The sequence below is a fragment of the Fistularia commersonii genome, chromosome 12 (assembly GCF_037954325.1).
Source record: "Fistularia commersonii isolate RoL2024-O1a breed Wild chromosome 12, RoL_Fcom_v1.0, whole genome shotgun sequence".
NCBI lineage: Eukaryota > Metazoa > Chordata > Actinopteri > Syngnathiformes > Fistulariidae > Fistularia > Fistularia commersonii.
The window spans coordinates 2470651-2542739 of NC_141295.1; positions in this window are offsets into that span (position 1 = coordinate 2470651).

The following is a 72089-nucleotide window of genomic DNA, read 5'->3' on the forward strand; positions in this document are numbered from 1 at the left end:
GTATCTAACCAAGTTAAACCTTTTCATATTCGGAGTGGAAATAACTAATGAATTTCATCAAGCTGGTTTCTGCTGTTGAAATATGTTGTTCAGGACATTAGTCTGCACAATATATGTCAAATGCAGTGTAATCCAGCCACATTTTCAAAAGATACAGCCATTCGTTAAAGAAGTGGTTACTTCACCGAGTTGATGCGTTTTTGATTCGGAGTGGAAACAACTAATGAATTTCATCAAGCTGCTTTCTTCTGTTGAAATATGTTGTTTAGGACATGATTCAGCACAATATATGTCAAATTCAGTGTAATCCAGCCACAAGTTCAAAAGATATAGCCTTTTGTTCCAGAAGTGCTTATCTCACCGAGTTGAAGCGTTTTTCATTCGGAGTTCAAATAACTAATGAATTTCATCAAGCTGCTTTTTGCTATTGAAATATTTTGTTTAGGACATGATCCTGCACAATATATGTCAAAATCAGTGTGATCCAGTCACAATTTCAAAAGATACAGCTATTTGTTCAAAAAGTACTTTTCTCACAGAGTTGATGCATTTTTGATTCGGAGTGGAAATAACTAATGAATTTCATCAAGCTGCTTTCTGCTGTTGAAATATGTTTTTTAGGACACAAATCTGCACAATATATGTCAAATTCCGTGTCAACCAGCCACCATTTCAAAAGAAATAGCCATTCGTTCAAAAAGTACTTTTCTCACCTAGTTGATGCGTTTTTGATTCGGAGTGGAAATAACTAATGAATTTCATCAAGCTGCTTTCTGCTGTTGAAATATGTTGTTTAGGATATGATTCTGCACAATATATGTCAAATTCAGTGTAATCCAGTCACAGGTTCAAAAGATATAGCCATTCATTCAAAAATTGCTTATCTCACCGAGTTGAAGTGTTTTTCATTCGGAGTGAAAATAACTGATGAATTTCATCTAGCTGTTTTCTGCTGTTGAAATATGTTGTTTAGGACATGATTTTGCACAATATGTCTCAAATTTAGTGTCATCCAGCCACCATTTCAAAAGATATAGCCATTCGTTCATAAAGTGCTTATCTCACCGAGTTGAAGCGTTTTTGATTCGGAGTGGTAACAACTAATGAATTTCATCAAGCTGGATTCTGCTGTTGAAATATGTTGTTTAGGACATGATTCTGCATAATATATGTCAAATTTAGTTTAATCCAGCCACAAGTTCAAAAGACATAGCCATTCGTTCAAGAAGTTCTTATCTTACCGAGGTGATGCGTTTTTGATTCGGAGAGTAAATAACTAATGAATTTCATCAAGCTGGTTTCTGCTGTTGAGATATGTTGTTTGGGATATGATTCTGTACAATATATGTCAAATTCAATGTAATCCAGCCACAAGTTCAAAAGATATAGCCATTCGTTCAAAAAGAGCTTATCTCACCGAGTTGAACCTTTTTATATTAGGAGTTGAAATAACTAATGAATTTCATTAAGCTGGATTCTGCTGTTGAAATATGTTGTTTAGGACATGATTCTGCACAATATATGTCAAATGCAGTGTAATCCAGCCACAAGTTCAAAAGATAAAGCCATTCGTTCAAGAAGTTCTTATCTCACCCAGTTGAAGCGTTTTTTATTCGGAGTGGAAATAACTGATGAATTTCATCAAGCTGCTTTGTGCTGTTGAAATATGTTGTTTAGGGATTGATTTCTGCACAATATATGTCAAATTCAGTGTCATCCAGCCACCATTTCAAAAGATATAGCCATTCATTCAAAAAGTGCTTATCTCACCGAGTTGAAGCGTTTTTGATTCGGAGTGGTAACAACTAATGAATTTCATCAAGCTGGATTCTGCTGTTGAAATATGTTGTTTAGGACATGATTCTGCATAATATATGTCAAATTTAGTTTAATCCAGCCACAAGTTCAAAAGATATAGCCATTCGTTCAAGAAGTGCTTACCTCACCGAGTTGATGCGTGTTTGATTCGGAGTGGAAATAACTAATGAATTTCATCAAGCTGATTTCTGCTGTTGAAATATGTTGTTTATGACATTATTTTGCACAATAAATTTCAAATTCAGTGTAATCCAGCCACAAATTCAAAAGATATAGCCTTTAGTTCAAAAAGAGTTTATCTCACCGAGTTGATGCGTTTTTGATTCAGAGTGGAAATAACTAATGAATTTCATCGAGCTGATTTCTGCTGTTGAAATATGTTGTTTAGGACAGGATTCTGCACAATATATGTCAAATTCATGTGATCCAGCCACAAGTTCAAAAGATACAGCCATTTGTACAAAAAGTGCTTATCTCTCCGAGCTGATGCGTTTTTGATTAGGTGTGGAAATAACTAATGAATATCATCAAGCTGGTTTCTGGTGTTGAAATATGTTGTTTAGGATATGATTCTGCGCAATATATGTCAAATTCAGTGTAATCCAGCCACAAGTTCAAAAGATATAGGCATTCGTTCAAAAAGAGCTTATCTCACCGAGTTGAAACTTTTTATATTTGGAGTGGAAAAAACTAATGAATTCCTCAAGCTGGATTCTGCTGTTGAAATATGTTGTTTAGGTCATGATTCTGCATAATATATGTCAAATTTAGTTTAATCCAGCCACAAGTTCAAAAGATATAGCCATTCGTTCAAGAAGTTCTTATCTTACCGAGGTGATGCGTTTTTGATTTGGAGTGTAAATAACTAATGAATTTCATCAAGTTGGTTTCTGCTGTTGAGATATGTTGTTTGGGATATGATTCTAAATAATATATGTCAAATTCAATGTAATCCAGCCTAAGTTCAAAAGATATAGCCATTCGTTCAAAAAGTGCTTATCTCACCGAGTTGAAGCGTTTTTGATTCAGAGTGGTAACAACTAATGAATTTCATCAAGCTGGATTCTGCTGTTGAAATATGTTGTTTAGGACATGATTCTGCATAATATATGTCAAATTTAGTTTAATCCAGCCACAAGTTCAAAAGATATAGCCATTCGTTCAAGAAGTGCTTATCTCACCGAGTTGATGCGTTTTTGATTCGGAGTGGAAATAACTAATGAATTTCATCAAGCTGATTTCTGCTGTTGAAATATGTTGTTTAGGAATTGATTCTGCACAATATATGTCACATTCAGTGTGATCCAGCCACAAGTTCAAAAGATATAGCCATTTGTTCAAAAAGTGCTTATCTCACCGAGCTGATGCGTTTTTGATTCGGTGTGGAAATAACTAATGAATATCATCAAGCTGGTTTCTGCTGTTGAAATATGTTGTTTAGGATATTATTGTGCGCAATATATGTCAAATTCAATGTAATCCAGCCACAAGTTCAAAAGATATAGGCATTTGTTCAAAAAGAGCTTTTCTCACCGAGTTGAACCTTTTTATATTCGGAGTGGAAAAAACTAATGAATTTCATCAAGCTGCTTTCTGCTGTTGAAATATGTTGTTTAGGACACAAATCTGCACAATATATTTCAAATTCCGTGTCAACCAGCCACCATTTCAAAAGATATAGCCATTCGTTCAAAAAGTGCTTATCCGACCGATTTGATGCATTTTTGATTCGGAGTGGAAATAACTAATGAATTTCATCAAGCTGTTTTCTGCTGTTGAAATATGTTGTTTAGGATATGATTCTGCACAGTATATGTCAAATTCAGCTTAATCCAGTCACTTGTTCAAAAGATATAGCCATTCGTTCAAGAAGTTCTTATCTCACCCAGTTGAAGCGTTTTTGATTCGGAGTCGAAATAACAAATGAATTTCATCAAGCTAGTTTCTGCTGTTGAAATATGTTGTTTAGGACATGATTCTGCATAATATATGTCAAATGCAGTGTAATCCAGCCACAATTTCAAAAGATACAGCCATTCGTTCACAAAGTACTTTTCTCACCAAGTTGATGCGTTTTTGATTCGGAGTGTAAATAACTAATGAATTTCATCAAGCTGCTTTCTGCTGTTGAAATATGTTGTTTAGGATATGATTCTGCACAATATATATCAAATTCAGTTTAATCCAGTCACAAGTTCAAAAGATATAGCCATTCGTTCAAGAAGTTTTTATCTTACCGAGGTGATGCGTTTTTGATTCGGAGTGTAAATAACTCATGAATTTCATCAAGCTGGTTTCTGCTGTTGAGATATGTTGTTTGGGATATGATTCTGCACAATATATGTCAAATTCAATGTAATCCAGCCACAAGTTCAAAAGATATAGCCATTCGTTCAAAAAGAGCTTATCTCACCGAGTTGAACCTTTTTATATTAGGAGTTAAAATAACTAATGAATTTCATTAAGCTGGATTCTGCTGTTGAAATATGTTGTTTAGGACATGATTCTGCACAATATATGTCAAATGCAGTGTAATCCAGCCACAAGTTCAAAAGATAAAGCCATTCGTTCAAGAAGTTCTTATCTCACCCAGTTGAAGCGTTTTTTATTCGGAGTGGAAATAACTGATGAATTTCATCAAGCTGCTTTGTGCTGTTGAAATATGTTGTTTAGGACAGGATTCTGCACAATATATGTCAAATTCATGTGATCCAGCCACAAGTTCAAAAGATACAGCCATTTGTACAAAAAGTGCTTATCTCTTCGAGCTGATGCGTTTTTGATTAGGTGTGGAAATAACTAATGAATATCATCAAGCTGGTTTCTGGTGTTGAAATATGTTGTTTAGGATATGATTCTGCGCAATATATGTCAAATTCAGTGTAATCCAGCCACAAGTTCAAAAGATATAGGCATTCGTTCAAAAAGAGCTTATCTCACCGAGTTGAAACTTTTTATATTTGGAGTGGAAAAAACTAATGAATTCCTCAAGCTGGATTCTGCTGTTGAAATATGTTGTTTAGGTCATGATTCTGCATAATATATGTCAAATTTAGTTTAATCCAGCCACAAGTTCAAAAGATATAGCCATTCGTTCAAGAAGTTCTTATCTTACCGAGGTGATGCGTTTTTGATTTGGAGTGTAAATAACTAATGAATTTCATCAAGTTGGTTTCTGCTGTTGAGATATGTTGTTTGGGATATGATTCTAAATAATATATGTCAAATTCAATGTAATCCAGCCTAAGTTCAAAAGATATAGCCATTCGTTCAAAAAGTGCTTATCTCACCGAGTTGAAGCGTTTTTGATTCAGAGTGGTAACAACTAATGAATTTCATCAAGCTGGATTCTGCTGTTGAAATATGTTGTTTAGGACATGATTCTGCATAATATATGTCAAATTTAGTTTAATCCAGCCACAAGTTCAAAAGATATAGCCATTCGTTCAAGAAGTGCTTATCTCACCGAGTTGATGCGTTTTTGATTCGGAGTGGAAATAACTAATGAATTTCATCAAGCTGATTTCTGCTGTTGAAATATGTTGTTTAGGAATTGATTCTGCACAATATATGTCACATTCAGTGTGATCCAGCCACAAGTTCAAAAGATATAGCCATTTGTTCAAAAAGTGCTTATCTCACCGAGCTGATGCGTTTTTGATTCGGTGTGGAAATAACTAATGAATATCATCAAGCTGGTTTCTGCTGTTGAAATATGTTGTTTAGGATATTATTGTGCGCAATATATGTCAAATTCAATGTAATCCAGCCACAAGTTCAAAAGATATAGGCATTTGTTCAAAAAGAGCTTTTCTCACCGAGTTGAACCTTTTTATATTCGGAGTGGAAAAAACTAATGAATTTCATCAAGCTGCTTTCTGCTGTTGAAATATGTTGTTTAGGACACAAATCTGCACAATATATTTCAAATTCCGTGTCAACCAGCCACCATTTCAAAAGATATAGCCATTCGTTCAAAAAGTGCTTATCCGACCGATTTGATGCATTTTTGATTCGGAGTGGAAATAACTAATGAATTTCATCAAGCTGTTTTCTGCTGTTGAAATATGTTGTTTAGGATATGATTCTGCACAGTATATGTCAAATTCAGCTTAATCCAGTCACTTGTTCAAAAGATATAGCCATTCGTTCAAGAAGTTCTTATCTCACCCAGTTGAAGCGTTTTTGATTCGGAGTCAAAATAACAAATGAATTTCATCAAGCTAGTTTCTGCTGTTGAAATATGTTGTTTAGGACATGATTCTGCATAATATATGTCAAATGCAGTGTAATCCAGCCACAATTTCAAAAGATACAGCCATTCGTTCACAAAGTACTTTTCTCACCAAGTTGATGCGTTTTTGATTCGGAGTGTAAATAACTAATGAATTTCATCAAGCTGCTTTCTGCTGTTGAAATATGTTGTTTAGGAATTGATTCTGCACAATATATGTCACATTCAGTGTGATCCAGCCACAAGTTCAAAAGATATAGCCATTCGTTCAAGAAGTTTTTATCTTACCGAGGTGATGCGTTTTTGATTCGGAGTGTAAATAACTCATGAATTTCATCAAGCTGGTTTCTGCTGTTGAGATATGTTGTTTGGGATATGATTCTGCACAATATATGTCAAATTCAATGTAATCCAGCCACAAGTTCAAAAGATATAGCCATTCGTTCAAAAAGAGCTTATCTCACCGAGTTGAACCTTTTTATATTAGGAGTTAAAATAACTAATGAATTTCATTAAGCTGGATTCTGCTGTTGAAATATGTTGTTTAGGACATGATTCTGCACAATATATGTCAAATGCAGTGTAATCCAGCCACAAGTTCAAAAGATAAAGCCATTCGTTCAAGAAGTTCTTATCTCACCCAGTTGAAGCGTTTTTTATTCGGAGTGGAAATAACTGATGAATTTCATCAAGCTGCTTTGTGCTGTTGAAATATGTTGTTTAGGGATTGATTCTGCACAATATATGTCAAATTCAATGTAATCCAGTCACACGTTCAAAAGATATAGCCATTTATTCAAAAATTACTTACCTCACCGAATTGAAGCGTTTTTTATTCGGAGAGGAAATAACTGATGAATTTCATCAAGCTGTTTTCTGCTTTTGAAATAGGTTATTTAGGACATGATTTTGAACAATATATGTGAAATTGAGTGTGATCCAGTCACATGTTCAAAAGATATAGCCATTCATTCAAAAATTGCTTATCTCACGGAGTTGAAGCGTTTTTCATTCGGAGTGGAAATAACTAATGAATTTCATTAAGCTGTTTTCTGCTGTTGAAATATGTTGTTTGGGATATGATTCTGCACAATATATGTAAAATTTAGTGTAATCCAGTCTCAAGTTCAAAAGATATAGTCATTTGTTCAAAAGGTGCTTATCTCACCGAGTTGAAGCGTTTTTCATTTGGAGTGGAAATAAATGATTAATTTCATCAAGCTGCTTTGTGCTGTTGAAATATGTTGTTTAGGACATGATTCTGCATAATATATGTCAAATGCAGTGTAATCCAGCCACAATTTCAAAAGATACAGCCATTCGTTCAAAAAGTACTTTTCTCACCAAGTTGATGCGTTTTTGATTCGGAGTGTAAATAACTAATGAATTTCATCAAGCTGCTTTCTGCTGTTGAAATATGTTGTTTAGGATATGATTCTGCACAATATATATCAAATTCAGTTTAATCCAGTCACAAGTTCAAAAGATATAGCCATTCGTTCAAGAAGTTTTTATCTTACCGAGGCGATGCGTTTTTGATTCGGAGTGTAAATAACTCATGAATTTCATCAAGCTGGTTTCTGCTGTTGAGATATGTTGTTTGGGATATGATTCTGCACAATATATGTCAAATTCAATGTAATCCAGCCACAAGTTCAAAAGATATAGCCATTCGTTCAAAAAGAGCTTATCTCACCGAGTTGAACCTTTTTATATTAGGAGTTGAAATAACTAATGAATTTCATTAAGCTGGATTCTGCTGTTGAAATATGTTGTTTAGGACATGATTCTGCACAATATATGTCAAATGCAGTGTAATCCAGCCACAAGTTCAAAAGATAAAGCCATTCGTTCAAGAAGTTCTTATCTCACCCAGTTGAAGCGTTTTTTATTCGGAGTGGAAATAACTGATGAATTTCATCAAGCTGCTTTCTGCTGTTGAAATATGTTGTTTAGGGATTGATTCTGCACAATATATGTCAAATTCAATGTAATCCAGTCACACGTTCAAAAGATATAGCCATTTATTCAAAAATTACTTATCTCACCGAATTGAAGCGTTTTTTATTCGGAGAGGAAATAACTGATGAATTTCATCAAGCTGTTTTCTGCTTTTGAAATAGGTTATTTAGGACATGATTTTGAACAATATATGTGAAATTGAGTGTGATCCAGTCACATGTTCAAAAGATATAGCCATTCATTCAAAAATTGCTTATCTCACGGAGTTGAAGCGTTTTTGATTCAGAGTGGTAACAACTAATGAATTTCATCAAGCTGGATTCTGCTGTTGAAATATGTTGTTTAGGACATGATTCTGCATAATATATGTCAAATTTAGTTTAATCCAGCCACAAGTTCAAAAGATATAGCCATTCGTTCAAGAAGTGCTTACCTCACCGAGTTGATGCGTTTTTGATTCGGAGTGGAAATAACTAATGAATTTCATCAAGCTGATTTCTGCTGTTGAAATATGTTGTTTAGGAATTGATTCTGCACAATATATGTCACATTCAGTGTGATCCAGCCACAAGTTCAAAAGATATAGCCATTTGTTCAAAAAGTGCTTATCTCACCGAGCTGATGCGTTTTTGATTCGGTGTGGAAATAACTAATGAATATCATCAAGCTGGTTTCTGCTGTTGAAATATGTTGTTTAGGATATTATTGTGCGCAATATATGTCAAATTCAATGTAATCCAGCCACAAGTTCAAAAGATATAGGCATTTGTTCAAAAAGAGCTTTTCTCACCGAGTTGAACCTTTTTATATTCGGAGTGGAAAAAACTAATGAATTTCATCAAGCTGCTTTCTGCTGTTGAAATTGTTGTTTAGGACACAAATCTGCACAATATATTTCAAATTCCGTGTCAACCAGCCACCATTTCAAAAGATATAGCCATTCGTTCAAAAAGTGCTTATCCGACCGATTTGATGCATTTTTGATTCGGTGTGGAAATAACTAATGAATTTCATCAAGCTGTTTTCTGCTGTTGAAATATGTTGTTTAGGATATGATTCTGCACAGTATATGTCAAATTCAGCTTAATCCAGTCACTTGTTCAAAAGATATAGCCATTCGTTCAAGAAGTTCTTATCTCACCCAGTTGAAGCGTTTTTGATTCGGAGTCGAAATAACAAATGAATTTCATCAAGCTAGTTTCTGCTGTTGAAATATGTTGTTTAGGACATGATTCTGCATAATATATGTCAAATGCAGTGTAATCCAGCCACAATTTCAAAAGATACAGCCATTCGTTCAAAAAGTACTTTTCTCACAAAGTTGATGCGTTTTTGATTCGGAGTGTAAATAACTAATGAATTTCATCAAGCTGCTTTCTGCTGTTGAAATATGTTGTTTAGGATATGATTCTGCACAATATATGTCAAATTCAGTTTAATCCAGTCACAAGTTCAAAAGATATAGCCATTCGTTCAAGAAGTTTTTATCTTACCGAGGTGATGCGTTTTTGATTCGGAGTGTAAATAACTCATGAATTTCATCAAGCTGGTTTCTGCTGTTGAGATATGTTGTTTGGGATATGATTCTGCACAATATATGTCAAATTCAATGTAATCCAGCCACAAGTTCAAAAGATATAGACATTCGTTCAAAAAGAGCTTATCTCACCGAGTTGAACCTTTTTATATTCGGAGTTGAAATAACTAATGAATTTCATTAAGCTGGATTCTGCTGTTTAAATATGTTGTTTAGGACATGATTCTGCACAATATAGGTCAAATTCAATGTAATCCAGCCAGAAGTTCAAAAGATATAGCCATTCGTTCAAGAAGTGCTTACCTCACCGAGTTGATTGGTTTTCGATTCGGAGTGGAAATAACTAATGAATTTCATCAAGCTGCTTTCTGCTGTTGAAATATGTTGTTTATGACATGATTCTGGCCAATAAATGTCAAATTCAGTGTGATCCAGACACAAGTTCAAAAGATATAGCCTTTCGTTCAAAAAGAGTTTATCTCACCGAGTTGATGCGTTTTTGATTCGGAGTGGAAATAACTAATGAATTTCATCGAGCTGCTTTCTGCTGTTGAAATATGTTGTTTAGGAATTGATTCTGCACAATATATGTAAAATTCAGTGTGATCCAGACACAAGTTCAAAAGATATAGCCTTTCGTTCAAAAAGAGTTTATCTCACCGAGTTGAAGCGTTTTTTATTCGGAGTGGAAATAACTGATGAATTTCATCAAGCTGTTTTCTGCTCTTGAAATATGTTGTATAGGACATGATTCTGCACAATATATCAAATTCAGTGTAATCCAGCCACAAGCTCAAAAGATACAGCCATTTGTTCAAAAATTACTTTTCTCACCGAGTTGAAGCGTTTTTGATTTGGAGTGGAAATAACTAATGAATTTCATCAAGCTGGTTTCTGTTGTTTAAATATGTTGTTTAGGATATGATTCTGCACAATGAATGTCAAATTCAATGCAATCCAGCCACACGTTCAAAAGATATAGACATTCGTTCAAGAAGTGCTTATCTCACCGAGTTGATGCGTTTTCGATTCGGAGTGAAAACAACTAATGAATTTCATCAAGCTGGATTCTGCTGTTGAAATATGTATTTTAGGACATGATTCTGCACAATATATGTCAAATTCAGTGTAATCCAGCCACAAGTTCAAAAGATATAGCCTTTTGTTCCAGAAGTGCTTATCTCACCGAGTTGAAGCGTTTTTCATTCGGAGTTCAAATAACTAATGAATTTCATCAAGCTGCTTTTTGCTGTTGAAATATTTTGTTTAGGACATGATTCTGCACAATATATGTCAAAATCAGTGTGATCCAGTCACAAGTTCAAAAGATACAGCTATTTGTTCAAAAAGTACTTTTCTCACAGAGTTGATGCATTTTTTGATTCGGAGTGGAAATAACTAATGAATTTCATCAAGCTGCTTTCTGCTGTTGAAATATGTTTTTTAGGAAACAAATCTGCACAATATATGTCAAATTCCGTGTCAACCAGCCACCATTTCAAAAGAAATAGCCATTCGTTCACAAAGTGCTTATCCCACCGATTTGATGCATTTTTGATTCAGTGTGGAAATAACTACTGAATATTATCAAGCTGCTTTCTGCTGTTGAAATATGTTGTTTAGGATATGATTTTGCACAATATGTGTCAAATTCAATGTAATCCAGTCACAGGTTCAAAAGATATAGCCATTCGTTCAAGAAGTTCTTATCTCACCCAGTTGAAGCGTTTTTGATTCGGAGTCAAAATAACAAATGAATTTCAGCAAGCTAGTTTCTGCTGTTGAAATATGTTTTTCAGGACATGATTCTGCACAATATATGTGAAATTCAATGTAATACAGCCACAAGTTCAAAAGATATAGCAATTCGTTCAAAAAGAGCTAATCTCACCGAGTTGAAGCGTTTTTGATTCGGAGTCGTAACAACTAATGAATTTCATCAAGTTGGATTCTGCTGTTGAAATATGTTGTTTAGGACATGATTCTGCATAATATATGTCAATTGCAGTGTAATCCAGCCACAAGTTCAAAAGATACATCCATTCGTTCAAAAAGTACTTTTCTCACCTAGTTGATGCGTTTTTGATTCGGAGTGGAAATAACTAATGAATTTCATCAACCTGCTTTCTGCTGTTGAAATATGTTGTTTAGGATATGATTCTGCACAATATATGTCAAATTCAGTGTAATCCAGTCACAGGTTCAAAAGATATAGCCATTCATTCAAAAATTGCTTATCTCACCCAGTTGAAGCGTTTTTCATTCGGAGTGAAAATAACTGATGAATTTCATCAAGCTGTTTTCTGCTGTTGAAATATGTTGTTTAGGACATGATTTTGCACAATATGTCTCAAATTTAGTGTCATCCAGCCACCATTTCAAAAGATATAGCCATTCGTTCATAAAGTGCTTATCTCACCGAGTTGAAGCGTTTTTGATTCGGAGTGGTAACAACTAATGAATTTCATCAAGCTGGATTCTGCTGTTGAAATATGTTGTTTAGGACATGATTCTGCACAATATATGTCAAATTTAGTTTAATCCAGCCACAAGTTCAAAAGATATAGCCATTCGTTCAAGAAGTTCTTATCTTACCGAGGTGATGCGTTTTTGATTCGGAGAGTAAATAACTAATGAATTTCATCAAGCTGGTTTCTGCTGTTGAGATATGTTTTTTGGGATATGATTCTGCACAATATATGTCAAATTCAATGTAATCCAGCCACAAGTTCAAAAGATATAGACATTCGTTCAAAAAGAGCTTATCTCACCGAGTTGAAGCGTTTTTCTTGGAGTTCAAATAACTAATGAATTTCATCAAGCTGCTTTTTGCTGTTGAAATATTTTGTTTAGGACATGATTCTGCACAATATATGTCAAAATCAGTGTGATCCAGTCACAAGTTCAAAAGATACAGCTATTTATTCAAAAAGTACTTTTCTCACAGAGTTGATGCATTTTTGATTCGGAGTGGAAATAACTAATGAATTTCATCAAGCTGCTTTCTGCTGTTGAAATATGTTTTTCAGGACATGATTCTGCACAATATATGTGAAATTCAAAATAATACAGCAACAAGTTCAAAAGATATAGCAATCCGTTCAAAAAGAGCTTATCTCACCGAGTTGAAGCGTTTTTGATTCGGAGTCATAACAACTAATGAATTTCATCAAGTTGGATTCTGCTGTTGAAATATGTTGTTTAGGACATGATTCTGCATAATATATGTCAATTGCAGTGTAATCCAGCCACAAGTTCAAAAGATACATCCATTCGTTCAAAAAGTACTTTTCTCACCTAGTTGATGCGTTTTTGATTCGGAGTGGAAATAACTAATGAATTTCATCAAGCTGCTTTCTGCTGTTGAAATATGTTGTTTAGGATATGATTTTGCACAATACATGTCAAATTCAGTGTAATCCAGTCACAGGTTCAAAAGATATAGCCATTCATTCAAAAATTGCTTATCTCACCGAGTTGAAGCGTTTTTCATTCGGAGTGAAAATAACTGATGAATTTCATCAAGCTGTTTTCTGCTGTTGAAATATGTTGTTTAGGACATGATTTTGCACAATATGTCTCAAATTTAGTGTCATCCAGCCACCATTTCAAAAGATATAGCCATTCGTTCATAAAGTGCTTATCTCACCGAGTTGAAGCGTTTTTGATTCGGAGTGGTAACAACTAATGAATTTCATCAAGCTGGATTCTGCTGTTGAAATATGTTGTTTAGGACATGATTCTGCATAATATATGTCAAATTTAGTTTAATCCAGCCACAAGTTCAAAAGATATAGCCATTCGTTCAAGAAGTTCTTATCTTACCGAGGTGATGCGTTTTTGATTCGGAGAGTAAATAACTAATGAATTTCATCAAGCTGGTTTCTGCTGTTGAGATATGTTGTTTGGGATATGATTCTGCACAATATATGTCAAATTCAATGTAATCCAGCCAGAAGTTCAAAAGATATACACATTCGTTCAAAAAGAGCTTATCTCACCGAGTTGAACCTTTTTATATTCGGAGTTGAAATAACTAATGAATTTCATTAAGCTGGATTCTGCTGTTTAAATATGTTGTTTAGGACATGATTCTGCACAATATATGTGAAATTCCGTGTAATCCAGCCAGAATTTCAAAAGATATAGCCATTCGTTCAAGAAGTGCTTACCTCACCGAGTTGATTGGTTTTCGATTCGGAGTGGAAATAACCAATGAATTTCATCAAGCTGCTTTCTGCTGTTGAAATATGTTGTTTATGACATGATTCTGGCCAATAAATGTCAAATTCAGTGTGATCCAGACACAAGTTCAAAAGATATAGCCTTTCGTTCAAAAAGAGTTTATCTCACCGAGTTGATGCGTTTTTGATTCGGAGTGGAAATAACTAATGAATTTCATCGAGCTGCTTTCTGCTGTTGAAATATGTTGTTTAGGAATTGATTCTGCGCAATATATGTCAAATTCAGTGTAATCCAGTCACAGGTTCAAAAGATATAGCCATTCATTCAAAAATTGCTTATCTCACCGAGTTGAAGCGTTTTTTATTCGGAGTGGAAATAACTGATGAATTTCATCAAGCTGTTTTCTGCTGTTGAAATATGTTGTATAGGACATGATTCTGCACAATATATCAAATGCAGTGTAATCCAGCCACAAGCTCAAAAGATACAGCCATTTGTTCAAAAAGTGCTTTTCTCACCGAGTTGAAGCGTTTTTGATTTGGAGTGGAAATAACTAATGAATTTCATCAAGCTGGTTTCTGTTGTTTAAATATGTTGTTTAGGATATGATTCTGCACAATGAATGTCAAATTCAATGCAATCCAGCCACACGTTCAAAAGATATAGACATTCGTTCAAGAAGTGCTTATCTCACCGAGTTGATGCGTTTTCGATTCGGAGTGAAAACAACTAATGAATTTCATCAAGCTGGATTCTGCTGTTGAAATATGTTGTTTAGGACATGATTCTGCACAATATATGTAAAATTCAATGTAATCCAGCCAGGAGTTCAAAAGATATGGCCATTCGTTCAAAAAGAGCGTATCTCACCGAGTTAAACCTTTTCATATTCGGAGTGGAAATAACTAATGAATTTCATCAAGCTGGTTTCTGCTGTTGAAATATGTTGTTCAGGACATGAGTCTGCACAATATATGTCAAATGCAGTTTAATCCAGCCACATTTTCAAAAGATACAGCCATTCGTTAAAGAAGTGGTTACTTCACCGAGTTGATGCGTTTTTGATTCGGAGTGGAAACAACTAATGAATTTCATCAAGCTGCTTTCTGCTGTTGAAATATGTTGTTTATGACATGATTTTGCACAATAAATGTCAAATTCAGTGTAATCCAGCCACTAGTTCAAAAGATATAGCCATTCGTTCAAAAACAGTTTATCTCACCGAGTTGATGCGTTTTTGATTCGGAGTGGAAATAACTAATGAATTTCATCGAGCTGCTTTCTGCTGTTGAAATATGTTGTTTCGGAATTGATTCTGCACAATATATGTCAAATTCAGTGTAATCCAGTCACAGGTTCAAAAGATATAGCCATTCATTCAAAAATTGCTTATCTCACCGAGTTGAAGCGTTTTTCATTCGGAGTGGAAATAACTGATGAATTTCATCAAGCTGTTTTCTCCTGTTGAAATATGTTGTTTAGGACATGATTTTGCACAATATGTGTCAAATTTAGTGTTATCCAGCAGGCATTTCAAAAGATATAGCCATTCGTTCAAAAAGTGCTTATCTCACCGAGTTGAAGCGTTTTTGATTCGGAGTGGTAACAACTAATGAATTTCATCAAGCTGGATTCTGCTGTTGAAATATGTTGTTTAGGACATGATTCTGCATAATATATGTCAAATTTAGTTCAATCCAGCCACAAGTTCAAAAGATATAGCCATTTGTTCAAGAAGTTCTTATCTTACCGAGGTGATGCATTTTTGATTCGGAGTGAAAATAACTAATGAATTTCATCAAGCTACTTTCTGCTGTTGAAATATGTTGTTTATGACATGATTCTGCACAATAAATGTCAAATTCAGTGTAATCCAGCCACTAGTTCAAAAGATATAGCCTTTCGTTCAAAAAGAGTTTATCTCACCGAGTTGATGCGATTTTGATTCGGAGTGGAAATAACTAATGAATTTCATCGAGCTGATTTCTGAAGTTGAAATATGTTGTTTCGGAATTGATTCTGCACAATATATGTAAAATTCAGTGTAATCCAGTCACAGGTTCAAAAGATATAGCCATTTGTTCAAAAATTGCTTATCTCACCGAGTTGAAGCGTTTTTTACTCGGACTGGAAATAACTGATGAATTTCATCAAGCTGTTTTCTGCTGTTGAGTTATGTTGTTTAGGAATTGATTCTGCACAATATATGTCAAATTCAGTGTAATCCAGCCACAAGCTCAAAAGATACAGCCATTTGTTCAAAAAGTGCTTTTCTCACCGAGTTGAAGCGTTTTTGATTTGGAGTGGAAATAACTAATGAATTTCATCAAGCTGGTTTCTGTTGTTTAAATATGTTGTTTAGGATATGATTCTGCACAGTATATGTCAAATTCAATGCAATCCAGCCACACGTTCAAAAGATATAGACATTCGTTCAAGAAGTGCTTATCTCACCGAGTTGATGCGTTTTCGATTCGGAGTGAAAACAACTAATGAATTTCATCAAGCTGGATTCTGCTGTTGAAATATGTTGTTTAGGACATGATTCTGCACAATATATGTAAAATTCAATGTAATCCAGCCAGGAGTTCAAAAGATATGGCCATTCGTTCAAAAAGAGCGTATCTCACCGAGTTAAACCTTTTCATATTCGGAGTGGAAATAACTAATGAATTTCATCAAGCTGGTTTCTGCTGTTGAAATATGTTGTTCAGGACATGAGTCTGCACAATATATGTCAAATGCAGTTTAATCCAGCCACATTTTCAAAAGATACAGCCATTCGTTAAAGAAGTGGTTACTTCACCGAGTTGATGCGTTTTTGATTCGGAGTGGAAACAACTAATGAATTTCATCAAGCTGCTTTCTGCTGTTGAAATATGTTGTTTATGACATGATTTTGCACAATAAATGTCAAATTCAGTGTAATCCAGCCACTAGTTCAAAAGATATAGCCATTCGTTCAAAAACAGTTTATCTCACCGAGTTGATGCGTTTTTGATTCGGAGTGGAAATAACTAATGAATTTCATCGAGCTGCTTTCTGCTGTTGAAATATGTTGTTTCGGAATTGATTCTGCACAATATATGTCAAATTCAGTGTAATCCAGTCACAGGTTCAAAAGATATAGCCATTCATTCAAAAATTGCTTATCTCACCGAGTTGAAGCGTTTTTCATTCGGAGTGGAAATAACTGATGAATTTCATCAAGCTGTTTTCTCCTGTTGAGATATGTTGTTTAGGACATGATTTTGCACAATATGTGTCAAATTTAGTGTTATCCAGCAGGCATTTCAAAAGATATGGCCATTCGTTCAAAAAGAGCGTATCTCACCGAGTTAAACCTTTTCATATTCGGAGTGGAAATAACTAATGAATTTCATCAAGCTGGTTTCTGCTGTTGAAATATGTTGTTCAGGACATGAGTCTGCACAATATATGTCAAATTCAATGTAATCCAGTCACAAGTTCAAAAGATATAGCCATTTGTTCAAGAAGTGCTTATCTCACCCAGTTGAAGCGTTTTTGATTCGGAGTCAAAATAACAAATGAATTTCATCAAGCTAGTTTCTGCTGTTGAAATATGTTTTTCAGGACATGATTCTGCACAATATATTTGAAATTCAATGTAATACAGCCACAAGTTCAAAAGATATAGCAATTCGTTCAAAAAGTGCTTATCTCACCGAGTTGAAGCGTTTTTGATTCGGAGTCGTAACAACTAATGAATTTCATCAAGTTGGATTCTGCTGTTGAAATATGTTGTTTAGGACATGATTCTGCATAATATATGTCAATTGCAGTGTAATCCAGCCACAAGTTCAAAAGATACAACCATTCGTTCAAAAAGTACTTTTCTCACCGAGTTGATGCGTTTTTGATTCGGAGTGGAAATAACTAATGAATTTCATCGAGCTGCTTTCTGCTGTTGAAATATGTTGTTTCGGAATTGATTCTGCACAATATATGTCAAATTCAGTGTAATCCAGTCACAGGTTCAAAAGATATAGCCATTCATTCAAAAATTGCTTATCTCACCGAGTTGAAGCGTTTTTCATTCGGAGTGGAAATAACTGATGAATTTCATCAAGCTGTTTTCTCCTGTTGAAATATGTTGTTTAGGACATGATTTTGCACAATATGTGTCAAATTTAGTGTTATCCAGCAGGCATTTCAAAAGATATAGCCATTCGTTCAAAAAGTGCTTATCTCACCGAGTTGAAGCGTTTTTGATTCGGAGTGGTAACAACTAATGAATTTCATCAAGCTGGATTCTGCTGTTGAAATATGTTGTTTAGGACATGATTCTGCATAATATATGTCAAATTTAGTTTAATCCAGCCACAAGTTCAAAAGATATAGCCATTTGTTCAAGAAGTTCTTATCTCACCGAGTTGATGCGATTTTGATTCGGAGTGGAAATAACTAATGAATTTCATCGAGCTGATTTCTGCTGTTGAAATATGTTGTTTCGGAATTGATTCTGCACAATATATGTCAAATTCAGTGTAATCCAGTCACAGGTTCAAAAGATATAGCCATTTGTTCAAAAATTGCTTATCTCACCGAGTTGAAGCGTTTTTTACTCGGACTGGAAATAACTGATGAATTTCATCAAGCTGTTTTCTGCTGTTGAAATATGTTGTTTAGGAATTGATTCTGCACAATATATGTCAAATTCAGTGTAATCCAGCCACAAGCTCAAAAGATACAGCCATTTGTTCAAAAAGTGCTTTTCTCACTGAGTTGAAGCGTTTTTGATTTGGAGTGGAAATAACTAATGAATTTCATCAAGCTGGTTTCTGTTGTTTAAATATGTTGTTTAGGATATGATTCTGCACAATGAATGTCAAATTCAATGCAATCCAGCCACACGTTCAAAAGATATAGACATTCGTTCAAGAAGTGCTTATCTCACCGAGTTGATGCGTTTTCGATTCGGAGTGAAAACAACTAATGAATTTCATCAAGCTGGATTCTGCTGTTGAAATATGTTGTTCAGGACATTATTCTGCGCAACATATGTCAAATTCAATGTAATCCAGCCACGAGTTCAAAAGATATGGCCATTCGTTCAAAAAGAGCGTATCTCACCGAGTTGAACATTTTTAGATTCGGAGTGGAAATAACTAATGCATTTCATCAAGCTGTTTTCTCCTGTTGAAATATGTTGTTTAGGACATGATTTTGCACAATATGTGTCAAATTTAGTGTTATCCAGCAGGCATTTCAAAAGATATAGCCATTCGTTCAAAAAGTGCTTATCTCACCGAGTTGAAGCGTTTTTTATTCGGAGTGGTAACAACTAATGAATTTCATCAAGCTGGATTCTGCTGTTGAAATATGTTGTTTAGGACATGATTCTGCATAATATATGTCAAATTTAGTTCAATCCAGCCACAAGTTCAAAAGATATAGCCATTTGTTCAAGAAGTTCTTATCTTACCGAGGTGATACATTTTTGATTCGGAGTGAAAATAACTAATGAATTTCATCAAGCTGGATTCTGCTGTTGAAATATGTTGTTTATGACATGATTCTGCACAATAAATGTCAAATTCAGTGTAATCCAGCCACTAGTTCAAAAGATATAGCCTTTCGTTCAAAAAGAGTTTATCTCACCGAGTTGATGCGATTTTGATTCGGAGTGGAAATAACTAATGAATTTCATCGAGCTGATTTCTGAAGTTGAAATATGTTGTTTCGGAATTGATTCTGCACAATATATGTAAAATTCAGTGTTATCCAGTCACAGGTTCAAAAGATATAGCCATTCATTCAAAAATTGCTTATCTCACCGAGTTGAAGCGTTTTTTACTCAGACTGGAAATAACTGATGAATTTCATCAAGCTGTTTTCTGCTGTTGAGTTATGTTGTTTAGGAATTGATTCTGCACAATATATTTCAAATTCAGTGTAATCCAGCCACAAGCTCAAAAGATACAGCCATTTGTTCAAAAAGTGCTTTTCTCACCGAGTTGAAGCGTTTTTGATTTGGAGTGGAAATAACTAATGAATTTCATCAAGCTGGTTTCTGTTGTTTAAATATGTTGTTTAGGATATGATTCTGCACAGTATATGTCAAATTCAATGCAATCCAGCCACACGTTCAAAAGATATAGACATTCGTTCAAGAAGTGCTTATCTCACCGAGTTGATGCGTTTTCGATTCGGAGTGAAAACAACTAATGAATTTCATCAAGCTGGATTCTGCTGTTGAAATATGTTGTTTAGGACATGATTCTGCACAATATATGTAAAATTCAATGTAATCAAGCCAGAAGTTCAAAAGATATGGCCATTCGTTCAAAAAGAGCGTATCTCACCGAGTTAAACCTTTTCATATTCGGAGTGGAAATAACTAATGAATTTCATCAAGCTGGTTTCTGCTGTTGAAATATGTTGTTCAGGACATGAGTCTGCACAATATATGTCAAATTCAATGTAATCCAGTCACAAGTTCAAAAGATATAGCCATTTGTTCAAGAAGTGCTTATCTCACCCAGTTGAAGCGTTTTTGATTCGGAGTCAAAATAACAAATGAATTTCATCAAGCTAGTTTCTGCTGTTGAAATATGTTTTTCAGGACATGATTCTGCACAATATATTTGAAATTCAATGTAATACAGCCACAAGTTCAAAAGATATAGCAATTCGTTCAAAAAGTGCTTATCTCACCGAGTTGAAGCGTTTTTGATTCGGAGTCGTAACAACTAATGAATTTCATCAAGTTGGATTCTGCTGTTGAAATATGTTGTTTAGGACATGATTCTGCATCATATATGTCAATTGCAGTGTAATCCAGCCACAAGTTCAAAAGATACAACCATTCGTTTAAAAAGTACTTTTCTCACCTAGTTGATGCGTTTTTGATTCGGAGTGGAAATAACTAATGAATTTCATCAAGCTGGTTTCTGTTGTTTAAATATGTTGTTTAGGATATGATTCTGCACAATATATGTCAAATTTAGTTTAATCCAGCAACAAGTTCAAAAGATATAGCCATTCATTCAAAAATTGCTTATCTCACCGAGTTGAAGCGTTTTTCATTCGGAGTGAAAATAACTGATGAATTTCATCAAGCTGTTTTCTGCTGTTGAAATATGTTGTTTAGGACATGATTTTGCACAATATGTCTCAAATTTAGTGTCATCCAGCCACCATTTCAAAAGATATAGCCATTCGTTCATAAAGTGCTTATCTCACCGAGTTGAAGCGTTTTTGATTCGGAGTGGTAACAACTAATGAATTTCATCAAGCTGGATTCTGCTGTTGAAATATGTTGTTTAGGACATGATTCTGCATAATATATGTCAAATTCAATGTAATCCAGCCACAAGTTCAAAAGATATAGCCATTCGTTCAAAAAGAGCTTATCTCACCGAGTTGAACCTTTTTATATTAGGAGTTGAAATAACTAATGAATTTCATAAAGCTGGATTCTGCTGTTTAAATATGTTGTTTAGGACATGATTCTGCACAATATATGTCAAATTCAATGTAATCCAGCCAGAAGTTCAAAAGATATAGCCATTCGTTCAAGAAGTGCTTACCTCACCAAGTTGATTCGTTTTTTATTCGGAGTGGAAATAACTAATGAATATCATCAAGCTGCTTTCTGCTGTTGAAATATGTTGTTTATGACATGATTTTGCACAATAAATGTCAAATTCAGTGTAATCCAGCCACTAGTTCAAAAGATATAGCCATTCGTTCAAAAAGAGTTTATCTCACCGAGTTGATGCGTTTTTGATTCGGAGTGGAAATAACTAATGAATTTCATCGAGCTGCTTTCTGCTGTTGAAATATGTTGTTTCGGAATTGATTCTGCACAATATATGTCAAATTCAGTGTAATCCAGTCACAGGTTCAAAAGATATAGCCATTCATTCAAAAATTGCTTATCTCACCGAGTTGAAGCGTTTTTCATTCGGAGTGGAAATAACTGATGAATTTCATCAAGCTGTTTTCTCCTGTTGAAATATGTTGTTTAGGACATGATTTTGCACAATATGTGTCAAATTTAGTGTTATCCAGCAGGCATTTCAAAAGATATAGCCATTCGTTCAAAAAGTGCTTATCTCACCGAGTTGAAGCGTTTTTGATTCGGAGTGGTAACAACTAATGAATTTCATCAAGCTGGATTCTGCTGTTGAAATATGTTGTTTAGGACATGATTCTGCATAATATATGTCAAATTTAGTTTAATCCAGCCACAAGTTCAAAAGATATAGCCATTTGTTCAAGAAGTTCTTATCTCACCGAGTTGATGCGATTTTGATTCGGAGTGGAAATAACTAATGAATTTCATCGAGCTGATTTCTGCTGTTGAAATATGTTGTTTCGGAATTGATTCTGACCAATATATGTAAAATTCAGTGTAATCCAGTCACAGGTTCAAAAGATATAGCCATTTGTTCAAAAATTGCTTATCTCACCGAGTTGAAGCGTTTTTTACTCGGACTGGAAATAACTGATGAATTTCATCAAGCTGTTTTCTGCTGTTGAGTTATGTTGTTTAGGAATTGATTCTGCACAATATATGTCAAATTCAGTGTAATCCAGCCACAAGCTCAAAAGATACAGCCATTTGTTCAAAAAGTGCTTTTCTCACCGAGTTGAAGCGTTTTTGATTTGGAGTGGAAATAACTAATGAATTTCATCAAGCTGGTTTCTGTTGTTTAAATATGTTGTTTAGGATATGATTCTTCACAATATATGTCAAATTCAGTGTCATCCAGCCACCATTTCAAAAGATATAGCCATTTGTTCAAAAAGTGCTTATCTCACCGAGTTGAAGCGTTTTTGATTGGAGTGGTAAGAACTAATGAATTTCATTAAGCTGTTTTCTGCTGTTGAAATATGTGGTATAGGACATGATTCTGCAAAATATATGTCAAATTTAGTGTAATCCAGCCACAAGTTCAAAAGATACAGCGATTTGTTCAAAAAGTGCTTTTCTAACCGAGTTGAAGCGTTTTTGATTCGGAGTGGAAATAACTAATGAATTTCATCAACCTGGTTTTTGTTGTTTGAATATGTTGTTTAGGATATGATTCTTCACAATGAAAGTCAAATTCAATGCAATCCAGCCACAAGTTCAAAAGATATAGACATTCGTTCAAGAAGTGCTTATCTCACCAAGTTGATGCGTTTTCTATTCGGAGTGGAAATAACTAATGAATTTCATCAAGCTGGATTTTGCTGTTGAAATATGTTGTTCAGGACATTATTCTGCGCAACATATGTCAAATTCAATGTAATCCAGCCACGAGTTCAAAAGATATGGCCATTCGTTCAAAAAGAGCGTATCTCACCGAGTTGAACCTTTTTAGATTCGGAGTGGAAATAACTAATGCATTTCATCAAGCTGGTTTCTGCTGTTGAAATATGTTGTTCAGGACATGAGTCTGCACAATATATGTCAAATTCAATGTAATCCCGCCACAAGTTCAAAAGATATAGCCATTTGTTCAAGAACTGCTTATCTCACCAGTGTTGAAATATTTTTCATTCGGAGTGGAAATAAGTAATGAATTTCATCAAGCTGTTTTCCGCTGTTGAAATTTTTTGTTTAGGAAATGATTCTGCACAATATATGTCAAATTCAATGTAATAGAGCCACAGGTTCAAAAGATACAGCCATTCGTTCAAGAAGTCGTTACCTCACCGAGTTGATGCGTTTTTGATTTGGAGTTCAAATAACTAATGAATTTCATCAAGCTGGATTCTGCTGTTGAAATATGTTGTTTAGGACATGATTTTGCACAATATATGTAAAATTCAATGTAATCCAGCCACAAGTTCAAAAGATATAGCCATTTGTTCAAAAAGTGCTTATCTCAATGAGTTGAAGCATTTTTCATTCGAAGTGGAAATATCTTATGAATTTCATCAAGCTGTTTTCTGCTGTTGAAATATTTTTGTTTAGGACATGATTCTGCACAATATATGTCAAAATTCAGTGTAATCCAGCCACAAGTTCAAAAGATACAGCCATTCGTTCAAGAAGTGGTTACCTCACCGAGTTGATGCGTTTTTGATTCAGAGTGGAAATAACTAATGAATTCCATCGAGCTGATTTCTGCTGTTGAAATATGTTGTTTAGGAATTGATTCTGCACAATATATGTCAAATTCAGTGTAATCCAGTCACAAGTTCAAAAGATATAGCCATTCATTCAAAAATTACTTATCTCACCGAGTTGAAGCGTTTTTTATTCGGAGTGGAAATAACTAATGAATTTCATCAAGCTGGTTTCTGTTGTTTAAATATGTTGTTTAGGATATGATTCTGCACAATATATGTGAAATTCAGTGTAATACAGCCACAAGTTCAAAAGATATAGCAATTCGTTCAAAAAGAGCTTATCTCACCGAGTTGAAGCGTTTTTGATTCGGAGTCGTAACAACTAATGAATTTCATCAAGTTGGATTCTGCTGTTGAAATATGTTGTTTAGGACATGATTCTGCATAATATATGTCAATTGCAGTGTAATCCAGCCACAAGTTCAAAAGATACAACCATTCGTTCAAAAAGTACTTTTCTCACCTAGTTCATGCGTTTTTGATTCGGAGTGGAAATAACTAATGAATTTCATCAAGCTGGTTTCTGTTGTTTAAATATGTTGTTTAGGATATGATTCTGCACAATATATGTCAAATTTAGTTTAATCCAGCAACAAGTTCAAAAGATATAGCCATTCATTCAAAAATTGCTTATCTCACCGAGTTGAAGCGTTTTTCATTCGGAGTGAAAATAACTGATGAATTTCATCAAGCTGTTTTCTAATGTTGAAATATGTTGTTTTGGACATGATTTTGCACAATATGTCTCAAATTTAGTGTCATCCAGCCACCATTTCAAAAGATATAGCCATTCGTTCATAAAGTGCTTATCTCACCGAGTTGAAGCGTTTTTGATTCGGAGTGGTAACAACTAATGAATTTCATCAAGCTGGATTCTGCTGTTGAAATATGTTGTTTAGGACATGATTCTGCATAATATATGTCAAATTCAATGTAATCCAGCCACAAGTTCAAAAGATATAGCCATTCGTTCAAAAAGAGCTTATCTCACCGAGTTGAACCTTTTTATATTAGGAGTTGAAATAACTAATGAATTTCATAAAGCTGGATTCTGCTGTTTAAATATGTTGTTTAGGACATGATTCTGCACAATATATGTCAAATTCAATGTAATCCAGCCAGAAGTTCAAAAGATATAGCCATTCGTTCAAGAAGTGCTTACCTCACCAAGTTGATTCGTTTTTTATTCGGAGTGGAAATAACTAATGAATATCGTCAAGCTGCTTTCTGCTGTTGAAATATGTTGTTTATGACATGATTTTGCACAATAAATGTCAAATTCAGTGTAATCCAGCCACTAGTTCAAAAGATATAGCCATTCGTTCAAAAAGAGTTTATCTCACCGAGTTGATGCGTTTTTGATTCGGAGTGGAAATAACTAATGAATTTCATCGAGCTGCTTTCTGCTGTTGAAATATGTTGTTTCGGAATTGATTCTGCACAATATATGTCAAATTCAGTGTAATCCAGTCACAGGTTCAAAAGATATAGCCATTCATTCAAAAATTGCTTATCTCACCGAGTTGAAGCGTTTTTCATTCGGAGTGGAAATAACTGATGAATTTCATCAAGCTGTTTTCTCCTGTTGAAATATGTTGTTTAGGACATGATTTTGCACAATATGTGTCAAATTTAGTGTTATCCAGCAGGCATTTCAAAAGATATAGCCATTCGTTCAAAAAGTGCTTATCTCACCGAGTTGAAGCGTTTTTGATTCGGAGTGGTAACAACTAATGAATTTCATCAAGCTGGATTCTGCTGTTGAAATATGTTGTTTAGGACATGATTCTGCATAATATATGTCAAATTTAGTTTAATCCAGCCACAAGTTCAAAAGATATAGCCATTTGTTCAAGAAGTTCTTATCTTACCGGGGTGATGCATTTTTGATTCGGAGTGAAAATAACTAATGAATTTCATCAAGCTACTTTCTGCTGTTGAAATATGTTGTTTATGACATGATTCTGCACAATAAATGTCAAATTCAGTGTAATCCAGCCACTAGTTCAAAAGATATAGCCTTTCGTTCAAAAAGAGTTTATCTCACCGAGTTGATGCGATTTTGATTCGGAGTGGAAATAACTAATGAATTTCATCGAGCTGATTTCTGCTGTTGAAATATGTTGTTTCGGAATTGATTCTGCACAATATATGTAAAATTCAGTGTAATCCAGTCACAGGTTCAAAAGATATAGCCATTCATTCAAAAATTGCTTATCTCACCGAGTTGAAGCGTTTTTTACTCGGACTGGAAATAACTGATGAATTTCATCAAGCTGTTTTCTGCTGTTGAGTTATGTTGTTTAGGAATTGATTCTGCACAATATATGTCAAATTCAGTGTAATCCAGCCACAAGCTCAAAAGATACAGCCATTTGTTCAAAAAGTGCTTTTCTCACCGAGTTGAAGCGTTTTTGATTTGGAGTGGAAATAACTAATGAATTTCATCAAGCTGGTTTCTGTTGTTTAAATATGTTGTTTAGGATATGATTCTGCACAATGAATGTCAAATTCAATGCAATCCAGCCACACGTTCAAAAGATATAGACATTCGTTCAAGAAGTGCTTATCTCACCGAGTTGATGCGTTTTCGATTCGGAGTGAAAACAACTAATGAATTTCATCAAGCTGGATTCTGCTGTTGAAATATGTTGTTCAGGACATTATTCTGCGCAACATATGTCAAATTCAATGTAATCCAGCCACGAGTTCAAAAGATATGGCCATTCGTTCAAAAAGAGCGTATCTCACCGAGTTGAACCTTTTTAGATTCGGAGTGGAAATAACTAATGCATTTCATCAAGCTGGTTTCTGCTGTTGAAATATGTTGTTCAGGACATGAGTCTGCACAATATATGTCAAATTCAATGCAATCCAGCCACACGTTCAAAAGATATAGCCATTTGTTCAAGAACTGCTTATCTCACCAGTGTTGAAATATTTTTCATTCGGAGTGGAAATAAGTAATGAATTTCATCAAGCTGTTTTCCGCTGTTGAAATTTTTTGTTTAGGAAATGATTCTGCACAATATATGTCAAATTCAATGTAATAGAGCCACAGGTTCAAAAGATACAGCCATTCGTTCAAGAAGTCGTTACCTCACCGAGTTGATGCGTTTTTGATTTGGAGTTCAAATAACTAATGAATTTCATCAAGCTGGATTCTGCTGTTGAAATATGTTGTTTAGGACATGATTTTGCACAATATATGTAAAATTCAATGTAATCCAGCCACAAGTTCAAAAGATATAGCCATTTGTTCAAAAAGTGCTTATCTCAATGAGTTGAAGCATTTTTCATTCGAAGTGGAAATATCTAATGAATTTCATCAAGCTGTTTTCTGCTGTTGAAATATTTTTGTTTAGGACATGATTCTGCACAATATATGTCAAAATTCAGTGTAATCCAGCCACAAGTTCAAAAGATACAGCCATTCGTTCAAGAAGTGGTTACCTCACCGAGTTGAAGCGTTTTTCATTCCGAGTGAAAATAACTGAAGAATTTCATCAAGCTGTTTTCTGCTGTTGAAACATGTTGTTTAGGACATGATTCTGCACAATATATGTCACATTCAGTGTAATCCAGCCACAAGTTTAAAAGTTATGGCCATTTGTTCTAAAAGTGCTTATCTCACCGAGTAGAAGCGTTTTTGATTCAGAGTGGAAATAACTAATAAATTTCATTAAGCAGGTTTCTGCTGTTGGAATATGTTGTTTAGGACATGATTCTGCACAATATATGTCAAATTCAGTGTATTCCAGCCACAAGAGCATAAGATATAACCATTCGTTCAAAAAGTGCTCTTCTCACCTAGTTGAAGCGTTTTTGATTAGGAGTGGAAATAAAAAATGAATTTCATCAAGCAGGTTTCTGCTGTTGAAATATGTTGTTTAGGACATGATTCTGCACAATATATGTCAAATTCAGTGTAATCCAGCCACAAGTTCAAAAGTTATAGCCATTCGTTGAAAAAGTGCTTATCTCACCGAGTTGAAGCGTTTTTGATAAAGAGTGGAAATAGCTAATGAATTTCATCAAGCTGGTTTCTGCTGTTGATATAGGTTGTTTAGGACATGATTCTGCACAATACATGTCAAATTAAGTGTAATCCAGCCACAAGTTCAAAAGATATAGCCGTTCGTTCAAAAAGTGGTTATCTCACCGAATTGAAGCGTTTTGATTCGGAGTGTATATAACTAATGAATTTCATCAAGAAGGTTTCTGCTGTTGAAATATGTTGTTTAGGACATGATTCTGCATAAAATATGTCAAATTCAGTGTAATCCAACAATAAGTTCATAAGATATAGCCATTCGTTCAAAAAGTACTTATCTCACCGAATTGAAGCGTTTTTTTGATTCGGAGTGTAAATAACTAATGAATTTCATCAAGCCGGTTTCTGCTGTTGAAATAGGTTTTTTAGGACATGATTCTGCAAAATATATGTCAAATTCAGTGTAATCCAACTACAAGTTTAAAAGTTATAGCCATTCGTTCAAAAAGTGCCTATCTCACCAAGTTGAAGCGTTTTTGATTCGGAGTGGAAATAACTAATGAATTTCATCAAGCCGGTTTCTGCTGTTGCAATATGTTGTTTAGGACATGATTCTGCACAATATATATCAAATTCAGTGTAATCCAGCCACTAGTTCAAAAGTTATAGCCATTCGTTCAAAAAGTGCTTATCTCACCGAGTTGAAGCTTTTTTGATTCGGAGTGGAAATAACTAATGAATTTCATCAAGCAGGTTTCTGCTGTTGAAATATGTTGTTTAGGACATGATTCTGCACAATATATGTCAAATTCAGTGTAATCCAGCGACAAGTTCAAAAGATAAAACCTTTCGTTCAAAAAGAGCTTATATTACCGAGTTGAAGCGTTTTTTAATCGGAGTGTAAATAACTAATGAATTTCATCAAGCTGGTTTCTGCTGTTGAAATATGTGGTTTAGGACATGATTCTGCACAATATATGTCCAATTCAATGTAATCAAGCCACAAGTTCAAAAGATATAGCTATTCGTTCAAAAAGTGCTTATCTCACCGAATCGAAGCGTTTTTGATAAAGAGTGGAAATAACCAATGAATTTCATCAAGCATGTTTCTGCTGTTGAAATATGCTGTTTAGGACATGATTTTGCACAATATATGTCAAATTCAGTGTAATCCAGCTACAATTTCAAAAGATATAGCTATTCGTTCAAAAAGTGCTTATCTCACCGAGTTGAAGCGTTTTTGAATCGGAGTGTAAATAACTAATGAATTTCATCAAGCAGGTTTCTGCTGTTGAAATGTGTTGTTTAGGACATGATTCTGCACATTATATGTCAAATTCAGTGTAATCCAGCTACAAGTATAAAAGTTATATCCATTCATTCAAAAGGTGCTCATCTCACCGAGTTGAAGCGTTTTTGATTCGGAGTGGAAATAACAAATGAATTTCATCAAGATGTTTTCTGCTGTTGAAATATGTTGTTTAGTACATGATTCTGCACAATATATGTCAAATTCAGTGTAATCCAGCTACAAGTTTAAAAGTTATCGCCATTCGTTCAAGAAGTGCTTATCTCACCGATTTGAAGCGTTTTTGATTCGGAATGGAAATAACTAATGAAATTCATCAAGCAGGTTTCTGCTGTTGAAATATGTTGTTTAGGACATGATTCTGCACAATATATATCAAATTCAGTGTAATCCAGCCACTAGTGCATAAGATATAACCATTCGTTCAAAAAGTGCTCATCTCACCGAGTTGAAGCGTTTTTAATAATGAGTGGAAATAACTAATGAATTTCATCAAGCTGGTTTCTGCTGTTGAAATATGTTGTTTAGGACATGATTCTGCACAATATATGTCAAATTCAGTGTAATCCAGCAACAAGTTTAAAAGATATAACCTTTAGTTCAAAAAGAGCTTATCTTACCGAGTTGAAGCGTTTTTGAATCGGAGTTGATATAACTAATGAATTTCATCAAGCTGGTTTCTGCTGTTGAAATATGTTGTTAGGAGAAGATTCTGCACAATATATGTCAAATTCAGTGTAATCCAGCCACAAGTTCAAAAGTTATAGCCATTCGTTCAAAAAGTGCTTATCTCACCGAGTTGAAGCGTTTTTGATAAAGAGTGGAAATAACTAATGAATTTCATCAAGCTGGTTTCTGCTGTTGATATAGGTTGTTTAGGACATGATTCTGCACAATATATGTCAAATTCAGTGTAATCCAGCCACAAGTTCAAAAGATATAGCCGTTCGTTCAAGAAGTGCTTATCTCACCGAATTGAAGCGTTTTGATTCGGAGTGTCTATAACTAATGAATTTCATCAAGAAGGTTTCTGCTGTTGAAATATGTTCTTTAGGACATGATTCTGCACAAAATATGTCAAATTCAGTGTAATCCAACAATAAGTTCATAAGATACAGCCATTCGTTCAAAAAGTACTTATCTCACCGAATTGAAGCGTTTTTTTGATTCGGAGTGTAAATAACTAATGAATTTCATCAAGCCGGTTTCTCCTGTTGAAATAGGTTGTTTAGGACATGATTCTGCAAAATATATGTCAAATTCAGTGTAATCCAACTACAAGTTTAAAAGTTATAGCCATTCGTTCAAAAAGTGCCTATCTCACCAAGTTGAAGCGTTTTTGAATCGGAGTGTAAATAACTAATGAATTTCATCAAGCAGGTTTCTGCTGTTGAAATATGTTGTTTAGGACATGATTCTGCACAATATATGTCAAATTCAGTGTAATCCAGCTACAAGTTTAAAAGTTATATCCATTCGTTCAAAAGGAGCTCATCTCACCGAGTTGAAGCGTTTTTGATTCGGAGTGGAAATAGCAAATGAATTTCATCAAGATGTTTTCTGCTGTTGAAATATGTTGTTTAGTACATGATTCTGCACAATATATGTCAAATTCAGTGTAATCCAACTACAAGTTTAAAAGTTATCGCCATTCGTTCAAAAAGTGCTTATCGCACCGATTTGAAAAGTTTTTGATTCGGAATGGAAATAACTAATGAATTTCATCAAGCAGGTTTCTGCTTTTGAAATATGTTGTTTAGGACATGATTCTGCACAATATATGTCAAATTCAGTGTAATCCAGCTACAAGTTTAAAAGTTATAGCCATTCCTTCAAAAAGTACTTATCTCACCGAGTTGAAGTGTTTTTAATAAAGAGTGGAAATAACTTATGAATTTCATCAAGCCGGTTTCTGCTGTTGCAATATGTTGTTTAGGACATGATTCTGCACAAAATATATCAAATTCAGTGTAATCCAGCCACTAGTTCAAAAGTTATAGCCATTCGTTCAAAAAGTGCTTATCTCACCAAGTTGAAGCGTTTTTGATAAAGAGTGGAAATAACTAATGAATTTCATCAAGCAGGTTTCTGCTGTTGAAATATGTTGTTTAGGACATGATTCTGCACAATATATGTCAAAATTCAGTGTAATCCAGCGACAAGTTCAAAAGATAAAACCTTTCGTTCAAAAAGAGCTTATATTACCGAGTTGAAGTGTTTTTGAATCGGAGTGTAAATAACTAATGAATTTCATAAAGCAGGTTTCTGCTGTTGAAATATGTTGTTTAGGACATGATTCTGCACAATATATGTCAAATTCAGTGTAATCCAGCTACAAGTTTAAAAGTTATATCCATTCGTTCAAAAGGTGCTCATCTCACCGAGTTGAAGCGTTTTTGATTCGGAGTGGAAATAACAAATGAATTTCATCAAGATGTTTTCTGGTGTTGAAATATGTTGTTTAGGACATGATTCTGCACAATATATGTCAAATTCAGTGTAATCCAGCAACAAGTTTAAAAGATATAACCTTTCGTTCAAAAAGAGCTTATCTTACCGAGTTGAAGCGTTTTTGAATCGGAGTTGATATAACTAATGAATTTCATCAAGCTGGTTTCTGCTGTTGAAATATGTTGTTAGGAGAAGATTCTGCACAATATATGTCAAATTCAGTGTAATCCAGCCACAAGTTTAAAAGTTATAGCCATTCGTTCAAAAAGTGCTTTTCTCACCCAGCTGAAGCTTTTTTGATTCGGAGTGGAAATAACTCATGAATTTCATCAAGCTGGTTTCTGCTGTGCAAATATGTTGTGTTTGACACGATTCTGCACAATATATGTCGAATTCAGTGTAATTCAGACACAAGTTTAAAAGTCATAGCCATTCGGTCAAAAAGAGCTTATCTTACCGAGTTGAAGCGTTTTTGAATCGGAGTTGAAATAACTAATGAATTTCATCAAGCTGGTTTCTGCTGTTGAAATATGTGTTTTAGGACATGATTCTGCACAATATATGTCAAATTCGGTGTAATCCAGCCACAAGTTCAAAAGATATAGCCATTCGTTCAAAAAGTGCTTATCGCACCGAGTTGAAGCGTTTTTGATTCGGAGTGGAAATAACTAATACATTTCATTAAGCAGGTTTATGCTGTTGAAATATGTTTTTTAGGACATGATTCTGCACAATATATGTCAAATTCAGCATAATCCAGCTACAAGTTTAAAAGTTATAGCCATTCGGTCAAAAAGTGCTTATCTCAACGAGTTGAAGCGTTTTTGAGAAAGAGTGGAAATGACTAATGAATTTCATCAAGCTGGTTTCTGCTGTTGAAATATGTTGATTAAGACATGATTCTGCACAATATATGTCAAATTCAGTGTAATCCAGCTACAGGTTTAAAATTTATATCCATTCGTTCAAAAAGTGCTTATCTCACTGAGTTTAAGCGTTTTTGATAAAGAGTGGAAATAACTAATGAATTTCAACAAGCTGGTTTCTGCTGTTGCAATAAGTTGTTTAGGACATGATTCTGCACAATATATGTATATGTCAAACTCAGTGTAATCCAGCTACAAGTTTAAAAGTTATATCCATTCGTTCAAAAAGTGCTTATCTCATCGAGTTGAAGCGTTTTTGATAAAGAGTGGAAATAACTAATGAATTTCATCAAGATGGTTTCTGCGACTTGAAATATGTTGTTCAGGACATGATTCTGCACAATATATGTCAAATTCAGTGTAATCCGGCCACAACTTCAAAAGTTGTAGCCATTTTGTCAAAAAGTGCTTATCTCACCGAGTTGAAACGTTTTTGATTCGGAGTGGAAATAACTAATGAATTTCATTAAGCAGGTTTCTGCTGTTGAAATATGTTGTTAGGACATGATTCTGCACAATATATGTCAAATTCAGTCTAATCCAGCTACAAGTTTTAAAGTTGTAGCCATTCGGTCAAAAAGTGCTTATCTCACCGGGTAGAAGCGTTTTTGATTCGGAGTGGAAATAACTAATAAATTTCATTAAGCAGGTTTCTGCTGTTGAAATATGTTGTTAGGACATGATTCTGCACAATATATGTCAAATTCAGTCTAATCCAGCTACAAGTTTAAAAGTTATAGCCATTCGGTCAAAAAGTGCTTATCTCACCGAGTTGAAGCATTTTTGATACCAAGTGAAAATTACTCATGAATTCTTTTAAGCTGGTGTCAGATGCTGAATTAGTTTGAATAGGACATGATTCTTCACAATACATGTCAAAATCATTCAAATCCAGCCTCAGGTTCAAAAGATATAGCATTGTGGTCAAAAAGTGCTTACCTCACCGAGTTGAAGCATTTTTTGTACCAAGAGAAAATCATTCACAAATTCTTTTCAGGCAGTGTCAGCTGCTGAAATATGTTGAATAGGACATGATTCTGCACAAAATATGTCAAAATTACTGATATCTTGCCTCAGGTTCAAAAGATATAGCCATGTGGTCAAAAAGTGCTAATCTCACCGAGCTGAAGCGTTTTCGGAACAAAGCGAAAATAACTAATGATTCTTTCAAGGTGGTGTCTAGTGCTGAAATATGTTGAATAAGACATGATTCTTCACAATGTATGCACATGTGCTGTTTCTCATAGCCTCATTCCTGATCCTGTCAATCCTGGTCACTCCCAAAGCGAACCTCAACATCCTCATCTCTGCAACCTCTAGTTCTGCCTGCTGTCTTTTGGTCATTGTAACAGTTTCTAGTCCATACATCATCGCTGGTTTCACCACTGTCTTGTACACCTTTCCGTTTATTTTGGCTGAAAGTCCTCTATCACATAGAACCCCTGACACTTTTCTCCACCCATTCCAACATGCTTGGACCTGTCTCTTCACCTCTTTTCCACACTCTCCGTTGCTCTGGACTGTTGACCCTAAGTACCTGAAATCCTCCAGCTTCTTAATCTCCACTCCCTGAAGCCTCACCGTCCCATCTGAGTTCCTCTCATCCACACACATATATTCTGTCTTGCTGCGACTAACTTCCATTCCTCTCCTTTCCAGCACATACCTCCACCTCTCTAGATTTTCCTCTACCTGTTGTCTGCTCTCACTACAGATCAAAATGTCATCTGCAAACATCATGGTCCAAGGAGATTCCTGTCTAACCTCATCTGTCAGCCTATCCATCACCATTGCGAACAAGAAGGGGCTCTGAGCTGATCCCTGATGGAGTCCCACCTCCACCTTGAACTTCTCTGTTACCCCTACAGCATACCGTACCAGTGTCTCACAGCGAGCATACATGTCCTGCACCAGTCTAACGTACTTCTCTGCCACTCCAGATATCCTCCAGATAACCAGAGTTCCTCTCTTGGCACCCTGTCATATGCTTTTACCAATGCAGCTCTCTCTGGCCTTCTCTGTACTTTTCTATTAGCATTCTCAACGCAAATACTGCATCTGTAGTACTCTTCCTTGGCATGAAGCCATACTGCTGTTCACAAATGCTGACTTCTGCTCTCAGTCTAGTTTCCACTACTCTTTCCCATAACTTCATTGTATGGCTCATCAACTTAATCCCTCCATAGTTGCCACAATTCTGCACATCCCCTTTATTCTTAAAAATATGCACCATCACACTTTGTCTCCATTCTTCAGGGATCTTCTCCCTCTCTAAGATCCTGTTGAATAATCTAATCAGAAAATCTACCTCTGCCTCTCCTAGACACTTCCATACCTCCACAGGTATATCATTAGGACCAACTGCTTTTCCACTCTTCATCCTCTTCAATGCCTACCACCATCTGTCCCTCTGCATTCCTATCCTGGATACCAAATCTGCCCATCACTTCTTAATCCCCTCTATTGCCTTCACCAACATGTCCATTGAAGTCTGCACCAATTACCACTCTCTCATTTCTGGGAATATTCTGCATCACTTCATCCAACTCATTCCAGAACTTCTCCTTCTCTTCAGATTCACATCCCACCTGCGGGGCATAACCACTAACAACATTGAGCATCACACCTTCAATTTCCAATTTCAGACTCATAAGTCTATCTGACATCCTTTTCACCTCTTGGACGTTCCTAACAAACTCCTCCTTCAAGATAACTCCTAATCCATGTCTCTTCTTGTAAGTACCATAATAGTACAACTTAAAGCCTGCTCCTAAAGCTTCTAGCCTTACTACCTTTCCACCTGGTCTCCTGGACACACAGTATATTCACCTTCCTTCTCTGCATCATGTCGACCAACTATCTTTTCCTGTCATAGTCCCAATATTCAAAGTCCCTACTCTCAGTCCCAGGCTCTTTCCTTTCCTCCTCTCTCTCTGCTTCCAAACACACACTCCTCCTTTTCTTCTTGTTCATGTTCTTTGACCCACAGTAGCCCAATTTCCCTGTAGGTCATCAGTACCAATGGCGGTCGTTGTTAACCCGGTCCGTGACCGATCCGGTATGGTATAGTTTTGGTTGACTCGCATGTTTGGTTTTGGCAAAAGTTTTACGCCGGATGCCCTTCCTGACGCAACCCCCTGCATTTATCCGGGCTTGGGACCGGATAAGGGAGACACTGCTCCGTGCCCCCCCAAGGTAGGCTTGGAGAGACACGGGGCCAGTGCCGCCCTGAGGCTGCGTTTGAAACATTATTGATACCAAGTCCAGCCTCAGGTTCAAAAGATATAGCCATGTGGTCAAAAAGTGCTTAACTCACCGAGTTGAAGCATTTTTGGTACTAGGTGTAAATAATTCATGAATTCATTTATGCTGGTGTCTGGTGCCGAAATATGTTGAATAGGACATGATTCTCTACAATATATGTCAAAATCACTGTTATCTATCTACAAGTTCCAAACATATAGCCATGGAGTCAAATAGTGTTTATGTCACTGAGTTGTAGTGTTTTCGGTACAAAGTGAAAAAAAACTGATGAATTCTATCAAGCTGGTGTCTGGTGCTGCAAAATGTTGAATAGGACATGATTCTGCACAATATATGCCAAAGTTACTGAAATCCAGCGACAAGTTCAAAAGATATAGCCATGTGTTTAAAGAGTGTGTATCTCACCAAGTTGAGGTGTTGAGTACAAAGTGAAAATAACTAATGAATTCTTTCAAGCTGGTGTCTGGTGCTGTAATATGTTGAAAAGGACATGATTCTGCACAATATATGTCAATATCACTGTTATCTAGCAACTAGTTCCAAAGATATAGCCATGTGGTCAAAAAGTCTTTATCTCAGCGAGTTTGATACTTTTTTGGTACAAAGTGTAAATAACTAATGAATCTTTTAATCTGGTGTCTGATGTTGAAATATGTTAAATAGGACATGATACTGCACGATATATGTCAAAATCATTCAAATCCTGCCACACGTTCAAAAGATATAGCCATGTGATTAAAAAGTGTGCTTCACAACAAGTTGGAGAACTTTGCTAAATAGTGAAAAACACTAATTAATTCGATCAAGCTGGTGTCTGGTTCTGTAATATGTTGAAAAGGACATGATTTTGCATAATATATATCAAAATCATTCAAGTCCAGCGTCAGGTTCAAAAGATATAGCCTTGTGGATAAAAGTGTTTATGTCACTGAGTTGAAGTGTTTTCGGTATCAAGTGAAAAAAACGAATGAATTCTATCAAGCTGGTGTCTGGAGCTTAAATATGTTGAATAGGACATGATTCTGCACAAAATATGTAAAAATCACTGAAATCTAGCCACAGGTTCAAAAAGATATAGCCATGTGGTCAAAAAGTGTTTATTTCACAGATTTGAAAGTCTTTTGGTACAAAGTGAAAAAAACTGATGAATTCTATCAGTTTTGGTGTCTGGTGCTGAAATATGTTGAATAGGACATGATTTTGCACAATATATGTAAAAGTTACTGTAATCCAGCGACAGGTTCAAAAGATATACCCATGTGGTTAAAGATTGTATATCAAACCGAGTTGAAGTGTTTTGGTAAATAGTAATAATATCTAATGAATTCTATCAAGCTGGTGTCTGGTGCTAAAATATGTTGAATAGGAAATGATTTTGCACAATATATGTCAAAATCATTCAAATTCAGCCACAGGTTCAAAAAGATATAGCCATGTGTTAAAAAAGTGCTTATCTCACCGAGTTTAAGCGTTTTTGGTACAAAGTGTAAATAACTAATGAATTCTTTCAAGCTGGTGTCTGGTGGTGTAATATGTTGAAAAGGACATGATTCTGCACAATATATGTCAATATCACTGTTGTCTAGCCACAAGTTCCAAAGATATAGCCATGTGTTCAAAAATTGTGTATCTCAGTGATTTGAAGTGTTTTGGTTCAAATTGTAAATTAGTAACAAATTCAAATTATTCAAATCCAGCTGCAAGTTTAAATGTTATAGCCATTTAGTCAAAAAGTGCTTATCTCACCAAGATGAGCCATGTGGTACAAATTGTAAATAACTTATGAATTCTTTAAAGCTGGTGCCTGGTGCTGAAATAGGTTGATTAGGAAATGTTTTTGCACAATATGTGTCAAAATCCCTCAAATCAAGCCATACATTCAATTTATCTAGCCATGTGGTAAAAAAGTGCCTTTCTCACCAAGTTGAGGCGTTTTTGGAACAAATTGTAAATAACTAATGAACTCTTTCAAGCTTGTGTATGGTGCTGAAATATGTTGAATAGGACATGATTTTGCGCAATATATTTCAAAATCACTCAAATCCAGCCACAGGTTCAAAAGATATAGCCATGTAGTCAAAAAGTGTTTATATCACCGATTAGAAGCCGAAAGATACAAATTTTAAATAACTTGTGAATTATTTGAAGCTTGTATCTGGAGCTGAAATATGTTGAATAGGAAATAATTCTGCAAAATATATATATCTAAATTACTTAAATCCAGCTTCAGATTCAAAAAATACAGCCATTTGGTCAAAAAGTGCTTATCTTACAGTTTAAACTATACAGTTCATATCCCAAAAAACTAATGATTCCTTTAAAGTTTGTATCCGGTTTTGAAATATGTTGAATAGGACATGATTCTAGGACATGATTCTGCACAAGATATGTCAAAATCACTCAAGTCAAGCCGCATGTTTAAAAGATATAGCCATTTTGTCAAAAAGTGTTTATCTCACTGAGTTGAAGCCATATGTTAAAACTTGTTAATAAATTATGAATTCTACAAGCTTGTATCTATTGCTGAAATATGTTGACTATGACATGATTCTGCACATTATATGTAAAAATCACTAAAATCCAGCTGCAGGTTCAAAGGATATAGCCATGTGGTCAAAAACTGCTTATCTCAACAAGTTGAAGCGTTTTTGGTACAAAGTGTAAATAACTATTGAATACTTTCAAGCTGGTGTCTGGTGCTGAAATATGTTGGAAAGGGTATGATTCTGCAAAATATATGTCAAAGTTCCTGTAATCCAGCGACAGGTTCAAAAGATATAGCCATGTGGTTAAAAAGTGTGTATCTCACCGAGTTGAAGTGTTTTTGGTACAAGTGAAAAATAACTAATGAATTCTTTCAAGCTGGAGTCTGGTGTTGAAGTATGTTGAATAGGACATGATTCTGCGCAATATATTTCAAAATCACTCAAATCCAGCCTCAGGTTCAAAAGATATAGCCATGTATTCAGAAATTGCTTATCTCAGCGAGTTAAAGGGTTTTTGGTTCAAATTGTAAATAACTAATGAATTCTTTCAAACTTGTTTCTAGTGCTGAAATATGTTGAATAGGACATGATTCAACACAATATATGTCAAAATTACTTAAATACAGCTTTAAGTTCAAAAGATATTGCCATGTGGTCAAAAAGTGCTAATCTCACAAAGTTGAAGCTATACAATTCAAATTTTATATAACTTATGAAATCTTTAAAGATGGTATCTGTTGCTGAAATATGTTGAAAAGGACATGATTCTGCAAAACATACATCAAAATTACTCAAATGCAGCTGCATGTTTAAAAGATATAGCCATGTGGTCAAAAGGTGTTTATCTCACCGAGTGGAAGCCATATGGTACAAATATTCAATAACTTATGAATTATTTAAAGCGTGTATCTGGTGCTGAAATCTGTTGAATAGGAAATGATTCTGCACAATATATGTAAAATTTACTCAAATCCATTAGGAATTTTAAATGTTTCAGCCATTTGGTCAAAAAGTGCTTATCTCACTGAGTTGAAGCTATGCAGTGTAGCGGACTCAAAGGGGTGTGGATCTTACCCCAAAGGACTAAGAGTCGAGGGGCGTGGTTAAGCCAGGTATATATTGATGGTCCCGGAAGTTCAAGTACTCAGTGTTATTTCGTTGGTGTTTCAATTAAAATTAAAAACTCCTCTAAGGCCTCCGCCATCATTCATCGCCTGAAACACCACATTGGTGACCCCGAACTGGACATGTCGGACTCGGATGAAGCATGCTATCTCATTTACGGCGCCCCATCCGTCCGGCTGCCGGAGTTTTGACAGAGCGCCCCGGCCGCTTGGGTCCAACACGCAGAGGCAATTTTCCAACTGCGGGGAATTTTGTCAGAGGATGCCAGATATTTTTTGGTTGTCGCGGCGCAGGACCAGCAGACCACAAAACGGGCCATGGAGCTGTTGTGCGACCCTCCGCAGCGTGGCAGGTATGCTGCGTTAAAGGTGTTCCTGCTCCGGAGGTACAGGCTGTCCGCTACGGAGCGGGTAGACAGGCTACTTTCCATGCCCGGCTTGGGAGACGGGTCTGCTGTGGATCTTATGGAGGACATGTTGTCGCTGCTGGGATCCGACGATGGCGGGTTCCTTTTTCTACAAGTTTTTCTGCATCAACTGCTGGCTTCTGTGCAAGCGATCCTGGTGAACTCCCGATGTTTAGCCGCCGGCGACTACCGCAGCTTGGCGGAGGACGCTGACCGCATCTTGTTAACTTCCAGAACATTCGTTGTCCAGAGTGCGACTCCGGAGCCCTTGCGGACAGAGCGTGAAGACAAGGACGCAACCGTCGTAGTCAAATTATTTGCGCGGAGGAGACGTAGGACGGCCCTCTGTTTTTTCCACCAGCGATTTGGTAACAGGGCACGACGGTGTGTTCCGCCCTGCTCGTTCGCGGGGCCGGGAAATGGCGAGGCCGGCGCTCAGTAGCAGCTGTGGGCGCCGGTGGTCGCACACTGAAGTGGGGATAAACTGCTCCACTCTATGTCTCAATGAACAGGTGGTTTAAAAGTTATAGCCATTTAGTCAAAAACAGTAGAAGCCATATGATACAAATTTTAAATTACTTATGAAGTCTTCAACGCTGGTGTCTGGTGCTGTAATATATTGAATAGTACATGATTCTACACAACAGATGTCAAAATTATTCAAATGCAGCTGCAAGTTTAAAAGTTATTGCCATTTGGTCAAAAAGTGCTTATCTCACCGAGTTGAAGCTATACAGTACAAATTATAAATAACTAATAAAATCTTTAAAGCTTGTCTCTGGTGCTGATATATGATGAACAGGACGTTATTCTGCACACAATATGCCAAAATCACAGAAGATTTAGCCCGCAGGTTTAAAAGTTATAGCCATCTGGTCAAGAAAGTATTTATCTCACAGAGTTGAAGCCATATGGTACGATTTGTAAATAACTTGTGAATTCTATAAAGATGGTGTCTGGTGCTATGAATATATTTAGTAGATCATGATTCTGCATAATATATGTCAAAATCCCTCAATTCAAGCAGCAGGTTAACAATGTAGCAATATTGTCAAAGACATGCATATCTCACCGAGTTTAAGTTTCATGGTACAAATTGTAAATAACTTGTGAATTCTTTAAAGCTTGCAACTGGTGATGACATATATTGAATAGGACATGTTTCGACACAATATATGTCAAAATTACTTGAATCCAGCCGCAGGTTTAAAAGTTATAGCCATTTGGTCAAAAAGTGTTTATCTCACCGAGTCGAAGCCATATGTTACAATTGTAAATAACTTATGAATTCTTTAAAGCTTGTGTCAAATGCTGAAATATGTTGAACAGGACATGATTCAACACAATACATGTCAAAATTACTTAAATACAGCTTCAATTTCAAAAGATATTGCCATGTGGACAAAAACTGCTTATCTCACAGAGTTGAAGCTATACAGTAAAAATTGTGAATAACTTATGAAATCTTTAAAGCTAGTATCTAATGCTGAAATATGTTGAATAGGACATGATTCAACACAATATATGTCAAAATTACTTAGATACAGCTTCAATTTCAAAAAATATAGCCATGTGGTCAATAACTTTTTGTCTCACCAAGTTGAAGCCATGTGGTATGATTTGTAAATAACTTATGAATTCCTTAAAACTGGTGTCTGAAATATGGTGAATAGGAAATGATTCTGCATAAAATATGTAAAAATATGTAAATATATGTAAAAATATATGTAAAAATTACTTACATCTATTCACAGGTTTAAAAGATTTAGCCATGTGGTCAAAAAGTGCATATCTCACCAAGTTGGATTCATTTGGTAGAAATTGTAAATAACGTTGAATTCTTTTAAGCTTGTATATGGTGATGAAATATACTGAATAGGACATGATTCAACACAATATATATCAAAATTACTAAAATACAGCTTCAAGTTCAAAGGACATTGCCATGTGGTCAAAAAGTGCTTATCTCACAGAGTTCAAGCTATACAATTCAAATTTTATATAACTTATGAAATCTTTAAAGCTAGTATCTAATGCTGAAATATGTTGAATAGGACATGATTCAACACAATATATGTCAAAATTACTTAAATACAGCTTCAGTTTCAAAAAATATAGCCATGTGGTCAAAAATTACTTATCTAGCTGAGTTGAAGCCAAACAGTACAAATATTCAATAACTTATTAAATCTTTGAAGCTGATATCTGGTGGTGAAATATGTTGAATATGACATGATTTTGCACAACATATGTCGAAATTACTCAAATCCAGCTGTGTGTCAAAAAGATATAGCCATGTGGTCAACAAGTGTTTATCTCGCCGAGGAGAAGCTGTATGATACAAATTTTAAATGACTTATGAATTCTTCAAAGCTTGTGTCTGGTGCTGAAATATATTGAGTAGGACATGATTCTACACATTATATGTGAAAATTATTCAATTTCAGTAGCAAGTTTGAATGTTATAGCCATTTAGTCAAAAAGTGCTTATCTCACCAAATGAGCCATGTGGTACAAATTGTAAATACCTTATGAATTCTTTAAAGCTGGTGTCTGGTGCTGAAATATGTTGAATAGGACATGATCCCACAAAATATACGTCAAAATTACTAAAATCCAGCTTCAGATTCAGAAGACATAGCCATTTGGCATAGCCACAAGTGCTTATCCTACAGAGTTGAAACTATACAGTACATATTCTAAATAACTAATGAAATCTTTAAGAGTTATAGCCATTTGGTCAAAAAGTGCTTTTCTCACCGAGATGAGCCATATGGTGCAAATTGTAAATAACTTACGAATTCTTTAAAGCAGGTGTCTGGTGCTATGAATATATTTAATAGATCATGATTCTGCACAATATATGTCAAAATCACTCAAATCGAGCTGCAGGTTTAACAGAATAGCAATTTGGTCAAAGACTGTTTATGTCAACGAGTTGAAGCTTCATGGTACAAATTGTAAATAACTTGTGAATTCTTTAAAGCTTGCAACTGGTGCTGGAATATGTTGAATAGGACATGATTCTGCAGAACAAATGTCAAAATTACTTAAATCCAGCCGCAGGTTTAAAAGTTATAGACATTTGGTCAAAAAGTGTTTATCTCACCGAGTTGAAGCCATATGGTACAATTTGTAAATAACTTATGAATTCTTTAAAACTGGTGTCTGGTGCTGAAATATGTTGAATAGGATATGATTCCGCATAATATATGTCAAAGTTATTCAAATCCAGCTGCAAGTTTAAATGTTATAGCCATTTAGTCAAAAAGTGCTTATCTCAACAAGATGAGCTATATGGTACAAATTATAAATAACTTATCAATTCTTTTAAGCTGTTGTCTGGTGCTATGAATATATTAAGTAGATCATGATTCTTCACAATATATGTAAAGTTCACAGTATATGTCAATCAAGTCACAGGTTTAACAGTATAGCAATATGGTTAAAGACTGCTTATCTCACAGAGTTGAAGCTTTATGGTACAAATTGTAAATTACTTGTGAATTCTTTAAAGCTTGCTTCTGGTGCTGAAATATGTTGAAGAAGACATGATTCTGCACAATAGTTGTCAGTATATTCCAGTTATGAGCTGTGGTACATTAATACTGCTCTTTGATCCTTTGCCTGTCCAATCCTTCTCCGGGAGTAGTCAGGGGCAATGAGGGTTACCACTTGGCTAATTACCCATTTAATTTTAATAAAATGGACCTTGTTTTGTTGAGTTCATTGGAGGAGAGCCAAGAGATTCCTATCCTGCTTTTGCTATCATTTTTTCTCGAGGGGGTGGTTTTGTACACAAAATCAGGAATGTGACGTCCATGGTAGTTTAGGAGTCGCAGAAATCCCGTCATTTCTCAGACTGTCTCTGGTCACGCATATTGCAGAATGGAGGTCATTTTGGTGGATTTCAGGGAGAGACCCGTGGGGATAGGGAGGCGTCCAAGGAATACATTTGATTGTCGGACACACTGTAACTTTTTCCTCGAAACTTTGTACCCATGTTCTGTTCATTGCTGGAGTACACTCCTGGTGGCTTCCAGACACGACTGAGGATCTGGTGCCGCGATTAAGATGTTGTCCACATATTGATTAAGTTCGACTCCGTCGGGAAGTTTCACATCAGTCAGAGATAGCCAAGGACAACGATTAAAGATGCCTTAGGAGTTAGCCATGCCCTGAGGGAGTCGATTGTACGTGTATTTGTTGTTGTCATACGTAAATATGAACTGGTCTTGGCTGTCTTTATGTGGGGGAAACACAGAAAAAAGGGTTGGATAAATCGAGGACTGTGAACCATGTTTGAGCTGGTGTTATAAAGTTAAGAATGACCTGCGGATTGGGAACTGGTTCTAAAGCCATTATGCACTGCACATTAACTTCTCTTAAGACATGTATCATTTGCCAGCATCCATCGGTCTTTCTGACTGGCAATAATAGGGTGTTTGAGGCTGAATTAGTGGGAATCAATACACCCGCTTCTATCTATGGGGTTATGGTATCACGGATTCCCTCCACTGCATCTGGTTTAAGCAGCTATTGGGGCTTATAAATAATGTCCTGTTTGAATGCAAGCTTGACTGGTGGGGTATCGATTGTCTCAGTGTCAAAACTGCCATTAGACCACACTTTGACGCCATTGGGTGAGCAGAAAAATGGAGGCACTCAGCTTCTGGAGTGGGTCCCTAGTGCAAAGTGGCTGATGTCAAATGTTGGTAACAAGGGAGAATTGACATAAAGTTTGTGTTGCGCAGGAGACCATAGGTGGACATGAGAGAGTCAGTCTTGTCTTGGTCCCCGAAACCTCTACCACAGTCACAAAGGCAGAGAATGGTTTTGGTGCCAGTGTGGCTGGTAGGGTAGACACAGTGGCTCCTGTATCCACCAATGCCAGTACCGCCTTGTCATCCATGGAACTTTTGAGCCGTGGTTCTGCTGTTAGGGTGGGGCACCCATACTGGTTGTTTGGTGGGTGTTGTTGTGGTGCCAGGGCTGCTAGCAGTGCCTGATGCACTGTTAGGCCTTGTGGCAATAGGGTCGCTGTAGCTTGTGGGGCAGATTGCCACTGAACTGTCAGTTGTGGTGGGAATTGACCTCCCCACTGTTGTTGTGGGTAGGCTTGCAGTTGCTGTTGTGCGTTGGGACAGAGTCGCCAAGAATGACCCATCATTCCACACTGGAAGCATGGACCATGTTGGGTCTGGCCCCCCCTTTGGGGCCCCATATCTCATCCTTGTCCCCGCTGAGAGTAGCGGGGTCCACCATATGGAGCACGATGGACCGCAGTTTTTTGGTAGCAAATGGGTATGGGGTCACAGGGAACCACCAGAACTGGTGCGGGTTGAACCAACGGGGTCGGAGCAGGCGGGGGTGTTGCAGCCTTTTTGGGCTCTTAGGCATTCTTTTGCGCCTCCCTGAGTTGGAGTTTCATTAACATGTTTTGTGTGGATTCTTGATTAGCTCTTTTGCTTATCTATATGTCTTTCCACTGCATGTGCCACTTGAGGACTCTTAAAGCATTTTTTAACAAGTTATATTAGTAATATAAAAATGTCTAAATGAGAAAAATAGTATTAAAATATCATTTCATATTATTGGCGAATCACTTATTCATTTACTTTAATAGTACTGCTGCTTTAGGTAGTGGTAGATCTATCCACCAATCATAATGCTGATAGCGATTTTGTTCCAGAAGTTATGAGAAAAAGAAAAAAAAAAAAAAAACACCATGATATTGAAAGTCATGTTGTTGAGTTGTTCGAGTCAGTGAACAAAGAAAGGAGCAGATATTAAGTATGTCTGATGTTTATTTAATCTCTGGAACTGTTTTATTTAATGTTCTGTGTATGTTGATAGACTGTGGTTACTTTGAACATTTTCCTGCTAAATTAAGGACTGTATAGCAGGAGAAATGGTGAACTGTGGAGCCCATGTGTCCCGCACATGGATATGAATGCGAGATGGTGAGCCACCACAATAAGAGCCTCGACTTGACTGGATGTGACATCGGTAAGAGAACCTCCCTACTCTTCTGTGCTCTTTGTTTTCGGGGAACGTGGATTTTGTACTGCAAAGCCAAAAGTACAGTTTTTTCCAATTGTCTACCGAGAGTGGATCTCAAGCAGTTGTAAGAAGAGATACCTTTGCTTTCACTTGCTAACTTGCATTTACTTGCTAAAGGACTGATTGAGTAGCAAGATGTTAAAAAATTGTGAAATTCTACTCAATATTTATTCTTATTTATTCAAGTATTTATTAAATGCAGCATCAGGGCAGAACATGCAGGTGTCTCCCCGAGCCAGCCTCGGGGGGGTAAGGGCCATTGTCTCCCTGAAATGGTCATTGAAGCTCTGAATCCCGGATAAATGCAGAGGGTTGCGTCAGGAAGGGCATCCAGTGTAAAACTTTTGCCAAAACCAAACATGCAAATCAATCATAATAACCAGTTGATACCAGATCATTCACGGCCTGGGTTAACAACAACAACGACAACGATGACCTACAGGGGAACCAAAGAAAACTGGGCTAATGTAGGTCAAAGAAGGAGAGGAGGAGGGTGTGGTCAGAAGCAGAGAGAGAAGAGGAAAGGCAAGAGTCTGGGAGTTAGAGTAGGGACTTTGAATATTGTGACTATGATAGAAAAAGGTAGAGTTGGTCAACAGGATGCAGAGAAGGAAAGTGGCTATACTGTGTGTCCAGTACACCCGGTTGAAAGGTAGCAAGGCCAGAAGCTTAGAAGCAGGCTTTAGGTTGTACTATCATGTTACCGATAAGAAGAGAAATTGAGTTATCTTGAAGGAGGAGTTTGTTAGAACGTTCTGGAGGGGAAAAGAATGACAGATAGTCTTATGAGTCTGAAACAGGAAATTGAAGGTGTGGTGCTCAATGTTATTAGTGGCTTTAACCCATAGGTTGGATGTGAGTTTGAGGCAAAGGAGAAGTTCTGGAATGAGCTAGATGAAGGTGTGATGCTCAATATTCCCAGAGATGAAAGAGTGGCATTTGGAGAAGACTTCAATGGACGTGTTGGTGCAGGCAATAGAGGAGATGAAGAAGTGTTGGGCGGATTTGGAATACAGGATTGAAACACAGAGGGGCAGACGGTGGTAGATTTTGCAAAAGGGATGGAAATGGCTGTAGTGAACACTTTTTTCCAGAAAAGACAGGAACATAGGGTAACATGTATAAGCGCAGGTAGGACCTCGCAGGTAGACTGTATCTTGTACAGACGAGGTAACCTGAAAGAGATCAGTGACTGCAAAGTACTTGTAGGTGAGTCTGCAGACAGACAGCATAGCATGCTGGTTTGTAGAATGACTCTTGTGACAAGTAAGATCAAGGGGAAAAAAGCAGAGCATAGGACAAAGTGGTGGAAGCTGAAAAGGGAGGAGTGTTGAATGGTTTTAAGTCAGGAGTTGAGAAAGGCTCTGGATGGTCAGGGAGAGCTTCCAGATGATTGGACAACAACAGCTAGTGTTATCAGGGAGACAGGTGGGAGAGTACTTGGTGTGTCATCTGGAAGGAAATTAGATAAGGAGACTTGGTGATGAAATGAGGAAGTGCAGGAGTATATACAGAGAAAGAGGTTAGCAAAGAAGAAGTGGGACACAGCGAGGACTGGAGCAAGGACAGGAGTACCGGGAGATACAACGTAAGGTAAAGAGGTACAGGTAGCAAAGGCAAAACAAAGGGCGTATCATGACCTGTATGCTCTGTTGGACAGTAAGGAAGGAGACAAGGATCTATACAGGTTGGCAAAACAGAGAGATAATGATGGAAAGTTTGTACAACAGGTCCGGGTGATTAAGGATAGAGAGGGAAATGTGTTGCCAGATGCTAAAAGAGTGGTGGGACGATGGAACGAGTACTTTGAAAAGCTGATGAACGGGGGAAATGAAAGAGACAAGGGTAGAAGAGGTGACTATTGTAGACCACAAAGTATCACAGATTAGTAAAAATGAAGTGGTTAAGACATTGAAGAGGATGTAGAGTGGAAAGGCAGTGGGTCCTGATATACCTGTGGAGGTGTGGAAGTGTCTACGAGAGGAAGCGGTAGAGTTTCTGTATAGATCAGGGGTGTCAAACATACGGCACGCGGGCCGGAACCAGCCCGCAAGGGGATTCAACAGGGCCCACAGGATAATTCGAAAGTGAAAAAACACATAAAAGACAAGGATTTTTTTTTTTTAATTAAATGCCATTCAAAAAATTTCCGCTAGGGGCGCACTATTTTGGTCAGAGAAGACAACAATCCGCATCACTGAGACGGACCAATCAGCAGACGTTATCAATGCACCACCTGCTGCTTGTTATGACGTTGTTTCTGCCCTGTTCTCTGCCTCCCCGCCACTCCCTCACTAGCTAAAATGTCGTTATCAAAACAGAGAAAAGTAGTTAAAGAGTGTAGAATTTCTAAGAAAAATTGACTACATCCTATTTATTTACGGAGACGCACGGGAAACCTTTGTGCTTAGCGTGTTTGCAACAAGTTTCGGTTTTTAAGGAATATAATATACAGCGCCACGACAAGACTCATCAGAGCGAAAAATATGACAGCTTGCAAAGACAACTGAGCAGAGATAGGACCAACGAATTGCTGGTTGGTCTGAGGAAACAGCGGTCCATTTTCACCCACAGCCGAGAAATCAGTGTAGCAGCGGTAAAAGCCAGCTAGCTAATTGCTAGCGAATATGTGCAATTTAATGTTAGTCACCAGCTTCACTACAAACGAGTATGATGGAATTCTACTATTCATGCAACTCCATACATTTTCAGTATGTATTGAAAGTGTATGCATGTTTCATGTATGAAGTTTACACATTTACAGGACAGGTGAATACTCCATTCCTTACACATTTAAAAGCACCCTTTTTAGTTTGGAGGGTGTAGGCAGGGATTCAATTTAGATTTTATATGGTCTGGGCGGCCCCCTTCAACGGGCATACAAAGAAATTCAAAAGACTGAACGGGGTGATCACCGTGGTCTTGGGCACATCCTTCGCGTGTATGGGTACCTGGTGATAACCGCGCAACAGGTCGACTTTGGAAAAGATGGTGACGCCCGCCAACAGCACGGAGAAATCCTGGATGTGGGAAATGGGGTAACGGTCGCCTTGGGCGCCATGTGAGGTGGGGAGGCCCACGGACTGTTAGACCTCCTCACGATCCCCAAACGCTCCATGGTAGTGAACTCCTCCCAAGCAGTCGCTTGTTTGGCAGCGTCCAGGCACCTAGCCTGCGCAAAAACCGGCGGCCCCCCAGTGGGGATAAAATGCTCAACTCTGTGTTTCAATGAACCAGTGGAAAATATGGGCGTCGTCAGCGATGGAAAATCCACCAACAACCGATGATAAACATGCCCTGAAACCAGAAAATTGGCGTGTACACGTGGCCTAAACCGCTCTGTCTCGCAGGGATACAATGCAACAATGCGTCAATAAGGTGGCGGTTTGCAACGTCCACTAACAGGTCGTTGGCGCACAGTAAGTCCAATAATGGGGGTTGTGATCGCGGTGATCACAAACTCCCGCTCAAAATGGCGGCTATCAAAGCAAACTGACAACGACCGTGAACTGAAGGTGTCTATGGCGGACCCGTTTGCAGCACTCAACAGCAGTCCACTGCCTCTGGCCCACATGTCCTCCCCTGTCGATGGAATCAGGCTCTTCTGCGATCCAGAGTCAACCAGGAACCTGAGCTTGGACCTGGAGTCAATGACGGCCGCTGGCGCACACAGCTGCTACTGAGCGCCAGCTCCGCCATTTCCCCGGCTTCGCAAACGAGCAGGGCAGGACACACCGCCATGCTCTGCTGCCGAATCGCTGGTGGAAAAAAGAGAAGCCCGTGCTACGTCTCCCCCGCGCGGATACTTCGGCTACTACGGTTGCGTCCTTGTCTTCACACGCTGTCTATAAGGGCTCAGGAGTCGCACTCTGGACAACGAATGTTCTGGAAGTTAGCAAGATGCGGTCAGCCTCCTCCGCCGAACCACGGTAGTCGCCGGCGGCTAAACATCAGGAGTTCACCAGGATCGCACACGCACAGGGGCTGGCAGTTGACGAAGAAAAACATGTAGAAAAAGGAACCCGCCGTCGTTGGATCCCAGCAGCGACAACATGTTCTCCATAAGATCCACAGCAGACCCGTCTCCCAAGCCAGGAAAGTAGCCTGGCGCCCGCTCTGGAGCTACTTCTGGAGTAGGAACTCTTTTAACGCAGCATACCTGCTGCGCCACGGAGGGTCCGCAACAGCCTCATGGCCCATTTCGTGGTCTGTTGGTCCTGCGCCGCGACGACCAAAAAATACCTGGCATCCTCTGACAAAACTCCGGCAGCCGGACGGCCGTGACGATCAGGTCCGGACGATGAGGTTGAATCGCAAACTTCACCTGATTCAGACATGCCCAGCTCGGAGTCACCAATGTGGTGTTTCAACGATGATATAAGGGCGGAGGCGTAGAGAAGTTCAGGAGTTCACAGTTGCAGAGTGGGAAGGCAGAAGTGTCCTATTACAAGGCCAAGTGGGAGGGAGAATTCAGCCTGCCTAAGTGGAGACGCAGCGCTCAGAAATGGGCCAAAAGAGAGGACATCACCTCTGAGCAGGTGTGCAGGTTATCACGCATCACGAACATAGTGATGAAAATGAAGGACAACAACAAAATGCAAAACCACAAATACAGAAATGCGCCGCAGCTGCAGCCAGTTGCGCTTTCTGAAAAATCAAAAAAAGAAACTCTAATGAGACGGCAACTCTAACCCACCCTGCCCCCTCTTTACTCCACCCCCAGCGAATCCCCTGCAACTCCTCCAACCGGCCTCTTCCACATGTTCCAAATAACTGGAACGGTAAAGGGAAAGGGAAAAATAATCCTGACATATGACTAAGGTACTGAAAGTGATGAGGCAGACAACGAAAGTAAGGTAAGAGTGACAGCCATATCCACCCCTCCCTCAGAACCAGCCAGCGCCTCACAGAAGGGGCCGGAGGAAGTAGGCGCAGGCGCTAGTTTCTGTGATGATGATGTCAACAAACGTATGAGGAAGTGTGAAACCATGATGGAACATTGGACAGATGAGTATGACAGAAACAAAGTCTTACTGGCTGATGCTGAGCAAACACACAAACGAGTGGAAATAGCCTTAAGTCACTGCAAGGACCCATTGGAGCGAGTGAAATTAGACCAAGACAAGAGTACAGCGCTTAAGTGCGTAAAGAGGTACCGATCAGAGGTAAAAGAAGCCTGGGAAAATCACCAAAGGTATTGAGACATCTTAGTGGCGCTCTCAAATGAAGCAGGACACCAGACGAATAGAAAAACAGCAATGCAATCAAAACAAAAGCAGAGGGTGCAAGGTTAGCCAAGACGGTTAAGTGAAGGTACGGATGTTGTGATCACAGGGCAAATGATAACAAGGCCAAAGGCTAGCGTCGCAAGAGCAGGAACAAGTTGTGAAAAGAGTAGGTCCCACAGTGAGATGGAGAGCAGAATGGAGTCAGAGTGCACAGACAGTGATGATGATTCGGTCAGAGTATGCCCATCTGGGAATAATACCTCAGAACCCCAAGAACTCAATATGATGCCCTTAGTAATAGATAATCAGGGCCAAGAACGTCATAAGCCCAATGCAATGACAGATGTGGTTCCCATAGTAGCCAGACGGCCCCCATTGGCCAAGGCGGGGGAGCCTGGATCACCAAATGAATGGAAGTCACTATGGGAACTAGCCTGGCCCTGGGAGACGTACGCAGTATACTGGCTGGCTGTGGAGTTACCGCTTCCACAATCGCTGATATGGAAATGGAAGCTGGCACAAGTGCTTTAGGACACAAAACATCACTGAGACAGGTGCAAAGTACCCTCCATAAGGCCATCCAAGAGGCATTCCCCCAGAATTGGACTCATGCCGCTGCCCAATATTCCCAAAAAGAAGGCGAGTCTGGCGTGGTCTACTTGATGCAAACTGGGGGAGATTGGGAGTCAGCAGCGGGTGTTTGCCCACAAGGCCCGCCAGGTGATGTTGCGGTAGCATGGTTCCTGACTGCAGTGCTAAATGGTTTGCCAGATGCAGTATCAAGTACCCCGAAAGATGACCCCCTATTGATGGGATGCGAGTGGACAAAGTTCTCTCTGAAGGTGGCCCATGCTGTGGACAGACAAACGGACAGAGAAAGATCAAAGCCAACCATGACACAACACAGAACATGTTGATGCAACTCCAATTGAAAGAGTCGAAAAATAAAGCCTTGGAAACTAAGAAGGGTTTTCTGCTTCCAGCCTCCCCTGACACATGTCGCCTGAAATGACCCCCTGGTCAAGTTGTACCAGCAGGCTGTGACCAGTCGGCCCCCATAACGGACCCCACTCCCTCAGAAAGGGAGGGAACGTGCCATAAGACAGGGCCCCCAAAGGGGAGGGCCAAACTTACTAGGTCCATACTATTGTTGTGGAATGGTGCAACATTTCTGACGATTCCGCGCAAGCTTGCAGCAACAGTCACCACTGCCCCAGCAGTAGAGCGGTCAACCCCTGCTTCAGATATGGCAATCTAATTGGCAGAACCCACAACCTTAGGGGCATACAGGTCTCTCAACCAGACTCTCACACCTAGCTACAGTATCTTGTGCTACAGAAACTTTATGTAATTAATTCCTTATTACCGACGTATGCCACTTTGCGGCAGGGACCTACTTCAGAAATTAAGTGCATCCATCTTCTTCACACCGGATGGTGTCAGAGTCATGTTTCTGAATGGGACCGTAGTGGCATCAACAGTTCCAACTGAGGACACGCTGCTCATGGTTTCGGACAGCCCCCAGTCGCAGGAGGAGGGAACACTGGCACACATCTATTGGATGCTACTAACACCAGAGACTGCTAAACGTCCAGGGCTACTTTCTACTTTTTAACGCTTGAAGCCCTGGATCATGGAAATGGGCACATACAGCCCACCACCAGACCCCCTGCATGTAACGATGGACTATACCAGGGAGGACGATGAGACCAATGTGGAGCGATGGGCTGCGGCTGCTGACCAATATCCGGCTGTGTTGCATCTGGGTAACATCATCGTGGGGGAGGCAGGAGTAGCGGCGATTGTTAATTTAACACCTGAACAAATGAAATGGTATTGCATGTCCAATACAGCTGTGCTACATTGCTCGCTCTTACAAAACATCAAAGGTGAGGCCAAGAATTTAGGACCCAAGACTAATCAAGCATCTTTGTTAACCGACTGGGTGCCTACCCAGATACCAAATGTTGTCTATTCTCCGTTGACAGCATATTATCGCATCATATGTGAAACTACACATGACTTTTTGGCTAAGGGGCCACATTGACTTTTAAAATTTGACAGGCGGGCCGGGCCAGCACAAGATACGGTGAATATAAAAAAAACGCATTTGTAAACGGTACATATCAGACTCATCTGACATGGTCTACTTGATGCGAGCTGGGGGAGGTTGGGCTTTGAAAGAAAACCAGCCTGGTTTTGAAGGCTCTGGCATTTCAGCAACAACCACTTTTTCCCTTGTAGCTTCATGCCAGCTCATTCATGTGTGTCAGTATATTCCCAGTAAAGGCTCTTTTCAACCTTTTTTGAGCCGTGGCACAGTTTTTACATTCACAAAATCCTAGGGCACACCACATACCAAAATGACACAAAATGACACTAACACAGTACATATAATACATATAGTTAATAATATAGTTTTTAATGTATTTATACTCAGTGTGTGAAACTTGGGGCTGCTTCGATGAACACACAATGGATATCCTGGCAGTAATGGTTGAAAGACACACATGAAGCGCTTGCTCAAGCTTTACAAGTTGAGAGTATTCATGTTTCTGTCACAGTGTGGGACTTTTTGATTTAGCTACGAGTTCAGCAATAAGGTAGCTAGCTTTGAGGGCTCTCTCGTTTACCTTTGTGGTTTTTCTCCAAAAAATTGCCAGTTTCTCATTAATTGTACGTAAGCACACAAAATAGTCCATCGGCTTGTTTTGAAGGGAAGGGTGTTTGATTTGGAGACGGGGTTTAGGCTTGCTTGGCACCATGGCGCTATTCGATAGCTTCTCACCACACACCAAGCACAGCTGAGTCGGTGCCGTTGCATCCCCGGCACTGTTCCATCTAAGCCGCACGTTTGTGCAATTATGCACTGCTCCAGTGTTCTCCACGCACAGCAAATCTATGCTGTGCACAAAATAAAATCCAAGCGGAACTGTAAATTAAATAAATGTGTTTATTGCTGTTTATTGCTATCGCTCGTCTAGCTGTGATCCCTCACTGCCACTGTCACGCAGCTTTAACTCTAACATTGACCTCCACGTCATCGCGTCACAGACGTGACACTCAAAGATCTCTCATGGCACACTAGTGTGCCGCGGCACACTGGTTGAAATTCACTGGGCTAAATCACAAACCCGATTTGCTTTGATGTGTCATTCAGCTCAGAAAAATTCTCAAGTAGCTCCAAAAATGAAATAACATCCTGTTTGAGCTCCCATATTCATTGATCCAATCATTCAATCATTCACATCAAGTATGAATTCTGTTCCGATCTTTGGCGGGCCGGATTAAAAAGACCAGCAGGCCGGATATGGCCCGAGGGCCACAATTTGCCCAGTCCTGATCTAGAGAGTTACCATGGATGAGAGAAAACTGACCATCCTGCCGCCGAAGCCATGCTATCAGGGATCCCTGTCCATGTATGGTCTATGGGCAGTTTTGACATGGAGATGATTGATATCCCGCCCATCAATAAAACGGACATAACTTTTAAGCCGCATTATCCGCTTAAACCAGATGCAGTGGAGGAAATCCTTGATACTGTAACTGGTTTGATAGAAGCTGGTGCACTGATTCCCACTAATTCAGCCTCAAACACCCCATTGCTGCCAGTCAGAAAGACCGATGGATCCTGGCGAATGGTACACAACAAGTACAGTACAAGAGAAGTTAATGCACAGTGCATAACGGGTAAAGAACCAGTTCCTAATCCACTGGTTATTCTTACGCGCCAGCCCAGACATGGTTTACAGTTCTGGATTTAGCCAATGCCTTTTTCTGCGTTCCACTGCATGAGGACAGCCAAGACCTATCTGCGTTTACATATGACAATAACAAGTATACATGGTACACCCGAATCTCCCAGGGCATGGTTAATTCTCCTGACATTTTCAATTGTTGCCTACGTGCTTTGACGAAGGATGTACAACTCCCTGATGACGTTGAGGTCATTCAATATGGGGATTACATCCTAATTGCGGCTACAAATCCCCAGTCATGTCTAGAAGCCACCAGAAACATTCTTCTACAACTTGCAGACCGTGGCTACAAGGTCTCTAGGAAGAAGCTTCGGTGTGTTCGTTAATCAGTGGTATTCCTCGGACGCGTCCTTACTCCTGCAGGGCTTTCACGTACGACCACCCAAATGACCTCAATCTTACAATATGCTAGGCCAGAGAAAGTCCGAGACATGATGGGATTACTGTACTCCTGAACTATCACAGACACCACATCCCTGAATTTGTGGATCAAACGGCCCCCTGGAGACAGATGATGGCCGAAACAGGATACTCTAACCTCTCTGCCCCCCTTAAATGGACTCCACAACTGGAGGTGCATTTCATCAAGGTAAAAGGCCTGGTTATCCTGGGCATCACCTTTGCCATGCCAGATTACTCCAAACACTTTTGTTTGGAAGAGGCTGAAAACAAGGGCACTGTTAATGCTGTTCTTTTTCAGCAGAGAGGGAGTGGACAGGCAAAAGATCAAAGAGCAGTATTAATGCACTACAGCTCGAAATTGGATCCTACTGAAATGTCACAGCCTGCCTGCACAAGAGCAGCAGCAGAAATTGCTAAAGCAAATAAAAAAACTGAACATATGACAATGCATCACCCACTGATAGTGTACAAAACACATCGAGTGCAAGCGTTCCTGGAGTCCACAGCCTTCTCCATGTCAGCATTACGGAAAAGGCGACAAAGCAAAATATTGCTGAAACCAAATGTCTCATTCCAAAAACCTGACGTTTTAATGGCAGATGAGATCTCACCATTTCCGTTAAATGAATGCGCCCCAAATTGTGCGCCAAGACCTGAAGTTTGGAACTGACCTCCAAGCTGACTCGCTACCAGGTGATAGAAGAGTACTATACATCAGTGGCTGTTGCCACTGCACACCGTATGACATATATGAACTGAGAGCAGGCTACGCAATCGTGGAAAGAATAAAAGGAGCATGGCAGGTGGTAAAAGCACAAATGCTGGAAAAGAGTGAGAAACACTCAGCCCAGAGAGCTGAACTAAAGGCCATGGTGGAAGCCCTGACAGAGCTCAGAGGTCAAAGAGGAGAGATCTGCATAGATTCCCAATACATATATGGACTATACCATACAGAATTGGCAAGAATGTCCAGAACTGGCTCGACTCCATTGACAGGTACACCATGCAGACAGAGATCTAGTAACACAGTTGGCTCAAGCAATTTTGGTACCAGAAGAACTGTCAATCAGCAGCCCACACCGGTGGGTTAGATGAAGACTCACAAGGAAACGAACCAGCAGACAGACAGGCAAAACTAGTTGCAGAATTTGCAACGGAAGATCTATCGGTAATGCTGAACAAAGAGGAAGGAAGGAAGCTCCCCAAACAGAGATAGAACAAAGCTCTTGGATAAGCATGGACCCTGACCAGCTAAAAGAACTAGGCATGAACCCACTCCATGGGAAAAGTCGGTTTGGGCAGAAAATGGAGCAAGAAAAAAATGACAAAGGGTTCTGGAAGACACCTACGGGAGAAATGGTGCTCCCTTTGGAAGTGGCATATTGGATCAAGGAGTATGGGCAAAACTGTGGCAACTATAGAGGGATATAGTTGATGAGTCATACAATTAAGTTATGGGAAAGAGTGGTGGAAACTAGACTGAGAGCAGAAGTTAGCATTTGTGAACAGCAGTATGGCTTCATGCCTAGGAAGAGTACTAGAGATGCAGTATTTGCTTTGAGAATGCTACTCGAGAAGTACTGAGTAGGTCAGATGCAGATGACATTGTGATCTGCAGTGAGAGCAGAAAACAGGTCAGGTCAGAGAAGCCAGACTGAGATGGTTCGGTCATGTACAAAGGAGGGATAGTGAATATATTGGTAGACGGTTGCTGGGGTTGGAGCTGTCAGGCAAGAGGTCTCGAGGAAGACCAAAGAGAAGATTTATGGAGAGGATATAAAGGTAGTTGGTGTGAGAGAGGAGGATACGGAGAATAGGGTTAGATGGAAAAAGTTGATTTGCTGTGGCGAATCCTGAAGGGAAAAGACTTCAATATGAGAAGAAGAGGACTTCAATATGCAACGACAAGTCACACAATGCAATCACACAATGCAATAGCGGGGGTAGCCTCCCAACTCCATGCAACTCCTCTTATAGTGTATCAAATTTGTATCACTCAGGATATGATGTGGGCCGAGTGTGTTCTTTATTTGGGGTTAAAGGCGTTTATACCAAACAACACCGCGCCTGATGGATCAGTGTCAGGAGCCCTGATGGGACTAAGAGCACTGTCCGTGAAGTTAAGAGTGGATAACCCTTTAGAAATATGGTTGGAGAACACCTTTGGTAAATGAAAAAGCCTCTTCGTAGGCATTGGTACCTCATTATTAACGGTCATAGCAATATTTGTTTCATTAGATAAAGCAATACACAAGCCCCAACCCTATGACCATGCAGTGAGGCAAGCCCTCCTTACAGTAGAAGATCCCTTTGACGACAAAGACACATCACTGGAAGAAACAACCAATGGAATAGAAATGACATTTTGCTTGTAAAAACACCTGAGAGGGACTGTTAAAACCCCAAGCCACGCTCAAAGTGCATTATGTTTTTCTCATTGTATATGTCTCATCTCGTGTAATGGCCGCCCAGGCCAGGGGGCCCGGTTGAGAATTTCCCTGCACCAATGATCAAACGCAAACATGTAACAACACCAGCAGGTTTTCAGCTCCGCCCACTAAGTTTGTATTTTCGTATAATTTTGTGTGATGTGAGGATTCTCATGTCAAGAGATGGACTTGCAAAATTCCCTACCTTTATTCAGCATTCCTCTATTACCAAGTGTACTTGCAAACAGTGATAAAATTTGCGCGCGATTCACGCGCAGGAATGCATCACGTGGTGACAAAAGTCCATCCCCTGTATTTTTCCACTAATACCCCCCGCACTTATCAATGACGTATCCCAAGGCCCAGTCCAAGACGCAGCCTTGGACGCCTGGCTGCCCACTTCCGAAGGGTGTGAAAAACAACTTCTTAGTTGGACGTACCCTTGACCTTCGAGATAGTGGTATAAATCACCCATTGTCCCTCAGAGCGGGGCCAAATCCTCCTCATCTGCACATCCGACTGGACGCGCCTAAGCGGATGTCTTGGGAGGGCGAACGATCCCCTTGGGGCTGACATTCATTCGGGCCGTGGATATCTCGTAAGTGTATCTCTTGACCTCTAATAAATCACTCATTGTCTAATCAGTTCCTGATAGTATTGATGTCTTTCTTGGATCACATGTGAACACAGCGGGACAACAGAGTCCGGTACCGTGGCAGAGGCCCCAAAAACGGACACTTGTTTCCCTTACTGATACAAATATGAATTTCTTATTCTTCCATGGATTTAAACTAATTCAGTATCAGTCTTCGTCTATCATAGGTTCTTATTCAGATCCTACTTTTAAATGTTTCAGCGGTAGGTTATATTGTTTTAACTACCATATTTTCCACACTATAAGGCGCACCTAAAAGCCTTTAATCTTCTCAAAAACCGCCAGTGCGCCTTATAACCCCGGTGCGCCTTATATATGGATCAATATTGAGACGCAAGAGGTCTCGCAACTGAGGGAAGCAGCCGCCGACTCAATTTTCTCCAGTAAAAGAAGTAGCGCCCGGTGCATGTTGGGATATATGACTGCGCGAAGCGTGCATTTTCATTTCCATTTGTGTGTGTGTGTGTGTGTGTGTGTGTGTGTGTGTGTGTGTGTGTGTGTGTGTGTGTGTGTGTGTGTGTGTGTGTGTGTGCGCGCGTGTGCGTCACCTGAGTAGCAGCGGTAAAAACGGTAAAGGGGAATTCCACTCCCACACCACTTGTGTGTGTATAAAGACCCCAAAATGGCACCTTTCAAGAGACACTCTAACTACGCAGAGTTTAAACTCAAGGCAATCAGTCACACAATAGAGCATGGGAAGAGAGCAGCAGCGAGAGACCTAAATACACGAATCAATGGTGCGGAAGTGGAGGAAGCGACGAGATGACCTATGATGAGTAAAGAAGACTAAACAGTTTACAGAAGGAACAAAGTGAGACGGTTGCAGTTAGAGGACAACCTTGGACAATGGGTTGTTGAACAGAGAGCAGCAAGTAGGAGTGTCTCTACAGTCACTATTCCAATGAAGGCAACAGCGCTAGCTAACGACAAATGCAACGATAAATGCAGAGGGCTAGGTCAGGAAGTGCATCCGGCGTGAAACTTTTGCCAAAACCAAATATGCGAATCAATCATAATAAATAGATCATACTGGATCGGTCGAGGCCGGGTTATTAACGACCGCCATTGGTATCGATGACCGACAGGGTACCAATGGAAACTGGGCTACTGCAGGTCAAAGAAGGAGAGGAGGAAGGCGTGTTTGGAAACAGAGAGAGGAGGAAAGGCAAGAGTCTGGAACTGAGTCGGGACTTTGAATATTGGGACTATGACAGGAAAAGGTAGAGAGTTGGTCAACATGATGCAGAAAGGGGAGATGGATATACTGTGTGGAGACCTGGTGGAAAGGAAGTAAGGATAGAAGATTAGAAGCAGGCTTAAAGTTATACTTTCATGGTACTGACAAGAAGAGAAATGGAGTAGGAGTTATCTTGAAGGAGGAGTTTGTTAGGAGCGTTCTGGAGAGGAAAAAATATGTCAACTAGAGTTATGAGTCTGAACCTGGAAATTTAAGGTGTGATGCTCAGTCTTATTAGTGGCTATGCCCGCAGGTGGGATGTGAGTTCGAGGAGCAGGAGAAGTTCTGGAACGACCAAGATGAAGTGATGCAGAATATCCCCAGAGATGAGAGAGTGGCATTTTGAGAAGACTTCAATGGACGTGTTAGTGCAGGCAATAGAGGGGATAAGGAAGTGATGGGCAGATCTGGTATACAGGATAGGAACGCAGAGGGACAGATGGTGGTAAAAAGGGTGGAAATGGCTGTAGAGAACACTTTTTCCCAGAAAAGACAGGAACAAAGGTTAACTTATTCGAGCGGAGGGAGACGCACGCAGGTAGACTACATCTGGTATAGATAAGGTAACCTGAAAGAGATTAGTGACTTCAAAGTAGTTGTAGATGAGAGTGTTGCCAGAAAGCATAGCATGCTGTTTTGTAGGATGACTCTGGTGATAAGGAACATCAAGAGGACAAAAGCAGAGCAGAGGACAAAGTGGTGGAAGCTGACAAGGGAGGAGTGTTTATGGTTTTCAGGGAGGAGTTGAGAAAGGCTCAGGGTGGTCAGGGAGAGCTCCCACATGATTGGACAACAACAGCTTGTCACTCCCAAAGAGAAGGTTAACATCTTCATCTCTGCAAACTCTACCTAGCCTCCTGTCTTTTCATCATTGTAATTGTTTCTAGTCCATACAGCATCGCATGTCTCTTTCCCATGACTTCATTGTTTGGCTCATCAACTTTATCCCTGTATAGTTGTCGCAACTCTGCACATCCCTCTCATTCTTAAAAATGGACACCATCACTCTTTGTCTCCATTCTTAAAGCATCTTCTCCCGCTAAGATCCCATTGAATAATCGAGTCAGAAACTCTACCGCTGCCTCGCCTAGACACTTCCACACCTCCACAGGAATATCATCAGGACCCACAGGCTTTCCACTCTGCATCCTCTTCATTACCTTCCTCACTTTACTTTTACTAATCTGTGCTGCTTTGTGGTCTACAATAGTCACCTTCACTACCCTTGCCTCTCTTTCATTTTCCACATTCATCAGCTCTTCAAAGTACCTTTTCCATCTTCCCATTACTCTTCAAGCATCTGTCAATACATTTCCCTCTATCCCCTCTATTTACCCGGACCTGTTGTACATCCTTTCCATCGTTATTTCTCTATTTCGCCAACCTGTATAGATCCTTGTCTCCTTCTTTATTGTCTCCCGCACCAATTCCAATGGTTTTGGAGAAGCCTGTGAAGAGCCTAGGTCGCTGGTATGACGCCTCCCTCAAGGACAAAGAGCAAATATAGCAGCTCAGGAAGGAAGTTGCCAGCGGCCTGGAGAACATTGACAGAACCCTGCTTCCAGGCAAGCTAAAGCTCTGGTGCTTGCAGTATGGCCTACTCCCACGCCTCCTGTGGCCACTAACCCTCTATGAGGTTCCACTCTCAAAGGTAGAAAAGCTGGAGAGACTGGTCAACTCATATGCAAGGAAGTGGCTTGGTCTTCCCAGGTGCTTCAGCAGGATTGGGCTCTACAGCAAAGGGATGCTACACCTGTCCATTTCCGGTCTGGCAGAGGAGTGCAAGTGTGCCAAAGTCAGATTGGAGATGATACTATTGGGTTCAAGCGACCCATTCATAGCCCAAGCACCCCCCATCCTGGCAACTGGGAGGAAGTGGACCCCGCTGGCTGCAGCTGAACAGGCAAAGGCAGCCCTCAGACACAGGGACATCATGGGCCGGGTTCAGGAGGGGAGGAGTGGACTTGGGCTCGGGGCCAGTACACTAGCCTGGAGCAAGGCCAATCCAGCCCAGAGACGCAAGCTGGTGGTCCAGGAAGTTTGCCGGGAAGAGGAAGTAGGAAGGCGCGCACAAGCTGTGTCACTGGTGAAGCAAGGGCAGTGGATGACATGGGAGGGAGTTGAGAAGCGGAAGATCTCCTGGAAAGATCTGTAAGAGATGGAGGTCTTCAGGGCGAGCTTTACCATCAGGGCAGCCTATGATGTCCTGCCTTCTCCTGCAAATCTAAACCAGTGGTATGGCGAAGACCCTACATGCCCTCTATGCTCAAGCCCAGCAACACTAAAGCACATCCTAGTGGGATGCAAGACCAGCCTCTCCCAAGGCCGTTATACCTGCCGACACAACCAGGTACTAAAATGTCTTGCAGCAGTGCTGGAAACTCGCCGGACGAGCGTAAACGCCCTTCCTCCCCCGTCATCCCGTTGGCACACAACTCCATTCGTGTGGGAGGGGCAAGCCAACCTCCCCCCCACGAGAACTGACCTTGGAAACATCCATGAAGGAGGGCACTCACTTGACAACCCGAAGGAGGCCATCCGCCACTTGAAACCCCACAGAGTCTCATCAGTGCCTTAGGCATGCTTTCATCAAGGGATACCAACACCAGTCCTACACAACAGATCTTTGTCCAACCAAGCATGCAGGTCATCGTACACCCTTTGTTTGCCTTTGCTACCTCTATCTTTACCTTACGTTTTATCTCCGTGTACTTCCTTTGGTTCTTTTCAGTACTCTCAGTATCCCCCTTCTTCTTTGCTAACCACTTTCTCTGTATGTACTCCTGCACTTCCTCATTCCACCACTAAGTCTCCTTATCGCCTTTCCTTACATATAACACATCAAGTACTCTCCTATCTGTCTCCCTGATAGCACTAGATGTAGTTGTCCAATCATGTGGGAGCTCTCCCTGACCACCCTGAGCCTTTCTCAACTCCTCCCTGAAAACCATAAACACTCCTCCCTGGTCAGCTTCCACCACTTTGTCCTCTGCTCTGCTTTTGTCCTCTTGATGTTCCTTATCACCAGAGTCATCCTACAAAACAGCATGCTATGCTTTCTGGCAACACTCTCATCTACAACTACTTTGAAGTCACTAATCTCTTTCAGGTTACCTTATCTATACCAGATGTAGTCTACCTGCGTGCGTCTCCCTCCGCTCGAATAAGTTAACCTTTGTTCCTGTCTTTTCTGGGAAAAAGTGTTCTCTACAGCCATTTCCACCCTTTTTACCACCATCTGTCCCTCTGCGTTCCTATCCTGTATATCAGATCTGCCCATCACTTCCTTATCCCCTCTATTGCCTGCACTAACACGTCCATTGAAGTCTTCTCAAAATGCCACTCTCTCATCTCTGGGGATATTCTGCATCACTTCATCTTGGTCGTTCCAGAACTTCTCCTGCTCCTCGAACTCACATCCCACCTGCGGGGCATAGCCACTAATAAGACTGAGCATCACACCTTAAATTTCCAGGTTCAGACTCATAACTCTAGTTGACATATTTTTTCCTCTCCAGAACGCTCCTAACAAACTCCTCCTTCAAGATAACTCCTACTCCATTTCTCTTCTTGTCAGTACCATGAAAGTATAACTTTAAGCCTGCTTCTAATCTTCTAGCCTTACTTCCTTTCCACCAGGTCTCCACACAGTATATCCATCTCCCCTTTCTGCATCATGTTGACCAACTCTCTACCTTTTCCTGTCATAGTCCCAATATTCAAAGTCCCGACTCGGTTCCAGACTCTTGCCTTTCCTCCTCTCTCTGTTTCCAAACACGCCTTCCTCCTCTCCTTCATTGACCTGCAGTAGCCCAGTTTCCATTGGTACCCTGTAGGTCATCGATACCAATGGCGGTCGTTAATAACCCGGCCTCGACCGATCCAGTATGATCTATTTATTATGATTGATTCGCATATTTGGTTTTGGCAAAAGTTTCACGCCGGATGCACTTCCTGACCTAGCCCTCTGCATTTATCGTTGCATTTGTCGTTAGCTAGCGCTGTTGCCTTCATTGGAATAGTGACTGTAGAGACACTCCTACTTGCTGCTCTCTGTTCAACAGCCCACTGTCCAAGGTTGTCCTCTAACTGCAACCGTCTCACTTTGTTCCTTCTGTAAACTGTTTAGTCTTCTTTACTCATCATAGGTCATCTCGTCGCTTCCTCCACTTCCGCACCATTGATTCGTGTATTTAGGTCTCTCGCTGCTGCTCTCTTCCCATGCTCTATTGTGTGACTGATTGCCTTGAGTTTAAACTCTGCGTAGTTAGAGTGTCTCTTGAAAGGTGCCGTTTTGGGGTCTTTATACAAACACAAGTGGTGTGGGAGTGGAATTCCCCTTTACCGTTTAAAGGTAGGGAATTTTGCAAGTCCATCTCTTGACATGAGAATCCTCACATCACACAAAATTATACGAAAATACAAACTTAGTGGGCGGAGCTGAAAACCTGCTGGTGTTGTTACATGTTTGCGTTTGATCATTGGTGCAGGGAAATTCTCAACCGGGCCCCCTGGCCTGGGCGGCCATTACACGAGATGAGACATATACAATGAGAAAAACATAATGCACTTTGAGCGTGGCTTGGGGTTTTAACAGTCCCTCTCTTAGTGTGACTCTGTCGCACCACGCTCTTTACAAGGTGTTTTTACATGCAAAATGTCATTTCTATTCCGTTGGTTGTTTCTTCCAGTGATGTGTCTTTGTCGTCAAAGGGATCTTCTACTGTAAGGAGGGCTTGCCTCACTGCATGGTCATAGGGTTGGGGCTTGTGTATTGCTTTATCTAATGAAACAAATATTGCTATGACCGTTAATAATGAGGTACCAATGCCTACGAAGAGGCTTTTTCATTTACCAAAGGTGTTCTCCAACCATATTTCTAAAGGGTTATCCACTCTTAACTTCACGGACAGTGCTCTTAGTCCCATCAGGGCTCCTGACACTGATCCATCAGGCGCGGTGTTGTTTGGTATAAACGTGCAGCCTTTAACCCCAAATAAAGAACACACTCGGCCCACATCATATCCTGAGTGATACGAATTTGATACACCATAAGAGAATTTGCATGGAGTTGGAAGGCTACCCCCGCTATTGCATTGTGTGATTGCTTTGTGTGACTTGTTGTTGCATATTGAAGTCCTCTTCTTCTCATATTGAAGTCTTTTCCCTTCAGGATTCGCCACAGCAAATCAACTTTCTCCATCTAACCCTATTCTCCGTATCCTCCTCTCTCACACCAACTACCTTTATATCCTCTCCATAAATCTTTTCTTTGGTCTTCCTCGAGACCTCTTGCCTGACAGCTCCAACCCCAGCAACCGTCTACCAATATATTCCCTATCCCTCCTTTGTACATGACCGAACCATCTCAGTCTGGCTTCTCTGACCTTCTCTCCAAAACATCTAATGTATGCTGTTCCTCTGATAGATTCATTCCTGATCCTATCCATCCTGGTCACGCCCAAAGTGAACCTCAACATCCTCATCTCTGCAACCTCGAGTTCTGCCTCCTGTCTTTTGGTCATTGTAACAGTTTCTAGGGCCTACAGCATCGCTGGTCTCACCACTGTCTTGTACACCTTTCTTTTTATTCCGTCCAATAGTCTTCTATCACATTGTACCATTGAAACTTTTCTCCACCCATTCCAACCTCTTGTCCTGTTTTCTACACTCTGTTGCTCCAGCTTTTGGATCTCCTCTCCCTGTAGCCTCACCGTTCCAGCTGAGTTCCTCTCACTCAGACACGTATACCATATATGACTATACGTCGCTCGAAATTATAAGTCACACCAGCCAAAAATGCAGAATAAAGAACGAAAAAAACATATATAAGTCGTACTGGAGTATAAGTCGCATTTTTGGGGGGAATTTTATTTGATAAAATCCAACACCAAGAATAGACATTTCATCTTGAAAGGCAATTTAAAATGAAAATAGAATAGAGAATAACAGGCTGAACAAGTATAGCCTATCTTCTTCTTCTTCTTCTTTCGTCTTTTCCTGTCAGGGGTCACCACAGCGAGTCAACTTTCTCCATCTTACCCTATTCTCCGTATCTTCCTCTCTCACACCAACTACCTTCATATCCTCTCTCACTACGTCCATAAATCTTCTCTTTGGTCTTCCTCGAGACCTCTTGCCTGGAAGCTCCAGTTCCAGCATCCGTCTACCAATATATTCACTATCTCTTCTCTGTACATGACCGAACCATCTCAGTCTGGCTTCTCTGACCTTCTGTCCAAAACATCGAACATGTGCCGTCCCTCTGATAGACTCATTCCTGATCCTATCCATCCTGGTCACTCCCAAAGAGAACCTCAACATCTTCATCTCTGCAACCTCTAGTTCTGCCTGCTGTTTTTTGGTCATTGTAACAGTTTCTAGTCCATACATCATCGCTGGTCTCACCACTGTCTTGTACACCTTTCCTTTTATTCTGGCTGAAAGTCTTCTATCACATAGTACCCCTGACACTTTTCTCCACCCATTCCAACCTGCTTGGACCCGTCTCTTCACCTCTTTTCCGCACTCTCCGTTGCTCTGGACTGTTGACCCTGAGTACCTGAAATCCTCCAGCTTCTTGATCTCCACACCCTGTAGCCTCACCGCTCCACCCGAGTTCCTCTCATTCACACACATATATTCTGTCTTGCTGCGACTAACTTCCATTCCTCTCCTTTCGAGAGCATACCTCCACCTCTCTAGATTTTCCTCTACCTGTTTTCTGCTTCTCACTACAGATCACAATGTCATCCGCAAACATCATGGTCCATGGGGATTCCTGTCTAACCTCATCTGTCAGCCTATCCATCACCATTGCGAACAAGAAGGGGCTCTGAGCTGATCCCTGATGGAGTCCCACCTCCACCTTGAACGTCTCGGTTACCCCTACAGCACACCGTACCAGTGTCTCACAGCTAGCATACATGTCCTGCACCAGTCAACATACTTCTCTGCCACTCCAGACTTCCTCATACAATACCAGAGCTCCTCTCTTGGCACCCTGTCATATGCTTTTTCTAGGTCTACAAAAACGCAATGCAACTCCCTCTGGCCTTCTCTGTACTTTTCTATTAGCATTCTCAACGCAAATACTGAATCTGTAGTACTCTTTCTAGGCATGAAGCCATACTGCTGTTCACAAATGCTGACTTCTGCTCTCAGTCTAGTTTCCACTACTCTTTCCCATAACTTCATTGTATGGCTCATCAACTTAATCCCTCCATAGTTGCCACAATTCTGCACATCCCCTTTATTCTTAAAAATAGGCACCATCACACTTTGTCTCCATTCTTCAGGCATCTTCTCACTCTCTAAGATCCTGTTGAATAATCTAGTCAGGAAATCTACCGCTGCCTTTCCTAGACACTTCCACACCTCCACAGGTATATCATCAGGACCAACTGCTTTTCCACTCTTCATCCTCTTCAATGCCTTCCTCACTTCACTTTTACTAATTTTTGCTACTTTGTGGTCTACAATAGTCACCTCTTCTACCCTTGCCTCTCTTTCATTTTCCACATTCATCAGCTCTTCAAAGTACTCTTTCCATCTTCCCATCACTCTTCTAGCATCTGTCAATACATTCCCCTCTCTGTCCTTAATCACCCGGACCTGTTGTACATCCTTTCCATCTTTATCTCTCTGTTTCGCCAACCTGTATAGATCATTCTCACCCTCCTTACTATCCAACCGAGCATACAAGTCATCATAAGCCCTTTGTTTTGCCTTTGCTACCTCTATCTTTACCTTTCGCCGCACCTCCCTGAACTCCTGTCTGTTCTCTTCAGTCCTCTCAGTATCCCACTTCTTCTTCACTAACCACTTTCTCTGTATACACTCCTGCACTTCCTCATTCCACCACCAAGTCTCCTTATCTACTTTCCTTCCAGATGACACACCAAGTACTCTTCTACCATCTCCCTGATAACACTAGCTGTTGTTGTCCAATCATCTGGAAGCTCACCCTGACCACCCAGACCCTTTCTCAACTCCTCCCTGAAAACCATGCAACACTCCTCCCTTTTCAGCTTCCACCATTTTGTCCTCTGCTCTACCTTTGTCCTCTTCATCTTCCTTGTCGAAGAATCATCCTACAAACCACCATCCTATGCTGTCTGGCTACACTCTCACCTACAACTACTTTGCAGTCACTGATCTCTTTCAGGTTACCTCGTCAATACAAGATGTAGTCTACCTGCGTGCTCCTACCTCCGCTCTTATAAGTTACCCTACGTTCCTGTTTTTTCTGGAAAAAGGTATTGACTACAGCCATTTCCATCCTTTTTGCAAAATCTACCACCATCTGTCCCTCTGCATTCCTATCCTGGATACCAAATCTGCCCATCACTTCTTCATCCCCTCTATTGCCTTCACCAACATGTCCATTGAAGTCTGCACCAATTACCACTCTCTCATTTCCGGGAATATTCTGCACCACTTCATCCAACTCATTCCAGAACTTCTCCTTCTCTTCAGATTCACATCCCACCTGCGGGGCATAGCCACTAACAACATTGAGCATCACACCTTCAATTTCCAATTTCAGACTCATAAGTCTATCTGACATTCTTTTCACCTCTAGGACGTTCCTTACGAACTCCTCCTTCAAGATAATGTCCGTTTTTGTGGCTCCTGCCACGGGACCGGACTTTGTTGTCCCGGTGTGTTCAGATTATCATTCAGGGAAAAACGTCACAACGGCCAGGAACTAATCAAGCAAGAATGGTTTATTCAAAGTCAGGAAAATACACTTACGAGATATCCCGGGCCAGAATGAATGTCACCCCGCGAGGATCGTTCGGCTCCTCTAGACACCCGCTGAGACGCATCCAGTCGAATGTGTAGATGAAGAAGTTCTGGCCCCGATCCAAAGGATCAGGCTCATTTTATACCTTTTGGCCAAAAGGGTCGGAGGGAGTCCTGACAATGGCTTCCCCGACCCCCCCCGGTTTTACGCTCTCTAGGAGTGCGGCCATCTGGGGTGCGGGCGTCCTAAACTGCGCTTCGATCAGAGCTGTTGGTCGGAGGAAGTTTTGATAAACTTCCTTCGACCCCTGGTTTACGCTCTCTTGGACTGTGAGCACCTGGGTTGTGTAAAACCGTGCTTTGATCGAAGTCGCGGTTCGGAAGAAGTCCTGATAATGATTTCCTCCGACCCCCTGGCCATCCCTGGGGGTTGTCATTGGTAAAGGAGGGCACTCCTGGTAAACTTCTCCTGATCCCCTCGGTTTTATGCTCCCTAGGAGTGCGACCATCTGGGGTACGGGCCTCGTAAACTGCGCTTCGATCAGAGCTGTTGGTCGGAGGAAGTTTTGATAAACTTCCTTCGACCCCTGGTTTACGCTCTTTTGGAATATGAGCACCTGGGTTGTGTAAAACCGTGCTTTGATCGAAGTCGCGGTTCGGAAGAAGTCCTGATAATGACTTCCTCCGACCCCTGGCTCTAGTCAATTATCCCCGGGGGGTGTCATTGGAACAACAGGGTAGCGCATTTCTTCACCTTACATGATGGGGTCTCGCAGTTACATTTTACAGTCTTTGCAATTGATAGTGGAATAATGATGTGAGGTTGGAGATTCTATAATTTGACGTAGGAGATTTTGCAAGTCCCTCTCTTGACGTGAGCGTCCCCACGTCACACAAGGACTACAAAAATAAGTAAATACAACAAATGCATGCAAACACAAGGTATTATAACGGAATATTCTGACAATAACTCCTACTCAATTTCTCTTCTTGTCAGTATCATAATAGTACAACTTAAAGCCTGCTCCTAAGCTTCTAGCCTTACTACCTTTCCACTTGGTCTCCTGGACACACAGTACATGTTACGTCCGCTAGTAATGTCTGCTAGAAGCAATGTCTGTGTTTTCCCTGTTCCTCTCTCTCTCTCCTTTCTCTGATTCCAGGTGGGCGTGTGCGGTTGTGTGGCGGTGAGGCAGACAGGTGGAAGCAACTGACAATCAGCAAACAAGGCGTGGCTTGCACCCTTCTTGCGCAGCTTAAAAGCCGCACACACCGGACGACTCGTCTCCGGAACGTCACAGTCCACAGCTAAAATCATCGGATTACACCTGCGCCCACCTGGACGGTTCACCTACTGGATCCTTCTCGCCAGCTCAGCTTCGGTCCGTCAGAACCCCTGGATCATTCCACCTGTCTGCTACACCGTCATCCAACTCCGCCGCCACACACCGTGCTCTGCCTGCCCGGAACCCCCAGCCTCACTCACTGCCTTCCCACCGGTTGACTACCGTAGGTTAGTTTAGATTAGGAATCCTTGTATTACTAGATTTGTTAGTTCGTTCGTTCGGCTTTTTGTTCGTAGCCCGGTCGATAATTGATAACGTTTGTTTGTATCGCCACTTAGGTCTGTCCACTAGCGTTAAAGCTAGTCGCCATCAGTTTGTTAGCCTGTTCGCTAGTTTTGCTTGTCGTCCTTTGTCCCTTATTCAGTTCTTGTTTGGCTCCGTTTCTGTTGTATTTTGGCAACCATTAAATATTTATTACTAACTTCTGAGTCCAGGTCGTGTCTTGTTGCTCCGCACCTGAGTCTTTGAACTACCCATAACAGTATATCCACCTTCCTTCTCTGCATCATGTCGACCAACTCTACCTTTTCCTGTCATAGTCCCAGACTCTTTCCTTTCCTCCTCTCTCTCTGCTTCCGAACACGCACTCTTCTTGTTCTTCGACCCACAGTAGCCCAATTTTCATTAGTACCCTGTAGGTCATCAGTACCAATGGCGGTCGTTGTTAACCCGGTCCGTGACCGATCCGGTATGGTATAGTTTTGGTTGACTTGCATGTTTAGTTTTGGCAAAAGTTTTACGCCGGATGCCCTTCCTGACGCAACCCTCTACATTTATCCAGGCTTGGGACCGGCACAGGGAGACACTGCTCCGTGCCCCCCCAAGGCAGGCTTGGAGAGACATAGGCCAGTGCCGCCCCAAGGCTGCATTATTAAATTAACATTAAAGCTCATACCTTTTACACAAGCATACATCAAATGAAAAGACATGATAATGCGTCAGGCAATAAGTGAAACATGGTAATACCACAAATCAATATTGCAGAGACACAATCGGGCTCTCTGAAAGGAAGGTCAATACACAATAATATAAGGCTTGTCATAGACATCATAGAATACAGAGACCTCATAGAAGATAATGGCTTCATATTCTTCTCGGACTTTAATAAAGCCTTTGACTCGATCGAACATCAATTTATCTTAGGGACGCTCGAACGTTTTGGATTTGGTTTAAAATTTGGGAATGTGATCCGTGGGCTCTATGAGAATAATAATAGCTGTGTCACCCTACCAAGCGGCACCACTCCAAGCTTCCATGTTGATGTGGGAATCCCCCAAGGTTGCCCCATCTCACCCTATTTATTTATACTTGCTACCGAAATGCTAGCCATTTATGTTAAAAATAGTAACGATATCCAAAGGTTAGATGTGTTGGGGACAGAAATTGTTATTAGCCAGCTGGCAGATGACACAACTTTATTTTTGAAAAATGAACATCAAGTCCCAATAAGCGTTGAAAAAATCAAAAAATTCTCCAAGGCTTCAGGATTATCATTAAACTTAAAGAAATGTGAACTTCTTGCGCTTCATGACTCACCACTAAAGGAAATATGTAATGTTCCTATTAAATCAGAAATAAAATACTTGGGTATTTTCCTATCTAAGGACCAAAAGTTATATCAATCCAGGAACATTGAATCTAAACTCAATCAAAGTAAAGCTAAATTGAATATATGGCTCCAAGGAGATTTATCAATATTAGGCCGGATATATTTGACCTAAATGGAATGTTTATCTAGATGTATACACCCAATTGTTGAGAGTTTTCTCGCTACACATCCAGACCTAGAGAGGGCCCACACAGAAGAATCCCTGGTGGAATACATAGTAGAAAAAAAAAAAAAAAACACGAAGACAACGAGATGTAATAGACGCAAATGAGCTGCCCGAATCTCAAACTGCTCCACAGGTGAAGGTCCTAGTTGGTGATTGGATCTTCGTGAATGTCATAGAGAAGCTGATGGAGTTCAGCACACTGGGAAGGGCCCTTCAGAGTACTTCTGACCATACCAACCGCAGTGAAAATTGTGGAACGATCCACTTGGACTCATCAATCCCACTGTAAGGTACTCCCTATTGATCCCACCGACACTGGCTAGTGGGGAAGGCTGACTACAAAGGGGAGTAAAAAGGATAGTCTTACTCGTCTCAAGGCATCGCCTCTGTCAGTGAAGAAACCACCAGCTCCCTAGCCGTTTAGGTTGGAGGGATCCAGGATGAGCCAGCCAAGACAAGAGAACCCTACCCAGCAAGAGAAGGCAGAGACAAACAATGATAAGTCTGATGAGAAAAGAAGGGCCTCTCTCAAAATGGCGAAGAACCAGCAGGAGGGTAAAGAGGACAATGATACTTTAACGCCATTTCCACAGTTTGACCCTCTTGGATGGATTGTGAACGGAACTTTGTGGCAAATAATTTTAAAATGCCTTACACCTGTC